General features: G+C 48.8%; 6 protein-coding genes across 10 annotated transcripts; 1 reads left to right on the top strand and 5 right to left on the bottom strand.

Annotated features, from left to right (window-relative positions):
• Nucleotides 1–9,982: 9,982 nt before the first annotated feature.
• Nucleotides 9,983–19,963, bottom strand: Eif3i (eukaryotic translation initiation factor 3 subunit I). The gene is made up of 11 exons (XM_048434288.3): nucleotides 19,823–19,963; nucleotides 19,623–19,715; nucleotides 17,910–17,997; nucleotides 16,655–16,720; nucleotides 13,876–14,025; nucleotides 13,669–13,796; nucleotides 11,511–11,621; nucleotides 11,314–11,403; nucleotides 11,009–11,082; nucleotides 10,247–10,339; nucleotides 9,983–10,145 (listed from the first exon to the last, which is right to left on the bottom strand). Exons 1-11 carry the CDS (start codon nucleotides 19,823–19,825, stop codon nucleotides 10,064–10,066), a joined length of 978 nt encoding a protein of 325 aa, XP_048290245.1. The 5' UTR covers nucleotides 19,826–19,963; the 3' UTR covers nucleotides 9,983–10,063.
• On the top strand, nucleotides 19,895–25,671 carry Tmem234 (transmembrane protein 234). 2 transcript variants are annotated; one of them, XM_048434294.3, is made up of 5 exons: nucleotides 19,895–19,957; nucleotides 20,206–20,357; nucleotides 21,930–21,996; nucleotides 24,523–24,615; nucleotides 24,845–25,671. In XM_048434294.3, exons 1-5 carry the CDS (start codon nucleotides 19,942–19,944, stop codon nucleotides 24,904–24,906), a joined length of 390 nt encoding a protein of 129 aa, XP_048290251.1. In that variant the 5' UTR covers nucleotides 19,895–19,941; the 3' UTR covers nucleotides 24,907–25,671. The 2 variants fall into 2 exon arrangements, with proteins under 2 accessions (XP_048290251.1, XP_048290250.1); XM_048434293.3 differs by having other exon boundaries at nucleotides 19,896–19,957; nucleotides 24,812–25,671.
• Nucleotides 25,672–25,673: 2 nt separating this feature from the next.
• Nucleotides 25,674–31,791, bottom strand: Dcdc2b (doublecortin domain containing 2B). The gene is given in 9 exon segments (XM_085686641.2): nucleotides 25,674–25,988; nucleotides 25,991–26,018; nucleotides 26,242–26,342; nucleotides 27,287–27,330; nucleotides 27,442–27,588; nucleotides 27,870–28,001; nucleotides 28,184–28,260; nucleotides 28,611–28,662; nucleotides 31,479–31,791. Coding segments are annotated over 9 exon segments (1,035 nt in total). The 5' UTR covers nucleotides 31,730–31,791; the 3' UTR covers nucleotides 25,674–25,785.
• A 435-nt stretch (nucleotides 31,792–32,226) lies between these two features.
• Nucleotides 32,227–35,344, bottom strand: Iqcc (IQ motif containing C). Its single transcript, XM_048434286.2, has 5 exons — nucleotides 35,203–35,344; nucleotides 34,385–34,528; nucleotides 33,882–34,131; nucleotides 33,401–33,510; nucleotides 32,227–33,305 (listed from the first exon to the last, which is right to left on the bottom strand). Exons 1-5 carry the CDS (start codon nucleotides 35,245–35,247, stop codon nucleotides 32,553–32,555), a joined length of 1,302 nt encoding a protein of 433 aa, XP_048290243.1. The 5' UTR covers nucleotides 35,248–35,344; the 3' UTR covers nucleotides 32,227–32,552.
• A 133-nt stretch (nucleotides 35,345–35,477) lies between these two features.
• Nucleotides 35,478–39,832, bottom strand: Ccdc28b (coiled-coil domain containing 28B). 4 transcript variants are annotated; one of them, XM_048434289.3, is made up of 6 exons: nucleotides 39,689–39,832; nucleotides 38,598–38,785; nucleotides 36,635–36,801; nucleotides 36,334–36,527; nucleotides 36,104–36,126; nucleotides 35,478–35,663 (listed from the first exon to the last, which is right to left on the bottom strand). In XM_048434289.3, exons 2-6 carry the CDS (start codon nucleotides 38,759–38,761, stop codon nucleotides 35,609–35,611), a joined length of 603 nt encoding a protein of 200 aa, XP_048290246.3. In that variant the 5' UTR covers nucleotides 38,762–38,785; nucleotides 39,689–39,832; the 3' UTR covers nucleotides 35,478–35,608. The 4 variants fall into 4 exon arrangements, with proteins under 4 accessions (XP_048290246.3, XP_048290247.3, XP_048290248.3 ...); XM_048434290.3 differs by lacking the exon at nucleotides 39,689–39,832 and adding an exon at nucleotides 39,363–39,455; XM_048434291.3 differs by lacking the exon at nucleotides 39,689–39,832 and adding an exon at nucleotides 39,202–39,346.
• Nucleotides 39,833–42,178: 2,346 nt separating this feature from the next.
• Nucleotides 42,179–59,370, bottom strand: Txlna (taxilin alpha). Its single transcript, XM_048434285.3, has 11 exons — nucleotides 59,227–59,370; nucleotides 58,494–58,743; nucleotides 57,305–57,643; nucleotides 55,223–55,314; nucleotides 52,632–52,802; nucleotides 49,210–49,404; nucleotides 48,730–48,849; nucleotides 48,415–48,489; nucleotides 46,911–47,003; nucleotides 45,969–46,064; nucleotides 42,179–45,395 (listed from the first exon to the last, which is right to left on the bottom strand). The coding sequence occupies exons 2-11, from the start codon at nucleotides 58,657–58,659 to the stop codon at nucleotides 45,069–45,071; spliced, it is 1,674 nt and encodes a 557-aa protein (XP_048290242.3). The 5' UTR covers nucleotides 58,660–58,743; nucleotides 59,227–59,370; the 3' UTR covers nucleotides 42,179–45,068.
• Between the last annotated feature and the right edge of the window lie 4,423 nt (nucleotides 59,371–63,793).

The raw sequence follows: 63,793 nt of genomic DNA, 5'->3' as shown, positions 1-63,793 counted from the left end.
GCAGGTGGATCTCTGTGAGTTCAAGACCAACTTGGTCTACAGAGCTAGTTCTGAAAGACTCCCGTGGGCGTCTTCCCTCGGGAGAGATCCCGTGCCCAAAGATCAATCGAAAACACGCAGCCGGATGCAAACTGCAAGAGGTTTATTGGATAGGATACGCAGGTACCTGGGGCGACAGAGTCTCTCGGAAGACTTGCGCGCCTGCAGGTTGGGGGTGAGGGGTTTTTATAGGAGAGCAAAAAGCGAGGTTTACAGAAGCAAGATGCAGGGGGGTAAATTTTTAACCTAAATAACAATGAGGGGACTACTCAGCGGTTTACTGTTCCTCCTATCCTGCCCCCCTTTCCTGGCTGGCGACTAGATGTCTGATTGCACAGCCCCTGACTCGTGAGAGCCCCGCTTTATACGTGACTCAGGCCTCGCAATCCTCTCTTCATCCCTTGAAGTCTTTGTTCCTACTCATGCCAGTCCATAAATCTCCTGTCCTGCAGCCAGATAAGGCTGTCCTTGCTTTAATCTCAGGTATTTTTGCTTAGCATTCCGGAGGCCCTGAATTAAGCTAAACGGTATAATTGTGGTTAAAATGAGTTGGGGTCCTTCAGTTCCAGGACAGGCTTCAAAGGTACACATGGAAACCATGTCTTGAAAAAAAAAAGGTGCTGGTTAACACCTTTAATCCCAGCACTCTGGAGGCAGAGGCAGACAAACCTCTATGAGTTTGAGGCCAGCCTGGTCTACAGAGTTACAAGAAGCCAGGGCTACACAGAGAAACCCTGTCTTGAAAAAAAATTTAAAATAAATAAATATGTCACTTGGTAAATTCTCCCAAATAAGCAATGAAGCAGCACCTAGGTCAAATTATGCTTATCACACTGGGAACTTCCTGGCTCGGCATCGCTCACACTTCTCTCCAAGGGATAACATTTTTTTTGTTTGTTTCCAAATGAATACACACATACTTTTTTGTTTTCTGGTTTTTTGATTGTTTTTTGAAACAGGGTTTCTATTTGTAGTCCTGGCTGTCCTGGAACTCACTATATAGACCAGGCTGGCCCCAAACTCTCAGATATCCGCCTGTCTGTGCCTCCTTTAGGATTAAAGTCACCATACCCAGCTAGTATATATAACTTTTGCATTTCTAATTGTTTTCTTTTTCTAAGCAGGATCTCAGCCTAAGCTGACCTGGAACTGACTCTGTAGCACAAACTGACTTCAAACTCACAGGGATCCTCCTGCCTGCCTTCTTCTGTGTCTTCCCCCACCCACCCAGGTGCTGGCGCAAACCCAGATGTTGTGCCTGCTAGCAAAGGTTGTTCTGAATGGCACCCGACCCCACTCCCATTTCTGACAACATGAATGGATTTTGCCATTTTGTATACTTTCCAGTGCTCCTCCAACTCTGGTGCATCAGCATCACCTGGGGGAAAATCGTGTGCTAAAACAGGTGGCTTCCCCTACACTGGTTTCAGATTCAGTCTGAGTGTACGGGGTGGAGCGAATCTGCATGTCTATCAAAGCCCCAGCCTTGAAGCTTTCACTGGTCTGGAATTTCATAGCCTGTTCTGTTTTGGGTTTTGGTTTCCACAGGGTCTCTGTGTGCAGCCTAGGCTGGCCTCAAGCTCTGCAAGTTTCTGAAGTGTTGGCCATGCAGGGGTGAGGCAACACACCCAGCTGCTCTTTGTACTGTTTCACGTTTGGCTGCTTTCAGAGAGACTCCAGCTTTGTGTTTATATTCCAGAGTGAGCACCTGAGCCCTGAGTGCACACCCCGGCCCTCCCCACTCCGGTTACTCTCTCTGACTTTGTTCCCTGCCCCATTTACTCTTTTCTTCCTTCTCACAGGCCCCTTTCCGTTGTCACAGCCTATGTATGTGTATGAATTTAAAGCTAGACCCCACAGACAGAGAAAACAAGCAACATTTGTGTCAGTGTGGTCCACTCCACTTAACAGAACGATCTCCAGTTCAGTCCATTTTGCTGAAAACATTGTATCTTCATTCTCCTTACAACTAAATGAAATCCTGCTAAGTGTATTTGCTGTGCTTTCTTCTGCTTGTCTGTAGATGAACCTCTAGGGTGTTTCCAAAACTTGACCACACTGACAAACACAACACTAAACATTGTATAAACCGAGGACATGGCCGCTCCAAGGTATGGCTGAGGGAAAGGTGGTTAGTGTGGATACCAGAGAGAGAACAGCCAGAGGCATCTGGAAGACTTCAGAGCAGGAAGAGGAAATAGTGAACTGAGCATGGCCGGCAGAATAAACTGGGCCATGATGGGGGAGGGGAGAAGAGAGAGGAGGACCAAGCGAGTGAGTCACTGAATGGCAGGGTTATGTAGGAATGAGAAGCTGGAGGAAGGGAACCCATGAACTGGAGAAGTTTAAGGTAGGCGTTGAAGTGAGAAAAGTCAAGGATGTCAGATTGGACTCTGTAACAGGTATTGTCATTGTCTATGCCTACAGAGCCTGGGGGCCAGCCAGCAATTTGGCATTTTGGTATGCTAATAGGTACCACAGTTAGTCTGTTTTTTTTTTTGTTGTTGTTGTTGTTGTTGTTATTTTGTTTTGTGTTTTTTTTTTCTTTTTTTTTTTTGTGTGTGTGTGTGTTTTCAAGACAGGGTTTCTCTGTAGCTTTGGAGCCTGTCCTGGAACTAGTTCTTGTAGACCAGGCTGGTCTCGAACTCACAGAGATTCACCTGCCTCTGCCTCCCCAGTGCTGGGATTAAAGGCATGTGCCACCACCGCCCGGCTAGTTAGTAATTTCTTTTGACCCTGACAATTATGTGCGTTGTGTGATGAGGGTTAGGCATGTTAGGGCAGAGGTCTCCCTCATCTGCTGATTTAGAACCCCAGGAAGTCACTGGGTGGTGGCACGTGCCTTTAATCCCAGCACTTGGGAGGCAGAGGCGGGCAGATTCATTGGATGGTTTTGTAAGTTCCATTATTATTTTTTAAAGATTTATTTTGTTGGTTTTTTGCTTATTTATTTATTTATGTATCTATTATGTATACAGTGTTCTGGCATGTATACATGCCACAAGAGGGCACTAAATCTCATTACAGATGTTTGTGAGCCACCATGTGGTTGCTTGGAATTGAACTCAGGAACTCTGGGAGAGTCAGTCCCTTGTGTATTTTATTATTATCCTTGTTATCTAGACTTAGCATCACAAAGACATCAGTAAGAATTTAAAAAGTACTGAGAGGGAGATGGAAAAAGGGATGGTTCAGTGGCTCAGAGCACCTGTCACTTTTGCACAGGACTCAGGTTCGATTCCCAGCACCCACCTGGTGGCTCACGACCTCATAACTCCAGTTCCAGGGGATCCATTACCCCTCTGTGTCACCAGGCACACACGTGGTGCCCAGACACACATTCCGGCGAAACACTTATGAACATAAAATAAATCAAAAAAATATTAAAAGTAGGTGCATGGATGAATGGTTGAGTGAGTCCTCTAGCAAATCAGTTGAGTTTCCTATTGTAGTTACCAACTGAAGCATGTCGTCTTGCTAGACCGAGCCCAGGGTCCTTCCTCTTGTGTCCCTCTATCAGAAACATAACTCAGCTCATGGTGTGGGCAATGAAAAAGGTGGAGTCAAGGGCTGGAGTTCTTCAGGACCCACACAGCCAGAATTGGTTCAAGGAGGCGGTCAAAGGGTGTGACTTCCAGCTGTGGAGGGGGAGGGGCGCCAGCTACTACCACTGTTTGCTTTTAAGGTGGACCTAGGGATTTTCCTCCACTCAAGCTTCAAATGTGTGGGAGAAGAAGGCAGGTCCCAGTTAACACACCCACACTTTCCAGTTCACCTACTAGGGAAACAAATGTATTTTTTTCTTTCTTTTTAAGTCATCAAGGGTGCCAACACCGTAGGACTTAAAAAAAGAAAAATCGAGAACCTCTGGAAACAAGCACAGAGCTTAGACAAACTTTCATCACCATTTCATCGATGAGGATGCTTAGATTTCCTTAACGAACACTGGAAGGCAGTTCTAAAAGAACCTGGGCCTAGGAGAAAATGCCAGTGGAACTGTGTGGTCCCTTCCGGAAGGGCCTTTGTCATTGTCTCCAGCTGCCCAGCCTGTCCTTACCAGAATCTGTGGGGCTGGGACCCAGGGTCGAGCTTGCAAAATGGGAGGTGATCTGAACATTGCTGAGCTCAATCAAACTCTGAGCTCCGTGACACCATCTGTGGCTGCCTGTGCTGCTGGTGTCGATTCATCCCACCCACCAAGAAACAGTGAGTAAAGGCAGAGGCATGCCCCAGATTGAGTCGGAGATGGTGCCGGTGCCTTCCTACACAACCTGATCTGTGCTGCTGATCAATCCACCCCACCCCACCCCCGCCCCGGCGTTCCAGTGTCTGTGGTGACCCCCGCAGTACCACTCCACGTTGTCAGTACTTGATGCTGCTGCAGCTAAACACCTGGGAGAAGACACGCTCATCTCCGGTTCTATCCCGGTGTCCAGGGGGCGTCCTTGAGGCGCGGACGCTATCCATGTGTTTTAAAGGAAGTTTTAAAAAGGGGGTACTGTGCAAAGGGCTCTGTTTGCAGTGTTATTCCGGGGTACAACCAAATTGGGAAGCTGGGGTGCTTGCGATTCCTAGAGTAGCAGGAACTGAAAGAGCAATGACAGACTATCGCGACTTGACTTGCGACTTTCCCTACAGCCCCTTCCTCACATGCGGTCCTTGGAATCAGCCACCACTTCCTTTTTGTTCTTCTAAAGGTCCCAAAGGCCTGAGATTGGGCGACACAGGCACTTCCACGCGCCCGAATGTGTGGAATTGTCTGTCTGACTGCCTACTCCTCTCATGTCCCCACTCCAACAGGGCCTTTAGCTCTCTCCTCTCCTGCAATAAACCTCTTTCTCTATTGCACGTGGTGTGTTTGCTTAGTGGCATAGGTTGGCAGGGCGCGCTGAAAGGCACCCACTTTGCCTTCCTTTTTTTTATCCTGACACCTAGGCCAATCATGTATCCATGGAGCCCTGAACCCAGCTGCAAACTGGGAGTGGTCTTGGGGAAGACCACTTGAGGAAGTCTTCTTGAGGAAGAAAAGGACAGAGACACAGGACAGAACAATCAGTAAGGTGCCCTAGACCTGAAACCTGGCTTTCATCCTCCCAGAATGCATTTCAATTAAGTCAGATGAGGCAGAACTTAGGCTTGTGCCTCCATTACCCTGAGCGTTGCCCAGGCAACTCTCAGTCCCAACGATGCTCCCAGCACACCACTCCCCAGTTTCCAGTCCCTAGATCTTTATTATTCGCCCTTTTTAATCCTTGCTTGACTAATTCCTGCTTGACCCCATCCATGTCGGCCCCCTGCCCCCCGAAATTTTGTCCCTTTGTCAACCCAGGGCAGAAGCTTGGTCTACTCACTGCAGCTTCTCCATTCCCACCGCAATCCTCCCATACACACACTATTTCCAATCCTCGTCTGCCAATCTCTGCCAGTTCCTCTGTGTAGACCTAAGGCCTCTCCCTCTCCGAGCCCAATCCTTTAAACCAGGCCTGGGGCCCTGTCCTCAAGTTCTACAACTCTAGACAGCCTGCTTAGAGCTGTTGCTGGCCGAGTTCATCTTGGAATCCAGGGCTTCATGGATACACAATTGGCCTAGGTGTAAGAATAAAAAAGAAAGGTGAAAGTCGGGAGGTGGTGGCGCACGCCTTTAATCCCAGCACTCGGGAAGCAGAGGCAGGAGGATCTCTGTGAATTCGAGGAACAAGAGCTAGTTCCAGGATAGGCACCAAAAGCTACAGAGAAACCCTGTCTTTAAAAAAAAAGAAAGGAAGAAAGAAAGAAAGGCGAAGTGGGTACCTTTTGGTGGCCCCACTAAGGTATCTAAGGTATGCCACTAAACAAACACACCACATATAATAGAGCAAGAGGTTTATCAGGGGATGGGGAGTGTGAAAGGCCATGTTACAGTGGGGACATGAGAGAAGCAGACAGGCAGACAGATAAATGGAGGGAACAGGGAAGAGATGAGAAGAAGAGAGGCAAGAGGGGAGCAAGGGGCAAGAGGGTGGGCACTTTTAAGAGGTGCACATTCACATAGCTGATGACGGAAAGGCACCTGGCAACAGGTGATGAAGTAACTGCTTTGGCGGCAGAGGTAGGCTTGCCGCTGGGTGGAAGCTAGCACTAGGCACTAATCATGCCTGAATCAACGTTGCCTATCCTGTCTGAAAGTGGCTGGACCAGCTCTTTGCTGCAAGACCCTTCATGGATGAATGAGGGAGGAAAGGCCTGCCAAGATATCCGCTTCCAAACTGTACACTCCACCTCTGCATGGAGAGGAAAAGCATCTTCACGCTCAACTGAAATTGATCTTCTGTCAGGTCACAAAACCCCTCTGAATGTCTAACTCGACCAAATGTGTGCTTGCTCCCTGCCTTCATTCAAGTCAAGTCGGTGCCAAGAAAAGGTCTAGAGGGAGGTTCTGTGCTTGGGGGAGAGTAAGATGATTCTCTATCCAACATCCAAACCTCTTATTTACTTATTTACCTGTGAACAACGAAGCTGCCCTGGTGGACGGCCCAGTATGACGGGCCGAGAGGCAGGTGAGGCTAGCACAGAGCCACCTTCCTCTCACCATCCAAAGGAAGTTTCCCGGGGAAATGGGGTAATATCTAAGACCCAAAGAAGGAAATAGAAGTAACTAGGAGGATGATGGATGACACCAGGGTGTTGGGGACTACAGACCCTCAGACCCTGAATTTTCTATGACCCTTTCCCTGCCGGAGGAGTAAGCAACTGGTTTTCCTGTGTTTGCAGTGGCTCTGAGCATGAGACTCTCATGAGTTCCTGAGCAGGGGAGTGGTTTCTGGTGGGCTTGCAGCTGAAAAGATCTGAGAGCTAGGGCGTGGCCATTAGTCAAGGAAAACCCTATATAAGCTGCCCTGAACACAATAAAAGGGGCATTCTTGTTTCAAGGATGACCCGTGTCTGTCTCTGTGTGTTTCAATCTCCAGCCCCTTGCCCGAGTCACAAACCGTCCCGTGGTAGACAGGGAGGTGGTACTGTACTCCAGGGGAACAGCAGGCGCAGAGGGAGCCTGGCTTTAGTCCTGTCTGGAGAACTGCAGTGATTCAGGGAGGTAGGAAAGCAGGTGAGAATAAAACAAAGAAAACAGCAGAAGTGTTGGGTGGTCTTCTCTGTAAGCCTTAACTTTTCCTAAGACTGACTGAAGTCACCGAGGGTGACCAAAAGTCCTGGCAAACACTGGTGACCTGGAGCAGGGCAGTTCCTAGAAGGGAGGAGCAGATGCTGACCCCAAAGACATTATTCCTCTTAGCAGATTGGGGCTTTTCAGGGCATTCTATGTCCCATGGAACCAAGGTACCCCTTCCCCAAAATGAAGATCACCCCAGGGTGTTTCTTATCAGAATGAGGAGTCCCCAAGGAAACAGTTATTCTCGTCACCTGGGGGTTCCATTCCCAAAGGGTCCTTTTTTGGAGGGCTCTGTTTCCTCTCCTCTTTGGGATGGATCTTTGCTCTTCTCCCAGGCTGAGCTCACCAGGGAAAGAATGACAGGTTTTCATTTGACTAGGATGTGTAGGATAGGACCCCACCTGGAGGCCGCTGTGTGCCTAGGGGAGGTTAGAGACAGAGTGGCACACAGTAAGCTGTCTTAGTTGACTAAACCGTGGACGAGGCACCAAGTGCCCTCTGCCTAGCAGCCCAAAGCTATGCTATGAGATAAGGTTCCTATCTTCTGAGACTGAGGGTTGGGTGTGGCTTTTAGCCCTGGCACAAAACCATGACTTGGTACAAAAGCAAACACACACACACGTATTTATATCTAAATATATATATATAATTATATACATAAATAATATATATCTAAATATATATATATATATATATATATATATATATATATATAGTCTAGAACTCAGCCTATTTTATTTTTGACCTGGCCACCTTGGCCAGGTAAGACTCCACTGTTGAATGAGCCTGGGCGCACAGAGGAGGAGCCTGTATCCTGGCACACAAGGCTAACAGTAGACAATGGCTTGCTTGTGACTTTGCTGACTCAGCTCATCTCGGGCCCCTTGAGCCAAACCATGACAGGGTTCCAGTTAAGAGGGCAGAATGAATCCAGGTCAACTACCCAGAAACCCTTTCCTGGTCCCAACTGCTTCTCTCTGGCCCTAGACTGGCCAACCCTTCCAGCTGTTATGCCTACTTGGCCATCTTCCATGCCCACTGCAAATACAGGGCAACCTTCTTTCTCTTAACTACAGGGGGCAGTTCGGTTCCCAGTTCCTGTGGCTGGTAGTTTAGGGAGGGGCTGCTGTTGGCACTGCCTGAACACACCTATTGTTCCTCCTTTGACACCCTCCTCTTCAACAGTGGAGATGCCAGCTTGGAGAAGGGGATCAGGGACAAGTAGGAAACGACAGAAGCCCACTACCAGCGCCTTACTTCCTTTCCCAAGAGCTTCCCTGTGTCATGTCTCTTCAACTTCTGCAAACCCAGAAAGATGGTCCAAAACGTACTCTACTCAGCCAAGAACAAGTGTACCTTAGAAATACTGAGTACGGGGCTGGGAGGCAGCTAACGGGTGTGCTAGTTTGAAGGAGGACCCCCATGGCTCATAGATTTGGACGCTTTGTCACCAGGGAATGGCGCTATTTAAAGATTAGCAGGTGTGACTGTGCTGGAGTTAGTGTCACTGCGAGTGGGCTTTGGAAAAGCTTACTTCTTGTGTCTGTCTGCAGGCCACCATGCTCCCAAACCACGATGACAATGGGCTAAACCTCTGAAACTGTAAGCAATTAATGCTTTCTTTTCTAAGAATTACTGTGTTCATGTTTAGCACTATAACACTGGTACAGGCTAGAGGGCTTACCTAGCACAAAGCTTGGGCTCCATCCTCAGGACCACAATAAAACCATTTTTAGCCATATGTGGTAATGTACACTCCCACCACCTGGGAGGCAGAGGCAGGCAGAGCTTGAAGTCAGATTGGTCTACAGAGTGAGTTCCAGGATAGCCTGGGCTACACAGAGACCCTGTCTCAAAACAAACAAACATCCAAGGAAATAACATTTAGGGATTGTGAAGAGTCCAGTGTTTGAGCAGTTTCTGCTCTTGCAGAAGACCTGGGTTTGGTTTTCAGAACCCACAACTGTCTGCGACTCAAGTTCCAAGACATCTGATACCCTCTCTGGCCTTCATAGGCAGACACCAGCCATATATCATAGTATGTGGTGTATGTACAGGCGCATGTGTCATGGGACGTGAGGGTTAGTACACAGCTGCTTCCCCACCGCCCCCCAAGACAGGTTCTCTAGAAACAGTCCTGGAATGGGCTCTGTGGACCAGGCTGGCCTCGAACTCCCGAGTGCTAGAATGAAAGGTATGTGCCACCACATAAAGTAGACAGCTTTAAGGTATGATACCTGTGTACTGTACAGGCACACGTACCATGGCATGCGAGGGTCGGCAGATAGTTCTCAGGTGCTGGTTCTCTTCCACACCACGAGTCCAGGGATTAAATTCAGGTTACTGGGCTCTTGTGGTTACAGGCTGTTCTGAGCTGCCCAACATGGGAGCTGGAACTGAGAGTCACCTACTCTATATCCTCAATTCCTTAGCCATGTAGCTTTCTGTGGATCCCCAGAACCTGAGCCCATCGTGAGGTAATCCCCAACTATTTTCCCAGAATTCTCTCCCTGTAGGGGGCTTTCTCATCATTCTGTCTGGGTTTTCCATGCTAGCCCCGCCCACCTACCCAAGGCATCAAATAGAAAAGAGGAAAGGTTCTGGACCACAGCAACAGCCTGAGCCCCTCAAGCCCTGGTTCCTTGAATGTGGTGGAGAGGTTCTAAAGCCCAGAGCAAAGCAGAGTCTGAGTGCAGAGAGAAGGCCTGAAGAATAAAGCACTCATCACTACCAGCCTGCCAGGGGGAGCGAAGGGGGAAGAACCAAACAGGCTGTATAAAATCTCTCACCAGGAACTATTTTTAACAAACTAATTTATTTCTCAGAGTCTAAAACCCTCTTGAGCAGCTTCCCCGGTGCACACTGAGATCCAACTTCTTATGCTTCGAACTCAAACTCAAAGTATTGTGGGTCGAAATAATGGATGCGGACGTAACCGTCTTCACCACCGCTGCTGTAGCTGGAAAGAGACGACAGGGACGGTCAGATGCTGCTGGGAGGGGAAGCCTGGGCAGCCAGACCCTCCGGCCGCTGAAAGCATGCTCTCCAGTGGGGCCATACCTCTTGCCATCAGGATGAAAGGCAACACTGTTGATAGGTCCAAAGTGGCCCTTGACTCGCCCAAACTCCTCTTCAAAAGCCAGATGGAAGAACCTGGAGGGGAGGGTGGGTAGGAGACCAGCTATTCAGTCTCCATCTCCTTCCAAAACACACTTGAGCAGCAGTCTACAAAATGAAGGCTGCTGGGGCAGTATTCTGTGTAACGAAGTTAATGAAGTAACAGGACACAGGGAAGAAAGAAAGTGAAATCACAGGGAGACCACCTAAGTGTTTGCTTCCGCATACAGCAAATACCAGGCACTAACATGAGCTGGGCAGCGCTCTAAAGTGAAATAGTAATGCATTTACCTAATCTGCACACATTTCTGAGGTGAGTATACTACTCTTGTCCCATTAAACCGTTGAAAGTCCCAGGCACAGAGGGAAATAACGGCACCATCCAGGCCCTCGGAGCTCATCATCTCCATGGTTGTAGAGACAAGGCCCCTAGCCCAGGGGAACTAGGAGGTGGCTGAGGCCAAGGATGACCTCATGGTCTTCCACCTCTGGAGTAACTGGAACTGTATTACAGACTTGGGGCTACCACCCATTGGTAGTGCTGGCAGATACTTTAGTCAGCTCTCTACCCAGCTGACCTCTGACCTCATCTGCTGTACCAGACACCTGTCACACTCCCTGTGATCCTTCGTGTTCAGGTTTGGGTTTATTCTGAAAGGCATCCTCTGTGTGGTTTCAATGTGGAAGAGCTTGTTTCCACTTTACCTGGCTTCAAACTTGCCAATCCTGGTGGAGGTTGTGGTTACATCCATGGCTTCCTGGCCACCTCCCAACACCACCTAAAGAAAAGAAAGTGGAGGTGCAGCCAAGACTTACTTACCAGCCTCTGTGCTCTGCTAAGGCCTCCCACCCACAGTAGGAGGATCCTCACTTCCCTGGGCTACCCTATCCATCACTCAGAAGTGTTACAATGCTAGGAGTCCCCTCCCTGTATGAAACATTTATAGTGTAATTGTTGGGAAAACATGCAGACTCCAAAAGCAGGAAGCCTGAGTGGGTGAATGACTCACGTGGTCATAGTTGGGAGAGAGGGCAGCTGAGTTGACGGGACGTTCTGTTCGGAAAGTCTTCTGATGTTCAAGACTCGTGGAGTCAAAGAGCTGGGGAGAGAAAGGGCAGACAGAATTTGTGATTGGGCAGGTCAGACTGGTTGACCATGCATCAGGAACGCAAGCAAAGCTCCACCAGACTCCTCCCCCAAGCTCACCTTAGCTGTGTTGTCCTTGGATGCAGTGACAAACATGGTCATGTCTCTAGACAACTGGATGTCATTGATCTGCCGGGAGTGCTCCTTAACATTCACCAACACCTCCCCAGACTGAAAAAGGAGGAAGAGTTAGACTGACTTGCTGGAGCCCCAAGCCACTGCTGCTCAGAAACCTGAGACAAGCTGGACAATTTTAATAATTAGTTAATCAATTAATTTTTTTTGAGAAAGGGTTTCTCTGTGTAGCGTTGGAGCCTGCCCTAGAACTCACTCTGTAGACTAGGCTGGCCTTGACCTCACACAAGTGCTGGGATTAAAGGTATGTACCACCACTGCCTAGTATCAAGTTGGACTTTTTACTTTACCCCTTCCTTACCTCCTCAATCTAATCTCTTACCCTAATCTCCTCCCCCGAGTCTTATTTTTGGTATTGGATGGATTGATTGACCCTAAGTGCTCTATCATTGAACAGTGATAGCACATGACTTTAAACCCAGTACTCAGGAGGCAGATGCGGGTGGATCTCTGTAAGTTCAAGGCCAACCTGGTCTACAGAGCAAGTTCCACAACAGCCAAGGCTACACAGAGAAACCCTGTCTCAAAAAAGAAAGCCAAAATAGAAACAAAACAAAAATTCATGTGTACGGCTAGGTGCCTTCTTATGCATGTCAGTGCCCATAAGTCAGAGGATATCAAATCTCCCTGGAACCGGATGTGGGTGCTGGGATGTGGGTTCTGGGAGCTCAGGTCCTCTGCAAGAGCAGCAAGTATTCTTAACCACTGAGTTGTCTAAGGTTGGCCCTGAACTCACTCTGTAACCCAGGCATACCTGGAATCTTTGATTTCTTTTTTGAGACAACATTTTTCTCTTTTTCTTCATGTATGCGGCCTGGAACTGGTCCTGTAGACCCCAAACTTAGATCCACCTGTCTTTGCCTCCCAAGTAAAGGTGTGGGCCACCGCAGCTGCTTCAAGCCTGGAACTTTTGATTCTCTTGTTTCACTGGTCCCATCTGTCACTAGGTGGGTACAGGTCTAGACCACCACACTTACCTGGAAATATATTATTTTTTCCTTTTCACTATCACATCTCCCATTCTCTTTGTTTGTTTGTTTTATTTTTCGAGACAGGGTTTCTCTGTGTAATAGCTCTGTAGACCAGGCTAGCCTCAAACTCACAGAGATCCACCAGTCTCTGCCTCCTGAGAGCTGGTTTTAAGGACAAGTACCACCACCGCCCAGCTCTCCAGTTCTTTTTATTCAGGAATCACACTCTACCTTAGCTTCCCAAGAAACTGACCTACAGGTGCATACCCCTCTGCCTAACTCCTAAGCATCGTGGGACGTCTAGAACGCCACATCCTCACACACAGCAACTCGTTCAGCTCCGTTCTCCAAGCTGTAGCTGCACAAGCCTTCTAAATGGCAAATGTAATCACCCACTGCCCAGAGAAGAACCGGCTCCTCACCTGATGTGCCCCTCCACTTTCCAGAGGGCCACAGTCAGGCTTCTGCTGTACCTCCAGTCCCCACTAGTGGGGATTGAACTCAGGGCCTTATGCATGCTGGGCAAGTGTCCTTCCATTGGGCTACACTATAGACCTTTGCTTCTGCTATTCCTCTTGACTATGGAAAACTATTTTTCTTGCTAGAAACTTTTTTAAAAAAAATTTATTCATTTTTATTTTATGTGTCATGAGTATTTTGAGTATGTGTGCATGTGTTTACCATGTTCATGCCCAGTAGTCAAGGAGCCAGAAGATAACAGATACCATGGACCTGGAATTAAGGGCAGCTGGGAGCCGCGATGTGGGTGCTGGGACTCGGGGCTTCTGCGAGCGCAGCCAGTGCTGCTCATGACTGAGCCCTCTTCTCTAACCCTGGAAACTGTGCTGATTTTCATGAGTCCATACACATGCCACCTCCTCTATGACAAGAGCACACTCTGGATTTAGCTGAAATCTAGTGTGGCATAAATTCAGGTACTGGCTATTTTTAAGTTGGTGTCTGAGTCTCATTGTTTTTCTAGGAATCCCATCCAGGGCCCAACACTCTCTAGTGACAGGAAAAATCTTATCTGTGACCACAGTGACTTGCCCCGAGTAGCTGGTGACACTCTTCCAACACCTAATGTCACCTGGTAACACTTGGCCCCTTACCTTGGCGCTGTACTGGTTGAGCTCTCCACTCTCATGGCCTGCGATGATGCACTCCCCCAAGGGTCCCCAAACAGCACTGGTGATCTTGGAGTCGTTGCAGGGGATCTTCATGTAGGGCTCATTGCTGTCTGTGCACAGCAGCAGAGGTCAGGCCCTGGGGTCTGAAGCCACATCCTCCACCTCTGCCCCCCTGGTCCTAGCCCTCACCGATCTGGCTTGGATCCCGTAGATCAAAGAAGCTCACAAAACACTGGTACCCCATCTGCTTGTCTGTGGAGAACATGATGATGTTGCCCCCAAAGTCAAAGCCACAGGTGCGCACAGCTGAGTTGGTCTTCAGAAGAGCCAGCTGCTTCCCTGGGGAGAGGTGGAGTCTAGGTTACTCTGGTCTAACATTATAGCAGGGACAGGAGTCTCACAGAGTTCCTGCCTGAGGACCGTAGGCCAGAACTCCCCCTCCCCACTGCTGCTCTCCAGCTGTCTCCCCAGTCCCATCCTGCAGCACTTCCTCATGAACCCTAAGGCGAATGTGGCTCTCGTCACAGCAGGGTCCAAGCTATGTCTCCCTCTCAGAACCCATTTCTCCTCCATATCCCAGCATAGAAGCAGACATACACCAATCACCCAGTAGCCAGAATAATAGAATGGCCTCCTCTTTGCTACCAATTCTTCAACTGTTTTGACCTTGAAACCCACCAGTCCATTATTCTTCCCTGTTCATCAAACTCCTCAGTGTGCCAAGTTTTTTTTTTTTTTTGGTTTGGCTGCCCTGAAATCCACTTCACAGACCAGGCTGGCCTTGAACTCAGATTCTCCTGCCTCTGCCTCCTGAATGAAGGCTTGCACTACTGTATGGCTCAGTGTGTCAAGTTTTACAGAACAAAACCAAGTTTTTTCTTTTAAGAACTTAAACCTAGGGGCTAGAGAGATGGCTCAGCAGTTAAGAACATTGACTGCTTTTCCAGAAGACAAGGGTTCAAGTCCCAGCAACCACACTCGGCAGCTCACAACGGTCTATAATTCAAGATCAGGCACCGACACACATGAAGGCAAACCACCAACATGTATAAAATAAAAATGAATAAATTAGCTGGGCAGGGGTGGTGCACGCCTTTAATCCCAGCACTTGAGAGGCAGAGGTAGGTGGATCGCTTGTGAGTTTGAGGCCATCCTGGTCTACAAAGCAAGTTCCAGGACAGTCAGGACTGTTTCATAGAGAAACCCTGTCCTGAAGAAAACAAAACAAACAAAGAAAAATTAAAAGAGAGAGAGAGAACTTAATCCCAGACTGTAGAGATGGCTCAGTGACTAAGAGCACTGGCTGTTCCTCCAGAGAACCCAGGGTCACAGCTGGCTCACAGCTTTCTCTAACTCCAGTGCCAGCAGATCTGATGCTTCTTCCAGGCTCCATTGTACACACATGGTACACAAGATATACATGAAGGCAAAACACCCATATGTGTAAAACTTATAAAACAAACAAACAGAAACCAAAAACTTGGGGACTTAGTCAGGTGGTGGTGTCACATGCCTTTAATCCTAGCACTCGGGAGGCAGGGGCAGGCAGATCTCTGTGAGTTTGAGGCCAGCCTGGTCTACAGAGCGAGTTCCAGGACAGGTTCTAAAGCTACAGAGACCCTGTCTCGAAAAAACAAAAAACAAACAACCAAACCAAACAAACAAACAAAAAAACAAAACAAAACTTGGGGACTGGAGAGAAGATACAGCTTGAGAGCACTGGCTGCTCTTCTAGAGGTCCGGAGTTGAATTCCCAGCACTCACATGGCAGCTCACAACTGTCTATAAGTCCTACGTAACCTGATGCCTTCTTTCCTTGTACAGGTATACATGCAGGCAAAACATACACACATAAAATCTATAAATTGTAAAACAAACAAATAAAACAACCTAATCCTAATTGGTAAATTTTTTGTTTTTATTTTTTAAAGACAGGTTCTCATGCTAGGCAGTGGTGGCACACGCCTTTAATTCCAGCACTTGAGAGGCAGAGGCTGGCGGATCTGTGAGTTCAACTCCAGCCTGGTTTACAAGAGTTAGTTCCAGGACAGGCATCAAAGCTACACAGAGAAACCCTGTCCCGAAAAACAAAACAAAAAAAAGATAGGTTCTCATGATATAACCTTGGTTGGCTGGAGTTTTACACATTTTGTGTGTTTTTCCAGACACAATTTCTCTGTATAGTCCTGGAATTCACTTTGTGGGAGTGCTGGGATTAAAGGTGTGCACCACCAACACCACCTGGCTGAGTTCTGTATTTTAATTATTTATTTTGTTGCCTCACAATTTCACATATGTACATAATATATTCCTAACAATTTCATGTATGTATATAATACACTCCGATTACTCTTCCGTCCCTACCACCACCACTTACATTCCCATCAATCCCTCTCCCAGGTTTGTGACTTCTACTTTTGTTTTGGGACCCAGTTTGAGCAGGGCCACCCATGTGACCACTGGAGTGGGAGTGTCCACGGAACCTGTTGGGATCACAAGTGAAGGCAATGACTTCCGCGCTCCCTGAATCTGGAACTAAGTTCTCTACTTCCACATTAAAGGCTTCTCTGGCCTCAGCCTTCAGCTTCATCTACATTACCCCAAGCTAGGCAGAAACTTTCCCTTCTCCTGCCTCAGCCTGTGTGCTGTCACATGCAGCTTGTCCCAGCCCTTTACCTGGACACTCCTTGCTTTCACTCCTGCTTGTGTCCAGGAGAGTCCCAGCTCACACCTTCCAAGGCCACCCATTCCCCACTCAAAAGGTCCATTGTCCTTCTCTGGCCTTCCTGAACATGTCTTACTATCTAACGTGAAGTTTCTTTCCCCAGCTAACTCCTTGCTGTCTTGTGTGTGTCTCTTCATCAGTAGACTGGAAACCATCCAGCTCTAGTTCCTCAGAACACATTTGCCTGGACAGGTACAGTAAAGTTGGTAAATTCTTGCTGAAAAGTGAATGGCCCAGGCTTACCTGTTTCACAATCCCAGAGACGACAGCTGTTGTCAGCTGAGCCAGTGAGGACATGCTTGGTGTCCCCTGAAGAAGGCGTTAAGAAACATGATTCGTGCTCAAGAAATGGCCCAATAGTTAGGAGCACTAGCTGATCCAGAGGTCCCAAGCTAGATTCCCAGTACCTATATGGTGGCTTACGATTCCAATTCCAGGGAATTCAATGCCCTCTTCTGGCCTCTGGGGACACCACACACACACACACACAAACATATATGTAGGAAAATCATTCTTAGGGTTGGAGAGACAGTTCACTGGATAAAGTCCTTACTATGCAACAACGAGGAGCTCAGTTAGAATACCCAGCATGTACATAAAGACTCAGGTGTGCCAGCAGTCCAGTGCTGAGTGGTAAAGTCAGGAAGTTCAGTTATTAGATGGCCATGCCCACCTACTCCGTGAGTTCCAGATTTAGTGACAGGTTATGTCCGATTTTTTTGCCTCAAAAATTTTTGCCAGTGGTGGTACATGCCTTTAATCACAGCATTCATGAGGCAGAGGCAGGTGTATCTCTGAGTTCAAGGCCAGCCTGGTCTACAGAGCAAGTTTCAGGACAGCCAGGACTACATAGGGGTAGTTGGTGGAATTGGGAGGCTGAAGAGATGGCTCTGTGGTCGCTCTTCTAGACCCAGGATAGTCTCCCAGCACCCACAGGGTGGCTAAAGCCATCTGTAACTCCTGTTCTAAGGAATTATCCTCTGTCAACACTGCACACATGGTACACAGGAAGACACACATGCAGGATACTGCACACAAGAAGACACACATACAGGATACTGCACACAGAAAGACACACATGCAGGAAAAAACATCCTTATAAATAAAACTACATTCTTTAGAAAGGAAGAAAGGAAGGAAGGTTGAAGAGTGACTGAAGAGGACAGCTGATGCTGACTTCTTGTCCACATACACAGATTCACCACAGACACAGATATACATACACCTAGTCCGTATACACAGATTCACCACAGACACAGATATATAGACACACAGCTTGAGCCCATGTTCTCTTGGAAGCCATCCAAAGCGTCTTCCAGTTCAATCCCAAAGAGCCTACCTCACTCTCTTACCTCAGTGTTCCAACCTTCTTCCATCTCCCCCACTGATGAAGCGACTGGGACTAAGGGGCCCGATTCTCCAGAGCGCCATAGCTTGTCAAACTCCCAACCTCACAGCCAGCATCTCAGTGCTGGCTGACTCACAGCCAAAAGGATACAGTCAGCATCGACACACCACACAGCTCCAGTGTGGCCCATGTAGGTGCCCAGCCTCTCGCCATTCACCGAGTACCACACATTGACGATCTGGAAGAGTAAAATGATAGGCTGGGTCACATCCCAGAAAAAGCAACAACTTATTTGGCCCAACAAACCCTCTGTAGACTCTAGCCAAGCCCAGTCTGCCTTCTGCTCCTTTATTAGAGGAGCGCTATACAAGCAGACCAGCTCCTGGGTTTTCTTCTTCCTAAAGGTAAGCAGTCTTGAAACCTGGCCTGCAATAGCATCCATAGTATCTACAATCAAAGGTCAAGGTGAGTTCTAGCCTGGAAAAACACAAAAAACTTTTGGTGTCCTGTCCAATTGGGACAGATGGCAGTAAGGATGTATGGGCTCCAGTGCTACTTTGTCACTTCCCTCTGAACTTTGTCTTTTTTCTTTCTTTCTTTTTTTGAAACTGGGTTTCCCTGTGTAGCCCTAGCTGTCCTGGAACTCACTCTGTAGACTGGGCTGCCCTCAAATTCTAAAATTCGCCTGCTTCTGCCTTCCAAGCAGAAAAAAGTGTGTGCCACCATTGCCTGGCTAACTTTGTCATCTTTAAAAGGGCTAGAGAGTGGCTCAGAGATTAAAGAGCACTGGCAGCTCTTCCAGATGACCTGGGTTTGATTCCCAGCATCCACATGATAGCTCACAAACATCTGTAAATTCAGTTCCAGAGGATCTGATACCCTCTTCTGGCCACCTCAGGCACCAGGCATGCACACGGACATACAATGCAGGCAAAACATGCATATTAAACAGTAAGCTGTGTGTGGTAGCACACATCTATATTCCCATGACTGGGAGGCTGAGGCAGGAGGATGGAGAGGCACAGGCCAGCTTGGAAAGACAGCCCATCCTTGCCAACAGCTTTCCTCAAAGGGCAGCTGTGACGTTCCAATGAAATCTCTGAGAAAGATAAAATGGAAGTGACTACCATACACCAGGTACGGTGAGAAAGCATTTAACGACCTCATTTTGTTGAGGGAGGAACTTGAAGTTCCATGTTTTATTAAAAGGGAAAATTGTAATTTAGAACGGCATAATGTCAGGTTCCAAGTCACACTGCTAGCAGGAGCAGGGGTTAGGACTCACGTCAAGCTGACTTCAGACTACGCACTGACAGTATCAGTTAACTGTCTCCTCGTACAAATGCCTCAAAAGGCCGTACCCAAAGCGACGGAGCACTGAGTATCAACACGGGGCTGAACAGACTAAGCTATGGACAGACTGACTAAGTCTCACTAAGTTCCACGTCTTTTTCCTCTTTCCCTTTCTGGTGCTAGGGATCCAACCCAGAACTAGGTGCACGTTAACCTCTGGAGTCTGAACTACATCCCCAAAGCCCCCCAAAATGGCACGGCTCACCGCCCATGGATCAACTTTATCCTCCAGACTGTAGAGGCTGTGCGTTCTGGTTCTTCCCATCCTCGAGTCACTAGGGTTGATCCCCTTCCAGTCCCCCCGCCACACAGTCTTATTTCTCTTCTTCCTGGGTACTCGTCCCTACCGACCATCGCTAGACTACCCCGGTACGGACGGTTCTCTGTGCGTTTCAGAAGAATCCCCCTCAGGCGGCAAGGCTTGTTCACCCACCATCCCGAGGGTGCGAACTCGCCCCTCCGGATGCCCCGCCCTCCCACCCAGTCTCCCTCCCTCGCGCCGCCGCTCACAGGGTCTTTGGCTACGGTGAAGAGGAGGTCTCCTTCGCGGTTGTACTTGATCTGCGTGATGGACCGCTCATGGCCCTGCAGCAGGATGGGCTTCTGCGGGGACAGAGCGGGAGTGTCAGCGCTAGGAATCCCGTCCCACCCCGACTGCGGCCCCAAAACCACAGCACCCCACGCGGCAGCACCATATGCCCGGCACTCACCATCCCGGCGCTGACGCGAGGAGAGGCAATGTGAGTAGGACCGGACGTGGACAAGAGGCAACTTCCGACTTGGGGACTCCGCCCCTTGACTCCCGGAAGTGGAAGGGCCTGGCGTTACCATGGCGGCGTCTCTGGGTGGGTAGCTGGCCCCGCCCCTCCGGGGGGCACCGACTCTGGTTTGGGTTTCATACCTCACTCCCCGGGCACCCGTGAACCCCAGCCCAGCTTAGCCCCGGACGGACTTCACTTCCCCCACCGTCTGTGCCGGACCTCCCGGCCTAGCGCAGCCCAGCGCGGAGAGCTCGGGAGGAAGATGGAGACGGTCAGCCGAGCCGGAGGGGGCCGGGGAGGGCCTGGGTGACTCTGTGCTCCTTTGCTTTCAGGGCAGGTCCTTGCTCTGGTGCTGGTGGCCGCCCTGTGGGGTGGCACACAGCCGCTGCTGAAGCGGGCCTCCGCCGGCCTGCAGCAAGTGCATGAACAGACGTGGGCCCGGCAGCTGCTGCAGGAGATGAAGACTCTCTTCTTGAATACCGAGGTGCGTCCGTGGACTGGCGCTCCCTCGTAGGAGCCGCTGAGCCAGCATCCCAGCCCACCTCCTACTCACTGGAAGCTCAGGGAGGAGTCACTTATTCCTTGTGAACCTCGGCGTTATCTTTGGTAAAATGGAAACTATATGATAACCTATGTGTAGGGCAGATGTAGTAAGTGAGAGAACGGGGCGGTGCTGGTGCATGCCTTCGGGAAGCAAAGGCGATCTCTGTAAGTTCGCGGCTAGCCTGATCTATATAGCAAGTTCCAGGACAGCCAGGACTACACAGGGAAACCTTGTCTCGAAAAACAAAGCAACAACAAAAAAAGAATTGAGGTAAGACATAAAACACTTAGCATTGGGCCTATTAGAGCATATACGTTCTGTCCGTGGCTGGTATTATTGTTACTGCCACTTCACCAATTATATAACTACTGTGAGCCTTTCCAAAAGCTTTCTTTGTGCTCAGTTTGCCCTGGCATAGAACATAACATAAGGAAGGATATAGAGAATTGCCTCCAACTCAGGGCTACCCAGGTACACCAGCAAGCTAGATCTGCAGGACTCTCTGGTCCAAGGGGAAGAAGGGAAGTTCAGATGGACTCCTGTGAGTTCTGAGGAGAGGGATGGAGCTGGAGGACCGGGAGTGGACTTCTTGGAAGGAGTGAACTGGCACTCAAGGCCATACAGGCTATAGGGAAGATGGGAACTGGCTAAGTTGAGGGAGAGGGCATTTATGGCAAGAGTGTACATTGAATTTTTTTCTCTGTGCCCTAAAGGGTTCTCAGGTAGGTGAGTCTTCTTGGGAATTTATTTATAAATGTAATTATTTGTATTAGATATGTTGTTGAAATAAAAATTATTATACACACACACACACACACACACACACACGGGCATTTATCCCTCCCCTTTGGGGGAAAAGCATGTGTCAGAACAGCAGTTCTCAGCCTGAGTCATGACACCTTGGGGTTGGATATCAGGTATTTACATTACAATTAATAATGGAGGCGCTGGGGAGATGGTTCTGACATTAAGAGCATTAGCTGCTCTCACAGAAGACTCAGGTTCAATTCCCATCACCCACATGGCAGCTCACAACTGTCTGTAAATCCAGGTCCAGGGACTCTGACACCATCTTCTGGCCTTGAAGGTAGTGTCTGCACTTGGTGCATAGATGGTTATGCAGAGAATAAAATAAATAAAATGAGGGGCTGGAGAGATGGCTCCACTGGCTGCTCTTCCAGAGATACTGAGTTCAATTCCCAGCAACCAAATGGTGGCTCACAACCATCTGTAATGAGATCTGGTCCCCTCTTCTGGCATTCGGGCATACACGGAGGCAGAATGTTGTATACATAATAAGTAAATAAATCTTTAAAAAGATAAAATGATTCAATGTGGCAAAAGTACAGTTATGAAGTAGCAATGAAGCAATTGTATGGCTGGGGGTCTCCAGGACATGAGGAACTATGTTAAAGGGTTGCAGCGCTGGGAAGGCTGAGAACCACTGTGCTAGCGGGTCAGATGAGGATGTTGCGTGAACAGGCAATGCTGACAGACTTCTTCTCTTTCCAGTACCTGATGCTCTTTCTCCTCAACCAGAGTGGCTCCCTTCTCTACTACCTGACTTTGGCATCAACAGGTGGGTCTCTGGCTTGGAAGTCCTCCACGGTGGACGCCATATTTTGTGAAGGGAATCGGAAATACCTTGTGCCTATCAGTGAGGTAGAACATCTGTTTCTGATCCCCCTCCGGGTCCCAGGGGCAGTGAGATGGGTGTGAGTGTGGCCAGGCACTAAGGCTGGCCTGGCCATCTCGTGCACAGCAGGAGAGGGAAGGTTCATTTTGCTGTCATTAAGTGCTGACTTGTTTTCTTTATTTTGGGAGGAGGGGACTTTTTGTGTGTGGGATAGTTTTTCTTTTTGCTCGGTAGTTTTATTTTTTTTATTGCATTTATTTTTTCTCTGTGTGTGTATACACGCATGCATGCATGTGTTTGCGCATTTGTGTGTGTGTCGAGGATAAGATTTGGGAAGAGGCTCTCTCCTTTTACCTTGTAGGTTCTCTGATGAGCTCAGATCCCCAGTCTCGATGGTAGATGCCTTCATCACTGAGCATCCTCCTGGCCCTTGTTTGCTGTTTTTGAGACAGAGTCGCACTGTGTAACTCAGTCTAGCTCCAAAATCATGATCTTCATGCCTCTGTATCCCGAGTGCTAGGATTAGAGGTGTCCACCAGTCACCCGTGTAAGTGAGGCTCTGATGCTTCTGATTCCACTGTGCACTGCTTGCTTAGCCTAAAATAAGCCCCTTATTTGAATCATGGTTCTAGATAGTGGGCCTCATAGCATTGTGAAGAAGATTGATTCAGTGTCTGAGAAAAATCTAGCAGAGTGCCTGACATACAGTAGAGGCTCAATAAATATAAATTTTCTTTCTCCAAATGTTTTTTAACTGTTCCTAATACATCAGATTACATATTTGTATCATGATCTTTGCAAACAAACATACTTAACTTCATAAACAATAATATTGGGGAATGTACCATGCTTGCCTTAATCCCAACAGAATGCTAGTGCAAAGGGATTTGAAATTGTATATTAATGGCTATAAGCTGGGCACCCAGAGGCTGAGGCAGAAAGATTATCACAAATTCATGGACATCCTGGGATACTGGGTTCTAGACTAACGTGTCTCAAAAAAACAACAAGAAACTATATCTCACCCCCAAGATTTATTATTTTGAAATTCTGCAAAAGTCTCCTTGTTGTGGTTTTACCTACCCTAGAGTTAAGAGTCCCAAGAGGAGGAAAGGACCTGGAAAGGTAGTCTCCAGATCTGATTCTTGCATTAACTAGAAAGATTCAGTACTCTTAAGACGTTAGTTAGTTAGCCAGGGATGAAGCTCATCTGGTAGAGTGCTTACCCGGCCTGCACAAAGCTCTGGGTCCATCCTCAGCACCACATAAACCCTTCGTGGTGGTTAACCACCCTAATTCTAGTACTTAGGAGGTGGAGGCAGGAGGAGCAGAAATTTAGGGTCATCCTCAGCAAATCTTCCTTGTAACCCTTGCTGGCCTGGGTAGGATTCAGTATATAGATCAGGTTGTCCTTGAACCTGAAGCAGTTCGCTTGCCTCCTGTGTGCCAGGAGCACAGCTGTACACGTGCTGCTTGGCCTTGTTTCTGGTTTAAGTCGTGTGTGTGTGTGTGTGTGTGTGTGTGTGTGTGTGTGGTACAAAGGAGTGCATGCTTATGTGTGGAAGCCAAGGTCGATGCTGGGTGTCTTTCTGAATTGCCCTCCACTGTGGTGTTTGAGACAGGGTCTCTGGTGCCAGAGCTCACTGGTTGCCCATCCAGGCTGATGAGCTAGCTCAGGGCCCCACCCATCTCTGCCACCCCTGTCTCCCCCACTTAGGTTACAGACATAGTCCGCCTGGCCCAGCTTTTCACAGCCTGGAGTGATCTAAACTCAGACCTCCATGCTTTCATGGCAGGCACTGACTGACTGAGCATCTCCCTGACCACCCCCCACCTTTAACAGAGTTGTGCTGTGTGGCCCAAGCTGACCTCGAACTGGAGATCCTCCTGCCTCAGCCTCCTGGTCACTGGGATCATGGTTTGTTCCCAATATCTGCCTCATGATGCTCAATTTTCTTTATTTTTGAGACAGAATCTTATTGTGTAGCCCAAACTGTCCTGAAACTCCCATGGTAGACCAGAACTGGCCTTGAACTCACAGAGATCTGCCTGCTTCTGCCTCGAGCTCTCAGGTGTGCTGTTTAGTCACTAGTGTCAGCTTTCTGCATTTTCTCTATGTGGGCACTTAGTGCTATGGAATGTCCTCTTAGCACTGCTTTCAGAGTGATGTTTTTGTTTTTCTTTCTTTGTTTTTGTCTGGTTTTTTTTTTTTTTTTTTTTGAGGCAGCCTGTATCCCTGGTTGTCCTGGAACTCAGAGATCCTCCTGCCTCTGTCTCCTAAATACTGGGATTAAAGGTGTGCACCACCACCTGGCCCCCAGAGTGATTAAGTGTACTGCCATGTCTGTGTTGTGCTACTTTTGTAAAGGTGGTGATGGTAAGGAAGGTGATGGTGGTGATGAGGAGGAGGACTTTGTCTCTAGAAAGGCATCTTTGCCTCTAGGAATTTTTCTTGTTCTGACTTCTCAGATCTGACTTTAGCTGTGCCCATCTGCAACTCTCTGGCCATTGTCTTCACACTGATGGTTGGGAAGATCCTTGGAGAAGATGTTGGTGGAAAACGTAAGTCCAACTGCTGCATGTAAGGATAGCTGCTTGGACCTTGACATATGTGAGCATTTCCCCTGAGTCTGTCTCCCATGGGTGGGAGAGGAGAGGCCTTCCCTTATCTTGTCCTGGGGTAGGAATCGGGACCAGACCCCATCAGTCCCCCTTGGCCCAGCTCATCCCCAGCCCCTTGGTGTTTCCTTTATCTCAGAGGCAGTGGCTGGCATGGTACTCGCCATTACAGGGGTCACACTTTGCATCACAAGCTCGGTGACCAAGACCCAGGGCCAACCGTCGTCATCTTGAGTGGCCAACCCTGACCTTCAGTTCTGCTGTGTTCTGCTGTGCTCAGCAGACTCCAGGCACTGAGGTGCACCAGGGGGATACACCAGTTTGGCTCTCTAAGCTCAGCCTCCTCATCTCTCGGATCACATCTACCTCAGGGTCCAGTGTTCCACGACAGCCAAGGAAGGCTACATGGAGAAACCCTGTCTCAAAAAAACAAAAAAAGAAAAAAGAAAGAAAGAAAAGAAAAAAAGAGAAGAAAAAAGAAAAAGGACCAAGGAGCAGCCCTGGGATGGTTTTGTAATCTTTGGTGGGTTCAGCTGTTGTTGAGATTTAGCACTGGAGCCAGGAGTCATGACACATACCTTTAATCCCATCACTCAAAAGGCAGCTACACAGAGAAGCCTTGCATGAGAGAGAAGGTGAGGAAGAGATTTCACACTGGAGACTTTTACACACACACACACCCCAGCAGCCCCTGTCCAGCAGCCGTCTGTTACTGGCCTGCTGGCCTGCTCTAGTCCACATAGCCTCAGCTGTGTGGAAAGGGCTGGCTGCAGTCTCTGAACCAGGTTGTGTCTGCAGAGCTCCACAGCCTCATTACTCGGCATTACTCAGGGAGAGTGGTTGCCTCAGTCAGAATGGCAGATGGAAGAAAAGTGAGCTGGCCCTGAGCAAAAATGCTCAACTTCCAGTTCCTCAAGTAAGGAGACAGCTGTGCCCGAGCAGCACCTAGCTGCAAACACCTGGCCAGCAGCAGCTTTCAATAAATCTGCAGCAAACAAAGCTTAGCAAGTATTACTTTATTGTGACAAGCCTGCTCCTAAACCCAGTCTGTGGTGCCTTTCTCTGCCAGGGAATCACACAAGGAAGTGGCCTCCTCCACAGAACTTGCTGGGCTTATGAATGGGGAGGGGCTGAGGAGGCCATACCTACTGCGAGCCCAGTGAGGCCTGGCTTCTCGGGAGCAGGCTGCCGAAAGCTGGGGTAGCTTGGAGTGGTTGTCCTCAGCTTCTGACTGGCGTTCCTAGCACTTAAGATGGTGGCGCACGCATTGGCTGAACATGAGGCTGCCTCTCCCGGGCCAGGCAGATGTTGGAGGACAAGGCCTCTTCCCCTGCCTCTGCTGCCCTCTGGTGGACATTTGGAGACATACAGAGCCATACAGATGCCCAGTTTGCCTCCACTACCAGAAGTCCCCAACCCAGGAAAGGAGACTGGGAATTAGAAAGCCTCAGTAATTAGGAAACAGGAGGGCAGGCTTTCGGTCACCGGGAAGATGTGTCCTGGGGGCCCAGACTTTAGGTCAGACCTTTGCCCATCTCAGGGTAAGGCTTCCCAATCTGATGGGCTCACCTGACCCACAGGCTCCTCTATGCAGGTGTTATCTTCATCCACTTCCTGAGCCCCGGCTGTCTCCTTCCTTGGGTAGGAAGCCCCATAAACTCCCTTAACTCCTAATAAGGAGGCAACACTGGTTGATGCCCAGGCTGAGAGGGTCCTCCGCCTTCACTGCCTTCACCTGCTACACCAGTTCCTTCCCCTGAGCCTTCCCACATTCTCCAATGCCTCTGAGGAGGGCAAGGAAGTTCAGCTGCGATTCCACCTCTGAACCTCTTGACTTTAAGCAATGCCTTTTCCATGTGGTTTTTACATACATCTCTAGGAAAGAAGCAGTGACTTGGAGGCAGGAGACTGGCACTCAACTCTGCTGAAGTCCCCTGCAGACACCTCCAGCATGTGGCAGTGACTGACCTGAGCTAGCCTGCTTCCCAGAATGTAAGCAGGAGGGAATGATGTGAAGGGCCCGCCCCCCTCATCTGATGGAAGTGAGAGGGAGAGAGCCTGCTTCCTGGCCGAGTGGACTGGTGGGATGTGGCATGGAAAGCAGATGGCTCAGTTAGTCTCGGTTCCTCTGGAGAAGGCCGAGCCACGTGAGCCTGGTGGCCCTGGAGGGACACAGAGTTAGAATCCATATGTTGACTGTTCTTACCTCCCTGCTGCCCAGTGTGCCCTGCTGCGTACAGGCTTGTGAGGGCCATGTCCCATAGAGTCTGCATCCTTCCCACCCGTATTTGCTCCTCTCTGGCTGTCCACTCAGGAATAGTGCAGTTGATACCGGTATCCAAAGATGCCCAGGGAAACCAGGCTGCTTTCTACTCTGGTGCCACATGTTCCCTGGCTCATCTGGGAGAATGGAGGCCTGGAATGGGTGGTGAGTGGAGGTTCCCTTGGGCCCTGCTATGCCAAGTAGCCAGTTCCAACAGCCTGCCTAGGGGGAGGCATTTGGCATGGCATGTGCTACTCTATAATTCCTAGCCCAAGGAGGGGGAATCACTACTTCATAGGACAGGGTAAGGCTGGACCCTCAGCCAGTCATTCCCCTGCATCCCACTCTTACCTATCCCCTGCCTGTGGGACTTCTGCTTCCGGCCTGGAGGATACCTGCAGTAACAGAAAGGTTTGTAGTGGACAGAGGAGCACACAGTGATAGCTCCCAGGCAGAGGGCACTTCCTCTGCTGTGACCTGTGACCCTCCATCTCAAACAAGCATACCAGCAGCCCTTGAACAGAGAGGGGCTGGGCACCAACAACTCCATGTAGGGGAGGGCTTTGAACTCTTCTTCTCCAACAGCCACGTAGTGACGGCCACTCACCAGAGCTGTGCCTGCTGACAGGGGGAGCCCCCTGAGGGTGCAGAGTCTGGGGGGAGAGGTGATGGGGGTTGCTGGGTAACAGGCTGCTCTCTGCCAGCAGGTGCTGAGGTAGGGACAGCTCCTGGGGGGATCCTCTGACTTTGGTCCTCTGGGCAATGTTAACCTAGGTTCTGGCCTGATTTGAAGGGCTGGGTTAGGGAGCCCGTCCCGAGGCACAAAAGAAAGTCCTTTTGAAGAGAACATGCCTTTCCGTGCCCTTCCCGACTTAAGAGCTGACCACAGCAGTGGGGCTCTGGGGAGCCTGGCCTCCCCCGTCCCCATACTCACTGGTGCACAGCCCCACTCTGTAACTTGGCCTTCTCCGTCAGCAGCTTCAGTACCGTTTCCCAGTCCTGGATGGCAGTCTGGGACAGCTTCAGACTAAAGGGGGGACTTAGTAGGTCCCCATTCCTGAACACACTGAGACAAAGAACAGCCAGGTAAGGGAATGTGTCCCTGAGTCTCCACATGTGAAAGGGGCACAGGAGCCAAGTGATCCAAGGAGCAAGGGAACATGGGAAAATTAAAATTGGAACATGTAAGTGGTTCTTGGTCTCACTGACACAAAAATCTATACCCCGACCCCCAGTGCCAGCACTCACAGGATATAGCAGGGGGTATCTGCTGGCAGCCACTGTCCAGAGGCCCCGTCACATGGGTGGTGAGACATAAGAGGCTCCTGAAACCCAAGCCAGGGAAAGTCCAAGACTTCGCTTGCGACTGGCTGGTTCTAAGAACATGGGGAGAGCAGGCAGGAAGCAAACTTGTGCAGAAGAGTGAGTGAGTCTGCTCACACCTTTCTGAGAGGTGCACTTGTAGTCCCTGAGTCACATGACTCCTGCCCTTGCCCTGTGTTGGGCTGGAGATAGGTAAAAGGCCGGGACTGAGCAGGGGCTGGAGTGAGCATGTCCCCTGGACTGGACACCTCCTGCTGTTTCCAGGACCCTTTTCCACCCACCAAACTGAAGCAGTCCTAGGAGGAAGGATGGGACGAGAAAGGCTGCAGAGTCTCCCCGGACTTGGACTTACATGTTGTCGGCCGCTTTTCCCGCCTGGGTGTTTCCTTCCAGGAGGCAAATAGCTAAAAGGACAAGTAGGTCTCCGTCACCTTAAGGAAGCCTGAGCCCCAGCTAGGCAGGTTTATTGCAAGGCTACTCTGAGGTCACTCTGTAGGTTGAGTTTGTGGGGAGGGCGGCAGGGAGCAGTTTCAAGACAGGGTTTCTCTGTGTAACAGCCCTGGCTGTCCTGGAACTCGCTTGGTAGACCAGGCTGGCCTCGACCTCACTGAGATCTGCCTGTCTCTACCTCTCAAGTGCTGGGATTAAAGGCTGTGCCACCACTGCCCGGCTGCCCTGATTAATTTTGAGATAGGATGGGTGTCATGGACCAGGCCTAATGTGAGTGGTGCACGCCCTTAATCTCAGCACTTGGGAAGCAGAGGCAGGTGGATCTCAGTGAGTTCAGTACCAATCTGGTCTATAGAGTGATTCCAGGACAGCCAGAGCTACAGAGACAATAAAAATCTAGCACTCCAAAGTGAGACTGAGATGGGAGGCTGGAATCCCTCAAGTGGTCCAGTCTACTCTGTGTGACTCAAGATGACTTTTAACTTATGAGCCTCCGACTGCCACTCCCATGTAGTTACTAGTCTGACTCCAAAATCGCTCATTTGATCTCCTGCTCCCCCCATCATCTCTCCATGCTTTCTCCTGCTGTAGCTAAGCATCTCAGACTCTCCCTTAGGCGAGGACTTCCTCCTCTGTAGGATGAGCCCATCTTTCAGTAGCTGCCCAGCACCCCAAGTGTCCTTCCTCACTGGATACTCTGCCTTTTTTGGGCCAGGAACATGTGGATATTTGAACTTGCTGCAGGATCCCAGAGAACTGAGTCAGGCTATAAATCCATGTGGCTTTTAGGTGTTGAAGGCTGGGGAAAGCCATAAGTATCTTACTGTAGTCCAGAAATTCCTCATTCATGAGGTGACTTTATTTTCATTTTGTATGACAAAGTTGTGGCTTGTTCAAAATTCCACAGGAAGTGTCCAGACACCATGTTCCTTCCCTGTAATAAACTTAAACTACCCCAACTCAGTGTTCAGAGCAGGGTTAAGAGCCAGGCCTGAGTGGGAAGCTCAGGTCATTTGTGTGTGTTTAAATGTATATTGGTGTTCTGTCTGCATGTACATCTACATGCCAGAAGAGGGCATCAGATCTCATTACAGATGGCTGTGAGCCACCATGTGGTTGCTGGAAATTGAACTCAGGACCTCTGTTAGAGCAGCCAGTGCTCTTAATTGCTGAGTCATCTCTCCAGCCCGTGTGTGTGTGTGTGTGTGGGGGGGGGGGGGGGGGGGGGGTGTTTAAGACAAGCTTTCTCTGTGTAGCACTGGCTGTCTTGGAGCTAGCTCTGTATACTAGACTGGCCTTGAATTCACAGGGAATCACCTGCCTCTGCCTCCCGAGTGCTGGGATTATTATCTACCACTTGACCCTCATCTTGCTGAAAGATGACCCTGCTCTAGCAGGAGTTTCAGACGCTTAAGCGCAGCAAGGGGGAAGTGGACAGTTTTAGGGTTTGGTGATGATGGCGGCACGGATTTAATCAACAGCTCTCAGGAGTAGAGAGATGGCTCAGCAAGCAAAAGCATTTTGCTGCCAAAGTCCTACCACCTTAGAGCCCACATGGAGGAAGGAAAGAACTGGCAAGTTGTCCCCTGACCTGTGCGGACGTGCATGACAAATACACAAGATTAAAAAGGCTGGAGAGAGGGGGCTGGAGAGATGGCTCAGAGGTTAAGAGCACTGACTGCTTTTCCGGAGGTCCTGAGTTCAATTCCCAGCAACCACATGGTTGGTGGCTCACAACCATCTGTAATGAGATCTGGTGCCCTCTTCTGGCCTGCAGGCATACATGGAAGTTGAACACTGTGTACATAATAAATAAATCTTTAAAAAAAAAAAGGCTGGAGAGAGCTGGGCAGTTACAGTACACACCTTTAATCCCAGCACTCAGGAGGCAGAGGCAGGCGGATCTCTGAGTTCGAGGCCTGGTCTACAGAGTGAGTTCCAGGACAGCCAAGTCTACACAGAAAATCCTGTCTCAAAAAACAAAAAGCTGGAGAGATGGCTCAGCAGTCCAGAGCCCTCTACTTTTGCTGAGGACCTGGGCTGAGCTCCTGGCATTCACACAGTGGCTCACAACCATCCTTAACTCTAGGTCCAGGGGATTTGGCATCCCAGCATGACAAAGAATTTACGTTCAGGCAAAATCCCCAGACAGAAAATAAATCCTTGGCCAGGTGTGGTAACCAGGTCTTTAATCCCTGCACTTGGGATGCAGAGGCAGGCAGATCTCTTAGTTTGAGGCCAGCTTGATCTAGAAAGTGATTTCCAGCCGGTGGTGGTGGCGCATCCCTTTAATCCCAGCACTCGGAAGGCAGAGGCAGGTGGATCTCTGTGAGTTTGAGGCCAACCTGGTCTACAAAATGAGTTCCAGGACAGGCTCCAAAGCTATAGAGAAACCCTGCCTTGAAAAACAACAACAACAAAAAAGAGTTCTAGGGCAGCCAGGGCTACACAGAGAAACCATCTTAGAAGGCAGGCCGCAGTTGGGGGAAAAGTAATTCCTAAACAAAGTTCAACTTGAGAATTGTCCCCACGGGCTGGTCCTGGTTGTGGTGGGCAGTAGCTTTAGTAACAGAATGCAATCTGAGTTACAGCTCACTTATTTGTTGATCATGTAGACTCAGGCAGGGTTCTCAACCATGCTGCTAGCTCTTCCAGTGCAGCCTGTCCCCAGGCTCCGGGAGAACCAGCCTGTTGACTTGGAGGTAAGTACGGGATACACTGCTGCTCCCATGGCCCTCCCTAGGCACTTGGCCAGCCCCAACCCACTCACTGGAGCTTGTGGAATCCTTCAAAGCCAGCAGCCACGTACTGTCCTCCATTCTGCAAGTCAGCCAGCTCAGTGACAGGGTGGCCATCACAAAGTCTGTAGAGGGCACGTATAGCCAGTGGAGCCTGCACCACTGATGTCACCTCAGAAAGGAAAGTCTCCATGGTGGGGTAGCGGCGTTGGGTCACCACCAGCTGGCGGCCTGGGAAAAAGGGGTCCCCATTGCGATATACCAGTACTCTCTTGGCTGCCATAGTATATCCTCACTCACGGACACAGAGTGGTTGCCAAGCAACTAAGCCAGGGCTGGGAGCTGTGCCAAAGGTGGAGTCCTGCCTTCTTATCCAGGAAGGCTTCAGGCACCTTGGACAGGCGCATTCTCCTGAATGCAGGGTCTCAGATCTGCCCCCGATGGGCCTCACAAGTGCAGGGTAGATACAATCATTTCTTTCATTTGCTTACAGAGCTGGGATCAAACCCTGGCCCTTCTTTGCTAGGTGAACACTAGTTCTGTCTATGCAGCCCAGTCTGCTTACATTACAAAAGGAAGACCTGGGGCTCAGCAGGAGGAAGAAAGAGATTCCCACACACGTCCAGTCTTCTCCAGGGCTTGGGCTCCTTCAAACTGAGACCAAGAGTAATCAGTCTGAAGGCTGCTCCCCAAGGAGGATGCTGTGCAGTGTGAGTGGGAGGTAAACCAGGTGGCCCAGAATCGGTCCTGGTCAGATGCACGAGATAAAAGCAAACAGGCTCATAACCAAGAAAAACTTTTATTCTCCACGATCCTCCCACCTTCCTTACCCCAAGGGAGGGTGAAATTTGGGTGAAGTCCCAGTCAGAGGATAAGAGGGCGTGCCCTTCTTTCCCCTACTGTGCCAGCACAATCCTGCAGTTTGGCCTGACAGCTACCAATGGCCAGGAGCAAGGGCAGGAGACAGAGGTGGAACCAGGTCCCTTATCACATTTTCATAGCATCCCCTTTGGGAACCTACTCTCCTGGATCCTCGGGTCTTGCCTGATGGTCCTGTTTTCGTGGTCTCCTCGTCCACTGATCCTCTCTTGGGGAAGACAAGATCTTCATCTCCACAGCAAAGTCCTCTGGTTTTCCCACCCTTCCTGACTAAGCTCACTGGTAGTTCCATGGCTGGAACTCCTAGCACTGGGGTACTGGCTCTTGGGTGGCTTAGTCCTTCTGAGATCCAGGCTACCATGTTCCAGCCCTGCCGATGTCCCATCCCAAATCACGTGGCCTTCTGAGATGCTCAAATCATGTGGCCTAGCTCTTTGGCAGTCAGCCTCGCTGTAGCTCGGCTTTCCAGGATATGTGTCCACAGTATTGAGATGTCCACAGAGGGGGGGCAGCTGTGTCATGGCCTTTGCAGAACAAGGACTCCAAGACTTGGGGTCCCCAAGGGTCTGATCCTCTAGGAGATTCAACTGCTGTAGGCAGGTTTCATTAAAGGCCTGTCCTCCATGATCTGGCCCTTTGGTGACCCTGTCCCCTCCAGCCTGGCTGTCTAATGCTGCAGGCAGCTGTGGTCCAGTCTTCCTATAGCATAATTCCCTGCCCTTAGCTCCAACTGTGTCTTTGCCTGTACTGGCTAGACTGTATGGGGGTTTCTGGGGCTGCGATTTGCCCTTGTGGCAGGAGTCATCCGCAGAGTGTGGCTCTCCTACGGCCCTGTCCCTACACAACTGGTCCTTAAGGAAGCAGCTAGATTGCAACCAGGCCTTCCCACAGGCCTCTCCCCTGTGGTCCAGGCACGTGTCAGGCTTGTCTCTGGTCTGGCTTGCTTCTGGGGATCTCAGTGTTTGCTTGAGAATGAGGTACTGTTCGGAAAGAACAGGAACAAGCTTGCTCAGGAATGGCAGAAGGCCTCTCCCTACCCTTGACCTGTTGAGAAAGGTTCTCAGTTGGTGCCTACCTCCTTCCGGCTGTTGATGGCCTGTTGTAGCCACAGCAGCTCCATGGCCAAATGGTTGCGCTGGTCCTGGAGCTCATGTTGTCTCTGGGACAGTCTTAGAGCTGTGAATTCTTTGAAGAAAGGAGGAAAAGGAGAATGCCTTGAGGGGTAGACATTGGGAACTAGTCCAGTCCTAGATCCTGGCAGCCTCCATGTTCATCAATCAGGCAGGGGAAGGGGTGAGGAAGGGCGGTAACAGCCCTCCATGTTCATCAGGCAGGCAGGGGGAAGGGGTGAGGAAGGACGGTAACAGCCCTCCATATTCATCAGGCAGGCAGGGGAAGGGGTGAGGAAGGGTGGCAACAGCCCTCCATATTCATCAGGCAGGCAGGGGGAAGGGGTGAGGAAGGGCGGCAACTTATCTTGCACTCTTCTGTGTTTCAGCTGGGAGGCCGAGACCCAGGGAGGTCAGGGGCTTGCCCTAAACTAGGCAAAGAGGTACCTGCATTGTCCACCTCGGACACGGAGACATCTCTGGTCTTCTCCTGTCTGGCTCTCCTGCCCTGCTCAGTCTGAAGCCAGGAGCTGTCATCTTGGCAAAGACTTCCTGTTTTTGCTGGGCTCCCTCCTGTCTTCAACACCATCTCCTCCAAGATGACATCTTTCTCAGAGTCTTTACATGGGAAATGGCCCCAAAGTTTCTGCTCTGGGTTTGGTATTTTCTCTGCTTTCCAGGAGCAATGAGATTTTGCCTTGTGAAAAATCAGAGAGGTATGAGAATCAAAGGGTTAAAACCCACTCAGATGTCTGGAAACCAGAGTCTAGGAGGCAAATGGGCAGGGCTAAGAATTGAAGTGTGAGTGACTCTGGCCTTGGGGGACAAGGCACAAACATAGTATAGACTGCAGGCAAAACACCATACACATAAATCTTAAGAGGAAGCTCCACCATTTCCCAGAACCCTGTACCAGGTTCTCCTTCTCTTACCCCTGGGGTATATACTACCTCTGGGAGAAATATGGGCTTGGGAATCCAGCCCCCAGTCCACCGAAGTGTGCTGAGGTCACCCTCGATCTCCTGTACAATTGCTTCATACTCAGCTCGAAGGCTCTGGAATTGACGTCGGACTAAGAAGCCCCGGATACAAGCCTAACGTGGAGAAGCGGGGAAAATGCCTCTTAACACTTTTACAAAAGGGGTATCTTGAGCCGGCTGGTGGTGGCACACGCCTTTAATCCCAGCACTCAGGAGGCAGAGGCTGGTGGATCTTTGAGTTCGAGACCAACCTTGGAACAGAGCAAGTTCCAGGGCAGCCAGGACTACACAGAGAAACCCTGTCTCGGAACACACACACACACTCACACATACAAAGAAAGAAAGAAAGAAATGAAAAGGAGAAAGAGAAAGAAAAGAAGGAAGAAAAAGAAAGAAAAAGGGTATCTTGGCAAACACACTCAATTTTGTGGTTATTGGCGGCTGAAGGATCGAACCCAGAGCCTTGAACATATTAGTCAAGCGCTATACTTCTGAACTACACCCCTAGCTCAAAAGAGAGATGTTTCTTGGAGAGGTCATGGGGGGAGGGGGGGCGCCAGAGAAAACACAGTAATGGGGGAAGGGACAGGCAACCATGTTTTGGAGCTCTGGGAGGTGCATAGTGCTGGGATGGACCCTCCCCCCTCGCTTTAAAGTTCTTCTAGCTCTTCCAACCCCGCCCCTGCAGGGCATTCTTCAGTGCAGTGCGGGTAAGGGACGCCATGTGACAGCTGCATCTTGCCGAAGGTCCCGATCCCTGACCCGAGATGCACTTGCTCTATCACGACCTGCAATGTCGACACCTTCTGAAGAAACAGGCCGGAGTCCATCATGTCGCCAACCGCCCTGTGTTGTGCATCATCCGCATGCGTGCGCTTGCGCAGTGCATCTTTAGGCGACGCCGCTCTTGAGCAGGCGCAAATACAGGGCTCCGCCCGTCGTTTCCAGGGTCAGGCACACGGCTTCTTCTTCCGACTCAATTACACACCCGGTCCCGCCCCGAGCCTTTCCTCTCGACCCAGTGTGCGGCACAGTAAGAGCAAGAAGGACACCGAAAAAGAGCAGCTTTTCCGTTTGTTTAATTCATCCAGTGCCCCCCACCTCATAGCACCTGGGGGGCTGCGGAACCCTCTCGAGTCCGTAAAAAGTCACATTGAGGGGAAGGAGAGAAGCAGCTAGGCCTGGGTCCGACACCTACGACGCTGGCTGCTCCTCAGGCTCAGCGTTCTCTGCCAAGTGCAGCTTCTGTCTGTGCCAGTCAAGGACTGTGACGCTTTGGACCCCAGTGTTTCCACCTACCTACCTTCCTTCCCATCCTGCACAGGCTGTGTGTGTGTGTGTGTGTCCAGTGCCACCACACCAAGCCACAGTCTAAGTAAGGATAATTATGAAAAGCTTAAAGGGTAGGAGAACGTCAGCTTCCGAGACTGTAATCGTGCCAGGGCTTGCCTCTGCTTTCTGAAGGAGGGCTGGGTTAGTTTTGTGTCACCACTCGTGATGCAGTTTTCTCTCAGTAGTCAGGAAATTCTACATTCTCCTCTCAAATGCGGAGAGTTTGTGGCTAACTCTGAGTCAGGACTGCAGGAGATGGGAATGTTTGCTATGTGAGCATATGCCGAGAGGAGGGAGGCAGGATTTCTCCCTCTGCTAAGAGACACATGACCCTATCAGTCCCCTTGGAAAGGATACATGGAATTGCTAAGATCTTCTAGCTGTTGATAGAGAGAAAAGGAGGTTTATGTCAGGAGGGGACCCAGAACAAACGCGGATGCTCAGAGGAAGCCCTATTAGTGGATCTGGAGGAGCTCACAGATCTTGGGTTCATGTACCCCCGAACGTTTCACCGGGAGAGTTGGGAGCCTGTGCCCTCTCCGCCCTTGGTGCCCCCAGGAACCCAAACAGTCAGTTTTATGACCCACATTGCTAAGCAGCTGATCCAGGTTTCGGTCAGCCATTGTCTTCTTCTGCTCCTCAGGCAGGGCCTCTGTGACTCCATCATCTTCCTCTTCCTCGTCCTCCTCCTCCCCACACACATCCAGGCTGAAGTGCAATCTGGCCAACTTCTCCTGCATCTCCCGCACATGCTCCAGCTGCTCGAAGGAGCATTCCTTCCCTGGACAACTCCTGAGTTTAGGAGCCAGCCTGGGACCCTAGCCCCAGCAGGCTCCCAGACCAGGACCTCCAGCCCCAACCACAGAACTCCCCTGCCCCTGGACTTACCAAAGGCCTGCAGACGGCCCGAATGAAAGTCATTGAGCAGGTTCAGCAGCCCCCCCTCCATCTCATAGACATCGGTCACTTCAGTCAGGAAGGAGTGCTGCAGGGGTGTGCCTGCAGAGCCGCCCCCACCTCCAGCCAGCACCGGGCGGCATTTCTCCTTGCCTACTCTGGGTGAAGTGGACATGACCATGGTCATGGGTGTTGGGAATGGCCAGGCACGCCCAGATCTCTGGTGCCATGTCTCTCTGTACTACTTCATCTGCCCAGCCCACTCACCAACACAAATGAATGTTTGTTCTCAGGTCTTGCCCTGATCAGTGGGATGGGTAGAGGAAAAGGAGCTAAGGAAGAGGGAAGGAAGAGGACAGGAAGTTCGTTTCCATGGTGCTGCAGCTGGAGTGTGCCGGCAAGGAGATGGACCCAAGCTCCTGTCTGAAAGCCCACGTAGCTCCTAGGACTCTGGGTGGGTCACTCGGCCTTGGCCTTCAGCGACCTTTCCTTTTTTTACTCCAGCAAAGCACCTCCCACCAAAAATCTTCCTGCTCTGGTTCCAAAACTGTTGTGAATTTTCCATATCCTTGCAGGCGTGGCTCTGGATGAAGCAGGGTAATACATTCTGCTCCCCAGAGTGACAGTGAACACTCCAGTCAGGCCTGCCTTCCTCTCCTGCTGCATCCCCTACTATTCAAGTAACCCTGAGCTTCAGATACAGCTTCTATAGCCACCCTGGCACATGCTGGACGGGCAGATGGTAGAGACTTCCACAGGAGCACTGCTTTTATAGAATGCTAGGGAAAGGAACACACCATATTCACGGGAACAAATGGGGACAACTATACTGTAGGATTCAAATTCTTTTTTGTTTTGTTTTTTTCAGTCAGGGTCTCTTTTTTTCAAATTTTTTTATGGTTTATTTAACTTTATTTTATGTGCATCGGTATGAAGGTGTTAGATCACAACTGGATCTTCAGACAGTTGTGAGCTGCTATGTGCGTGCTGGGAATTGAACCTGGGTCCTCTGGAAGAGCATTCAGTACTCTTAACCACTGAGCCATCTTTCCAGCCCCCAGTCAGGATCTCACTATGCAGCCTTGGCTGGTCTGGAATTCACTGTGTAGACCAGGCTGGCCTCATAGAGATCTACCAGCCTCTGCCACCCAAAGCGAGGATTCAAGGTATGTGCCACCATGACGGGTGTAGTTGGCACATGCTTTTAATTCTAGCATTTGGGAGGCAGAAGTCAGCAGATCTCTCTAAGTTTGAGGCCAGACTGGTCTACAAAGCAAGTTCCAGGATAGCCAGGGCTACAAAGAGAAACCTTGTCTCAAAAAGAATAATAATAACATAAAAAGAATTGAGCAGAAAACTTAAATAGGCTAAGGAGGTCACTCAGTGGTAGAGCACTTGCTTTGCATGCCCAATATCTTGAGCTCAATTCCCCAGCATCGCTAAGATGAAATAAAAGGGGACAAATGGCCAGGCAATGGTGGCGCATACCTTTAATCCCAGCACTTAGGAGGCAGAGGCAGGCGGATCTCTATGAGTTTGAGGCCGATCTGGTCTGAAGAGTTAGTTCTTGGACAGCCAGGGCTAAACAGAGAAACCCTGTCTCAAGAGGGGACAAATACTTGTGGAGGTGTTTATTCAGCACTCCAGAGCCTTCCAGGCAATGTCTATATTTTCATGCCCTGCAAGCTTTTCCGTTCTGAATGTTCTTCCCTGTCAAGGGGTCCAGCAAGTTCCTCTGTAGAGATACAGCCCAGCCCCACTCTGTGTGGTCCCAGTGTCTCTCTGCGCATCCGAGGGCAAGCATTGGGTCTGCATCCCCGGTGAATGTGGAGCCAGCACGCAGGGAAGACATCAATTACCGTATGGCAGCTGATGTCTGGGGCCCTCCTTCCCACGGAGCTCAGCCCGTAGCTGAGGGTCCTGCATTCTTGCCACACACCCTTCTTGTACTCACCTCTTGAACTTGGTTCTCTGCTTGGGTGATGGCAGATGAGGGAGTCCCAGGGCTAAGGAGCCGCTGTGGCTGGTGGGCACAGGAACTCTCCGCAGTGTGCCTGAGGCCTGTGCTGGTTGGGCCAGGCAGGGCTTAGGACTCCTCTTCTTCTTTTTGTCATCCATTGAGTGCTTGATTGGACCTCAGGCCTGGGAAGAAAGATAAGGAAAGAGCCACACCTCAGCAGCTCTTCAGAACTGACAAGAACTTGTTCCCGTCCAACAGTCAGGAGCTCTGTCCTGTTGTGTGTACAGGGCTCGATGCCAGCCTGTTGCTGGACTGTGGCTATGCATCCGAAGGACCTTCCAAGGCCACCCAACGCCCCTTCCTTCCCGAGAACCCCGTGGGCCTGCCTGAGAGGGCTGGAGCGGACCCATCTTGCTGTTTTTCTGTCGCTGCAGCCTACAGCCTGGGGCCTGAGAGGTGGATGTGACTAGAAGATCGGGTGTCTTAATGAGGTCCCGCTCTGTATGAGACATGACCAATGTAAGGTGGGGCACCTGGGAAGGCTCTAGTGTCAACCTGTTCACCACAGTGACTAGGAATGACTGACTCACGGCCTCACCTCCCTTACATACTGGCATTTCTCTTCCACTTCAACTGCAAATACTAGGGGTGCCTAGAAGGTCCCTGGAACAGCTTCTAGCCTGTTCCAGTGAGAAAGTTTCCGGGTCTATGGCTGGCACAGTTTAGCCTCGCTCTCATGCAGCCCTACCGCCTAGGCACCTGGTCTGCTGGGGCCTCTCCATGGGGTCTCAGTCCAAACTGCTGTCACGCCTGAGATGGCGATAATGGAGGAGGAGCATACGCATTTACGTCAGCAGCATACAATAGCTGGGTAGCATCAGTGGGGCTGGGGCGGGGTAAAAGGGTGACAACTTCTGACTCCCCATGTAGCAGTGTGACCCAGTAAGTGGCTGTGCTCAGCCTGGGAGGCTGTGTTCAAGGAATCACGCAATTCTGAACCTTGGTTTCAAAAAAGAGCATCAGTTGCGTTACCCCCACCCACTCCTGCATCACTCCCTTCCCACATCCTTTGGGGAGCCACTGACCTGGAGGCTTGGGGTCTGGAGTGGGGAATGGTGCTTCTTTGTAACCTCCCTCTATGCTGCGGGGAACTAGAGCTGGTGGGAGCTAAGCTGGCTGGAGGTGATTTGCATTTAAAGAGAAAGTAGCCCTCTTCGGTTCACTGGGAGCTGAACCGGGAGGAGTCCTCATGTTGACTCTTACCCTATGAACTAAGCGTACTCTCTTAAATATGTATTTAAAATACTGTTTCTTGTCACATTTGGAGGGAACCCCTTACGAAATGGTGGTGGCTTTGTGTGCAGGATGGGGGTGATGAGAATAAATGAATGTATGGGTATAAGCAACATATAAAAGATAAGCAGCAGCCACCAGAAGAAATAAAGACAGCCAAGTATCCAAGTGCCCTGTTGAACCTTTTATGTACATTTAATCTTTATAGTCCTAAAATATAATTGTTATTCCAACTTTATTGAAAATAACCAATCGTCACTCATTCCTGGGCAACATAACATCCAGACACTCCTAGCTGTTGAAGAATCAACAGGATCTCTTCCCACCTATGTAGGAAGAACCAGAGCAGACAGGAGACCTGGCAACCTGAGCTCCTGAAAGAGCCTGACCCAATAGTGTTGATTGTAGTGCCGGCCAGGAGGGAGACTCCATCACTGCGGCGCTATTTATAGACCTGACAGAGGCCCTGGCTTAGTCCTCCAGAGCAGCATCCAACGCCACAGGAGAGTAGCACCCTAGCCAGGCTGTCCAGACCTAGGCAACACATTCATCTTCCACTTCCTGAGCTGTCCTGACCTGGGCCATTTGCTGCTGGGGATCCAGGGGCGTTGTTTCTGCCAACACTGATATAGGAATGTTTCCCTGGTAATTTAGACACCCAAACCACTCTACGAAGGGACAGTATTTCCAGACTTCTGAACACTGAAGGCCAGAGAGGGGACAATGGAGATCTGCTGGAGTGGTGCCAGGCCCCTCACAGTGGCAGAGGATCAGAAGCTCTTTTGTGGTCCCAACCCCCTGCCCACTCTCCCTCCACACACACCGAGGGGCCAGAAGCTTCGGCAGAGCTGCTTTGCTTGGAAGAACAGGAAAGGAATCCCCTCCACTCTTCTAGGGAATCTTTGGGACCAATGTGGTGAACATGGAGTATTAGCCTACCATCTCTGGCTAGAGAGGCCAAAGAAAGACCCTCCTGGGCCTGGCCCATGTACTGGCTAACGAAGCTCCTATAATGCCAAGCTGCTGGGCATTTCCATCTTTTCTGCCTCATTAACCTGGAGAGGACAGATGCTGGGCGATGCCACCTGTAGGTTCTCTCCTACAGGAAAGAAGCTGAATTAAGGAACCCCCAAAGCCCTTGTGCATTCCCCTGAAAAAGGCCAAAGTAGGCTGTCAATGGTATAGACCTTACTCACTCCTTACTCAGCCACTTTAACACCTTCCTTCAGTAGGCTTGGTTCAAACTTCTATAGTGATACCTAAACTCCAGGAATAAACCTCACCTCTTCCCCCATCCTCTCGGACACCTTGGAAAACATTCCTAGGGAACCCGTTTTACTTTTCTGAGACAAGGTCTCATTAGCCATGGCTGGGCTGAAACTTAGAATCTGTAGACAAAGATGGCCTCAAACTAAACAAGATATCTGCTGCCTCACCTTTGGGATTAAAGGCTTGTCCTATCATAGCAGGCACAGGGTTTCTCTGTGTAACAGCCCTGGCTGTTCTAGAACTCACTTTGTAGACACAGATCTGCCTCTGTCTCCCAAGTGTTGGGATTAAAGTTATACACCGCCATTGCCCAGTTTCTTTTCTTTTGGGTTTCAACTGTTAAATATGGTCATTAAACTTGTCCTTTTCAGTGCCTCCCCTACTTTAAAAAACCCCACCCCCTTATTAACTACCAATTACTTAAAAAAATGCATGTATGTATTGTATGCACTTGTGTACATGCATGTGCGAACATGTGCTTTGGGAGCAAAAGATAACTTGAAGTACTTTCTCTCTGTGTGGGTTCTAGTGAGTCATCTGGCACTTACCCCTCACCCCTTTTTTGGTGAGACAAGGTATCACAATGGCACCCTGGAATATTGCATATAGACCCTCCTGCCTTTCCCTTCAAAGTGTTGTGCCTAAGGGCACACCCGTCTCTTGAGACAGAGTTTCAGTATACAACCCCAGGTGATGCAGTCCAAGGAAGCGTGGGATTCACAGCAATCACACCTTTCTGTGCTGCGCTTATAGGTGTGTACCACACCTTATTGAAATTAATTTTTTTTTTAACTTAAAAGTTCTTTGATGTTCTTTCTTTGCCAAGAGCAAACACAGTTCAAGCAATCTGTCAGGATCCTGAACTTGTGGCCAGTAGAAGACAGGACATTCTGGAATATGCAGGATGCCAAGACACTGTTATGGTCACTTGGCTGATCCAGACAAGTCCACAACAACAGAGAGGACTAGGTGGATCCAGAAACAGCAAATGATCCAATCAGCAGAGATACAAATAAGGCAACAGACTATTTAATGTGGTGTAAAATACATCGATATCAAGTCCCTGGCTGTTGTGAATATGAAAAGACTGAGAAGGAAAAAAAATCTAAGAAAAAAAGAAAAACCTGTCAGCACAACCTCAAACAAGTGTGGGTAGCAGAGGAAAGCAATTATGGGAACAGAGGTGGCCCTCTTATCCCAAGTTGGTCAAGAGGGGCAGCCAGGTGCCTGGTGACCCACCCATGCTATTAAGGTAAGAGGGCTGGAGCAGCACTCAGCAGGCCTCAGCCTCCCTACAGAAACCCCGGGCAGCTCCACTGGCCTCTGGCCAGCCCTACTCAGTAGGGCTAACAAGGTGGGGACCAGGGAGAGTTAAATAACCATCTTTACAGAAACAACATTCTCACACAAAGTGCCTGAGCTCTGCCCATGGTCCAAAAACCAAATGGAAAACGAAGTTGTTGTTGTTGTTTTTCTTTAAAAAAAAAAAGGGCTTCTGACATGGTATACATGAAGCTTTCAACTGGACAAGGACCTAAATATTACTGTTGGCATAGCCAAGGGCCCTGGGCTCTAAGTCTTACCCACTGTGGTCCTCTAGAAAAAGCTAACAATCTTATAAACCAACACAGATCTTGGTCCTAAAATGAGGTCACATGCACGGGACTCACCCAAGTGAGGAGGTACTGGCCTCACTCACAGACAGGTCACCTCCCTGCAGCTTGCCCAGGCTCCTGGGCTGACTTTGGAAAGCAGAGCAGCTGTAGTGACTGTTAGTTTGGTCATCGGAGTGGAGAGGAAGAAGTGATTGGGTGGCTAGAAATGGAGCTAACAGCCAAGGTTCTACAGATACATTATGGCCTCTTAGCCTACCACGCTGAGACCCGACAGCTGGAACCCCTGCATGGGCTTTAAGAGGTAGCTGAAGTGAGGCAGGCCAATTCTATGGGCCACAGGAAGCCTTTCCGTTTTCAAGGAGGCAGAAGATACCTTATTCTCATACCTCTGCAGCCAGGCAAGCCCCACGGACTGACAGTTCAGATCTCAGTCGGGCACAGAGCTTTGAGGCCTTACAGCAGGGAGAATACTATGATTTCCAAGGGGAAAAAACCTTGGGAAAATCTCACCAGGACATCAGATCCTAGCTGGAGATGGCAAAGCCTCAACACTCACACAGCTGCTGGGCACCCTGAGTGAATAATGTGACAGGGTGGTGAGTGCTTTAAGTGGTAGTGCCTGGCATGGGGAAAGGGGCATTAGTTTGCAATTTCTGTTCTTGAACACATGATTATAAGCAATAATGTTCTAGGTACTTTTGGTTTCTGACAAGGAGTCCTGCTTCCTAGCCCAGACTGGTCTGAAGTTCAGCCTCTTGTCGAGCTCTGGGACTACAGACACACCCAACTCAATTCTGAATGTGTATGTGTGGGCTTAGCGGCTAGTCATGAAAGATGAAGGAACTTACAGGATAATGCAATAGTTGAAATACAACAAGAAGCAAAAATCATCCAATCTTGGCCTATGGCTCACTTAACTCACAGAAGCTGTTAGCGTCCAAGTACTGCTGATCCAGGGAACTGCTGTGTAACCTGTCTAACACACTGGCAGGTGTGCAACAAGAACCTCAGCACAGAGCCACCACTTGAACATGGGTGTGAGCGGCATTAGGACACAACTCCCTGCAACTAGTTTGGTTCCTGGGATCAGTCTGTTGTTAGAAGTTTACTCATGACCTGCCAGACACCTGGAAGATCTGGCAGCAAGAGGTGAAATCCCAAGGACTCACTTTTTGGCCAAGAGGTGCTAGGAAATGGCACCAGAGCTGTCCTCAAAAATCGCTCACCTGAGCTGGGGTGAGGGGGCAGGAGAAAAAAAAAAAGTCCATAAGCCAAGGGCCATCTGGATCTGGGGTTCAGCAACGGCGGCATGGAGATGGTGATGAATTAGTGGTAGCCTCCCAGGCTAAAACCCATAGGCAAGTTTGTGGCAAAGCCATCATCTTTTCTCTTAATGATCTTAACTTCCCAAATAGGACACCTCAACACTAACATGGCAAAGGACCCTGACAGTTGTTCTGAATGGGGCACTGGAGGCCAGGCACCTGGGACCATTGCTAGTGTATCCCTTACCCTTTGAAGATCTTTAATACGAACTCTTATGCAAAACAAAACTACAACAAAACCTCCAAAAAGAATCCTTTGGGTGACCTTCTGTCAATCTTTTGTGCAGGCTAGAGGCACCTGTGAATGATAAGGCTACTGAGAACTGAGAAGCAACATTCGCCTGGACCTGGCACTACCAGAGGGCAGGGAACTGGTAGCCTGAAGGGGCTCCTTCCCGCCCCACCAGTTTTCTTGTCTTAGGCAGGAGGAAGCTCAAGGACCAGTTGTTCCCTGCAAGGCTCTGCCCAGAAAACACCATTCCCAGGTCAAGAGAAGCAACAGAACCTCCAGGGGAGTGACAAGAGCCCAAACTGCCCAAGTTCTGCTTACAAAAGGGAGGAGTCCAGGCCTGGGTATTTTCACTCGTCATGAGCTCTGCAAAGGGCTGAAGGGTCTGAGCCTCAAAATCAGGCAGAAAAATGTTCAAGTGGTTGGACCTGCTGGCTTACAGGGATGGCAGCTTCAGATGAAATCTCTAAGACTCTTCAGTGTAGAGCCACCAGCTTCATCTGCACGCCCACCCTACACCTACAGGTGTTATCCATGGAACCGCGTGAGGTCTCGCACACTGCCTCATCCATAAGTAAGACTAACCCACAATTTAAAGATTGCAAAGTGTCCAATGCCCTCCAGGTCAGAACACCTTGGCTTCAGCACTGAGCCGCTCAGTGTGGGAGCCTTGTATGGACCAGGCCTAACCGGGCTGCTGTTCCCTTCCCAGCATGCCCAAGCACCATGAGCTCTAGGCGGTGGCAGAGGTGGGCTGCCGGGGCCCTGTCTGGCCTGCTATTTCTGTGCTTGGTGCTCCAGGGCAGCCAGGAACTTCTGTGGCCCTTGGGGAGCTGGATGGTTGAGCCCCGGCACTCTCAACACCCTGTTCCTTAGAGGTAGTGGCAGCCTCTGGCCTCCGCTCAGTGCCAATGTCAGCGAGGGAGCTCTGGGCACCAGCAGTCAGGTCCTGTACCCTCTTGTTCAGGTCATTGCGTTCTGTCTGCAGTGCTCGGCACAGCTTCTCCAGTCGTTGGATTTTCACCTGCAGACCTTCCAGCTCTTTGTCCCGGAGAGTTTTCTAGGTAGAGAAATGGATCATCCAGTAAGATACTCATTTCAAGTTTGGGCAAATGAAAATGAAGAGCTGGCCCCTGTAGCAAACTGCCCCAACTTAGAGTATCACTTTAGTGTCAGACAATGTATCCCTCCCTCTACTTACCTACCAGATGACCTAGGCAAAGCACTTGGACATTGAAACTATCATCTGTTAAACAATGCTGACCAACATCAGGTCTCAAAAGAAGGCTCAAAGGCTAGGTATCAAACAAATAGTTGGTGAAGTACCTTTTGCAAAAAAAACAGACCACCTGGTAAACCTGGTTTACAGCTGCTGCACCAGGTCAGTGTCTGTCTTGTAGATTGCAAGCCACAGTCACAACTCTGGGATGCTCTACATGTGAACCACATCAACCACTAAACAGTACCTACTATTTGCTGATTCTTCAGCTGTCTGTACTGGGAGCTAGCCTGGGTGCCTGCTGCTAAGGGCAGAAGCTGGCATTATCACTGCACTTGGGTGAATACAACTGGAAATGCAATTCCAGTTCATGTGTACAGTGTCACTGCCCCCAGCACATCGCCCTCCACCCACCTCTTCAGCCATCTCAAGCAGGGCTTTATTGCTGCTCTCCCACCGGGATCGATACATGGTGGTTTCTTTCTCCAGCTTCTTGATCTTCTTTGTCATCTGTTACATGACAGATGGAAGGAAAAGGTCAGAGTTGAGCTGTCTGGACATCTGTGCCTCCAAGGAAGCAAACATTACATCTGTGCCAACTGGGAGCCTCAAGTTAAGCCACTGAGGGGCTGGTAAGAATGCTTAGGAAGTAAAGGAGGAACCCACTGCCAAACCTGATGATGTGAGTTCCATGTCTGAAACCCACAGAATCAATTTCTGCAAATTGTCCTTGGACCTCCATATGTATTCTATGATGTATGCATATAACATACATATACATACCCACCCATAATTTAGCTCATACACATGCAGGGTGGATCTAAGTTCAGGACCAGCCTGGTGTAAATAGAGTGAAATACAGGGCAACCAGTGGTACAGAGAGACCATGTCTCTAAAGAACAAATAAATAAAACATAAAAAGTACAAGAATACATACTCTCTACTACTTTTAAATTCCAGCATTAATGTTGGGCGGTGGTGGTGCACACCTTTAATCCCAGCACTCGGGAGGCAGAGGCAGGTGGAACTCTGGGAGTTGGAGGCCAGCCTGGTCTACAAGAGCTAGTTCCAGGACAGGCTCCAAAGCTACAGAGAAACCCTGTCTAAAAACAAAAAAACCAAACCAAACCAAAACCAAACTAAACCAAACCAAACCAAACCAAAATCTAGCATTAATGAAGAAACCAAACCAAATAATAGAGAAACAAACACAAACTGTGTCTTCTGGGGAAACAGGAGGCTGTTACACTTCTAAACACCTCTTTCTGCTGAACAGCTTCTATGAGGCGCCCAAAGGTAGTTCTGAACAAAGTGGCTTGGGTCTCCAGTTGGGGAGACCTGAACCCCCATGATTACCTTTTCCATTTCCTGTTTGAAGGTGGTGAACACTTCGCTGCTTTTGGAAAGTGTATTCTGGAACTCTTCAAACTTCTCTGTGTACAGGGCGAGCTGGGTGAGGGAAGCAGAGCTCATGTGAGGTTGGGCTTCTCTGAGGTCACCTCTGGGCAACACTCAATTTAGTTATTTGTTTGGTCCACTGACAAAGCCGTTCTACTGAGATACCATTTCCTAGTAAAACACCAAAACCACGCACAGCAAGGATGTGTTCCAACATGTGAAACCGAAAAATGCCGGGTGGTGGCAGCACACACCTTTAATTCCAGCATTTGGGAGGCAGAGGCCGGTGGATCTCTTAGGAGTTCAAGTCCAGCCTTGCCTACAGAGTGAGTTTGAGGACAGACAGAGAAACATAGACCCTGTCTCGGAAAAAACAAAAACCCCAAACGAACAAAAAGTCAACACAACAACAACAAAAAAGGGGCTAGTGAGATGGCTCAGTGGTTAAGAGCACTGACTGCTCCTCCAGAGGACCCGGGTTCAATTCCCAGCACCACATGGCAGCTCACAGTTGTCTGTAACTCCAGTTCAAGAGAATCTGACATCATTATACCAATGCACATGAAATAAAGTTTAAAAACAAACAAACAAACAAACAAAACAAAAAACTGATGGGGCTGGAGGGATGGTTCATTAGTTAAGAGCACTGGCTGTTCTTTCATAGAACCCCAGTTCAATTCCCAGCACCCACATGGAGATCACAATTCTAACTCCAGTTCCAGAAGATTTGGCATCCTCTTCCAGCCTCTGAGGGCACCAGGCACACAACTAGGGCACAGACACACAGGTATGCAAAACACCCATACACAAAATAATAAAGTAAAATAAAAACAAACAGAAACAGAGCTAGGCATAGTAGTTAATACCTCATGCATATGGGAGGCAGAGGACTGCCACAAGATCAAGACCAGCCTGGTCTACAAGGTGAGTTGTGTGTTAGCCAGAGCTAAACTCAGAGATGTTTTTTCTTTTTCTTTCTTTCTTTTAAAGACAGGGTTTTGCTGTGTAGCCTTGGCTGTCCTGTAACTCACTCTATAGAACAGGATGGCCTGAATTTAGAGATTTGCCTGCCTCTGCCTTCCAAGTTGAAGGATGAAAGGCATGTAAAACCGCCATTCAGCAACCTTTTACTAAAATAAATAAAATGTGGGGCTAAAAAGATGGCTCAGAGGTTAAGAGCACTAGATGTTCTTCCAGAGGTCCTGAGTTCAAGTCTCAGTAGCCAGAAGGTGGCTAACAACCAACCGTCCATATTGAGATCTGTTGCCCACTTTTGGTGTGCATGTATACATGCAGGCAGAACATGACAAACACAATAAATAAATAATTTTTTTTAAAAAAATAAATAAAAGGCTTGGTTGAGACTAACATAGCAGTTGGCTCATAACCAGCCTAAGATGAGGTCTTGTTTTCACTACCCTGAAGACGGAACCTGTGACTACAAATCAGATTCTAGTCTCACCTGCTGCTTCAAGTGGGTCTCCTGCTGCTTCATCAGCTCGCACATCCTCTGGGACTCCACCGCTTCTTTCAGGAGCTATTTCCAAGACAGGACCCCAGAACCTGTCAGAAGCCCCTGGGAGGTATGTTTGGCCTTCTTTAGCCACAAGCACTGGACCCACTGAGGCTACTTGCTTTCAGACTGCTGTCTGGATAAGCAGTTACTGGACTGGGCAGGCAAAACCTCTCCCATCCATATGAACTAGACTCTGAGCTAAGCCAGAACCCAGCCCACTTCCTTGTAGTCCCCACCGCAGCCCTGGGGTCTGAGCCTCACAAACTCCTTCTCCCGCTGGTGCCGGTCCTCTGCCTCCTTCAGCATCTCCTGGGCCTGCTGGAGCTTGGCATCTACCAGCTGCTGCTGCAGGTCCTTATGTTTGAAGACTTTGTCGATGTGCTGTAGGAAAGGTATTAATGGGGACTGCTTGTAAGGAATTCCCTTATAAGGAAGCCCCAACTCTAGAAAACAAGGTACTCCTCTAGTCTTATCTTGGTACAAAGACATTGGCATTTGGACATTTCCTTTCCTAACCTCAATCTTATCTGCAGATAGGACAGTACACACCTCTACTCTAGAACCAAGTACTTCTATGGATCCCTGGTCCAGGACCAGAGATAAGGCACTGTGGGTCAACTCTCTTCTCTCCATTTCAGTTCCTCGTCTATGAATAACATCATCTTCTGAAGGAAGAGCGAAACAAAAGCAGGCAGGTCTGCAGAGTGCTGCCCCAGTCCCTGGCACTCACTACAGCCTCACCTCTTCACGAAGTTCATATTGCTCAATCAGCTTCTTGAGCCTCTCAGCCAGTTCCATGTTCTCCTGGCGCAGCTTGGAGTTTCGCTCGTTGTGCTGCTCCATCTGCAGCTGGATGTCATTCAGCGTCACCTGGAAGTGTGAAGTCACCTCTTTGCGTTTCTCCTCCTCCTCACGGGCTCGCTGCACACCTTCTTCCTAAAAAGAGAAACCAACTCTGGAACTATCATCCATAGCTCTAAGTCCTGCACAAAGCTCCCCAAACTAGTCAACAGTCTCTGCCAACAGAGCTACTGGCCCCAAATGAGAAGCACCCAGGATCCAGGATGTCATACAATGGGGTATCCTAATGTGAACCTCTGTAAGTCAAGTGACATCAATTGAGTCTCTCCCTAGAAATACTCAGTATACATGTTAAGTGGCACTCTGAAGCAACTTGGATCTTCTGAATTCTTGTTCCCAGATTCTAGGTTAAATTTCCCTCCTGTTCCCCACAGAAAACAAGAAGCAAAAGCTGCAGGGCATAGCGATGCAATTCCACCACTCAGGAGGCAGAGGCAGGCAGATATCTGTGAGTTAGAGACCATCCAGGTCTACAGAGCAAGTTCCAAGACAGGCGGGGCTACACATAAGATATTTGGTAAGAAAAATGAAATGGGTATAAATTAGTCCAAGTATCTATCTTCATGCTAGGTATTAGCATTGAAGAGAGTAGGTGACTATCACATTTAATCTTTTGAGGTTTTTTTTAAGTCTATCGCCCCCCCCCGCCCCCCGACTGGGTTTTTCTGTTACAGTTCTGTCTGTTCTGGAACTCACTTTGTAGACAAGACTAGCCTCTAACTCACCAAGATCCACCTCCCTTAATTCCAAGTGCTGGGACTAAAGGCATTTGCCACCACCACCTGGCTATCATTTTTTTTTAAAGATTTATTTTTTTATTATGTATACAACATTCAGCCTCCATGTATGTCCACACGCCAGAAGAGGGCACCAGATCTCATTATAGATGGTTGTGAGCCACCATGTTGTTGTTGGGAATTGAACTCAGGATCTCTGGAAGAGTAGTGAGTGCTCTTAACCACTGAGCCATCTCTGCAGCCCCTGGCTACCATTTTTAACATTCTGTCTAGGCTTGGTGAGATGGCTGCTCTCCCAGAACTCAGGTTCAGCTCCCAGCACCCACATGGCAACTCATAACTGCCTCTAACTCCAGTTCCAGAGGATCCAATGCCCTCAACACAAACATATGCAAGCAAAACGCCACAAGAAATAAAGTCGAACACAGTGTTGCATACCTAAACAAAAACCTCTCTTTTAAAAAACAAAACACAGACCATTCTGTCAACTTAAAGCAATTTTTTGTTGATTACATTCACTACTTTATGTATGTAATGCCATGGTCCATGCGTGGAGGTCAGAGGATACTTGCATGACTGGGTTTTCTTCTCTGACTATATGAATCCCAGGAATTGAACACAGGTTATGAGGTTTAGCAGTAATTACCTTCACTGGGTAAGCAATCTTGCTGGTCTCAAATTCATTTTACTATTATTTTTTTCTTGTGTTAATAAGGATTAAAGCCAAAATGCTGGTAACGGTAGGCAAGTACTTTATCTCAGATGTATCCCAATGCCCCCTTTACCCAGTATTCTGGGGTAAGATCTCGCTAAATTGTCCACCCAGGCCTTAAACTTACGATCTTTCTACCTCTGCCTCACATATTAAAAAGAGAAACACCATGCCAGGTGATGGTGGTGCATGCCTTTAATCCCAGCACTCAGGAGGCAGAAGCAGGTGAATCTGAGTTTGGGGTTAGCATGGTCTACAAAGCGAGTTCCAGGACTGGCTCCTTAGCTACTGTCTCGAAAAAAGAGAGAGAAAAAAAAAAAAGAAACACTAAACATGAACAAAGTTAAGACATATTACATCACATCTTGAGGTCATACATGTCAGGAATAATCTTAAACAAGCCTCTCTGCCAATGCAAATTAATTCCAATCAGACCAAATTAGACCAAATCAATGCCCACGTTTACTGCAGTGCTCCGGGTGGCCAGGAGAGCATGGGTGTGTGTGTGGGAGGACCACGCAAAACCGAAGACCACATGTTCTTTTTCTCAGGGGCAGCCTAAGCGGGTGGTCCTGACTCTCCCTGGGAAGGGGTCAGCACGCTTGGCTGGCTTTTACAGAGGTGGAGTCCAGACCAAGGCAACTCCCAGGGAGAGGGGGCTTGAAATGGAGCTTTCTGCTCCATTGGAGCTCCACTGGCACCCCAAGGATGAATGCAAGGGGCTGAAGTCTCACAGTTGAGAGCTACCATACGCGTGGTGGTGAGTGAACATGTGTCCTCTGGAAGAGCAGCCTGTGCTTTTGCCACTGGTCTATCTGTTCAGCCCATCCTTGTTATTTTTCTAAGATTTATTTTTATTTATGTGCCTCTGTGAATGTATGCCACATATATGCAGGTGCCCATAGTTCAGAAGAGGGTATTAGATCCCCTTGAGATAGTCTGAGGTTGGTCCAATGTGGATAGAAACAGAAATTCGGTCCTCTGGAAGACTAGGTGAGGGCTGTCAACCACTCAGCCGTCTCTCTAGCCTTCTCTACCTTAAGACAACATCTCTCATCAAACCCAGAACTTACTGATTCAGCCAGACTGGCTACACATCATGGGCCAGGGAGCCTCCTGCCTCTGCCTCCCAAGCACTGCAGGTACAGAGATACACTACCCAGCCCAGCTTTGTACATGGGTGAGGGGATCCAAATTCTGGCTCTTATGCTTGTAATAAGCACTTTCCTGACTGATCTTAAAGTCCTCAACAGTTTATTTTGTAGAGGACTCTGGAACCTATGGTGATACTACTGGGTGATGGAACTTTCAAGGTTGGCTGAAATGGCTTTAGGTTTTCTGGAGGCATCCAATGGGGCAATTTTGTTCTACTCGATATTGCTGCCATATTCTGTTCCTGTCTAACTCACAACAGATCTCAAAGTAGGGAATAGGGTGGGGGGAGGAATGTCCCACCAGTCACAGACTACAACTTCCAAAAGTGTGAGTCAAGAAAACCTTTCATCTCTGTGCGTTTGAGTCCAGGACACCCAGGACTGTTACACAGAGAAACTGTTTCGAAAAACAAAACAAAAGTTAATTAGCTCAGTATTTGCAGAGGGAAGTTGACTAATGCAGCAGGGATCTGCTATCGGAGAAAGATTCTGGCTCTTGTATCTGGTGCTCGTGATTCAGGTAGTCACAGTTGTACTTTGGTGAACTGGGACAGAGCTATACTGTACTGAAGCTTTTTTGGTTTTTTGTTTGTTTTAAATAAATTCTTCCAAACTGGCCTAGAACTCACTGCATACCATAGCCTCAATGCTTTTTAAAGGAGAAAGCCCATAAAGCCCAGTAACTACTAACAGGCCTACCTTGAGGGAGCGGTTGTGTCGCTGCAGCTCCCGGCACAGGCTCTCAAGCTTGCTTCGGGCCAGGACAGCCTTGCTATGCTCACCACGGAGATGGTCCTTCTCCTGTACGAGCTGGCTCTGCTTCTTCTGCAGGAGCTTCATCTGCTTCTGTGAGTTTCGGTGCTCTTCCAGCTGAGCAGAGGAGAGTAGGAGTGTCTAGAGAGGGCACCACTACGTGGCTCTAGAGATTCCCACTCCTTCCACTCTAGTCACAACAGCTCAGACAAAAGCACACTCCTCCCAGGAACATCTCAGACTAACCCAAAGGCCTATCTTAGGGAAAGAATAATCAAGGAGAGCAGTGAGGCAGAGCCAGCAGACACTGCAGACCATCATGCCCACACACTACCAGACTACAACCAATCCACCTCCAGACAACTTAGCAGAGCTCATCGGCATCTCATTCCTCAGACTTGAACTCTCATTCAAAACACAGCTTTCCCCCACGACTATTCTTATTTGTGGCTATCTCATTGCTGACAGAAAGGCGTTCTAATTCTCCTGACTACAGTCCTGAACCCCTTCCACAGACCTACTTTTCCAAGCTCAGCTCTTCTCCCATGATTACATCCAGCTTTGGATAGCACAAATGCAACCTGTATAAATGATTACAATCTTCTAGTACACATCAAAAAAGTAAAAAGGTAAAATTTAAGCTGTTTTTGTGAGACAAGGTTATGCCAAGTGACTCACACTGTCTTTGAATTCACTAAATAGACCAGTGCTGACCTCAAATCCATGATGATTCTCCAGCCTCAGCCTCACAAGCACATTTTTTTATCTTAGGTCTTTAAAATCTGACCCAGTTCTCACACCTCGGCAGATCTAAGTCAGATTACTAAGAGGGTGTTGTCTTAGGCAGCAAAGGCCTAGACTTGGTCACTCCAGGCCAGGACCAAGACAACTTCCTTAGGTGATCCCTATCAGTGTCTACTAGATTTCAACCTACTAACCCGACCAACTCTTCATTCTATTCCCCCACTTGATTCACCTTCTTCCCTGGTTTAGGTTTAACAGTCTACTGTCTTGGTCCCCTTTAACCTAGGCCAAGCCCCTTCTTGCTTATGTGGCAATAGTACTGAAGCGACCGCCCTTGAAGAGTCTTAGATTAAACTAAGATACAACCTTGGAAGATTCTCCACAACTGTCACCACTTTCTCCTGTGATCTATATCCTTCTCCAAGACAACCATTTGTCTCCTCTTCATAACTTTTCCTTAGATACGGTCATGGTTCTCATTTCCCTGGAAACCCAGAAGAAACCAGGGGACCACCAGACAAGCTTCCCACCCATCACCCGACTGTACCTGTCTTCTTTAGAGGACTGTAAATGAAGACACGGGTACAATAAGCTCCCTCAGTGGTGGAGCCCACTCCTTGTGGGTTGGGCCTCAGCTCCCTGCTATACTCAGAATATCACCCCAGCAGCTCAATTACTCCTCCCTTACAGTATATTTCCCTAGCTAAATCCTTCCAAAATGATTTTATCCTTTCTGTATTTCTTTCTTTTTTTCTTTCTTTTTGGTTTTTAGAGACAGGTTTTTCTATATAACCCAGGCTGTCCTGGAACTCACTAGACCAGGCTAGCCTTGAACTCAAGAGATCTGCCTACCCCTTCCTTCTGAGTGCTACTATTAAAAGCATACCACTATACCAGCCTCTGTGTTTCTTATAGTTTTATTTAATGTGAATATAGGTGTTTCATATGCATCTCTGTCTATGCTATACTTGTGTGCCTGGTACCATAAGAATCCAAAAGAGGGCGTCAGATCATCTGGATCCAGAGTTAAGGATGGTTGTGAACTGCCAATAGGTGCTGGGAATCAAATCCAGGTCTTCTAGAAAAGCAGTCATTGTTCTTAACCACTGAACCACCTCTCCAGCCCCTTCTCTATACTTCTCTCTCTCTCCATACACACACACACACACACACACACACACACACACACACACACACACACAGACAGACAGACTCTCCCAGTGAGACAGATGGCAAGACCTGACATTTCTTTCTTTAAGACAAGGTCCCGAAGCCCAGGCAGGCCTTGAATTCTTGCTCCTCCAGCCTCAAGGGATTAAGGTATGCACCTCCATGCCTCACTCACACTTGGTATTTCCCATGACTCAACACAGAATCTAAGAATTCCTGTCCCAAGAATTGAACAGGAATTGGATCAGCTCTTAGAGATGACTTTCACTTTACTGAGAACAAAGAACTAATGTGGGAAAGGACAAAGATGACAAAGTAGAGGTGAGACACCGCCGAGATGCATGTAGAAACACACAGACGTGAGCGCACAGCACCCAGGACCAGAGCCAGGGTTCTACACTTGGGAATCACACTGTGGAGAATTTACTTATAAAGTTCCTTCTCTTTATATATACTCTCAATCCTTAAGTAGCTGACTGAAAATAACTTCTCACTTAAGAGATAGGGGTATGAAAATTCAAAAAAGGTTAATGGGATTAAGATACCTGTTCCTGCACCCCCCCCCTTTACCCCAGGGAGCCTGTTGACTTTCCAAAGGTAGAAGGAGAGGTGGAGGCACTGACCAGTTCAGCATACTTCTTGCACAGCGCAGCCAGCTTCTCCTCTGGGGTACTGAGTGTGTTTAGTGTCTGCATCAGCAACGTGATCTCCTTCCCTGAAAAGCACAGGGAGTAAAGGCATGCACCCCTCCTTGGGGGCTCTCTCTACCCCAGGCCGACACCCGAGCACTAAGGCAGTTTTCTCTGTTACACTGGTCCTGCACGAATTGGGACCACTTCATTCCTGCAGCTCCACCACACATCACCACTGCAGCGTAAGCAGCGTCACTAACATACGCTCAGCAAATGGTAGGCACCACCACTGAGAGGAAAATCTATTTTAAAATATATCAATGGGCAAATAATAATCCACTATTAAATTCTAAAAAAAAAAAAAAAAAATCTGGTCTGCGGGCCCTTGAGTCAAACTCCTGTCAACACTCATTCATAGCTACAGTTATGTTTAAAATGAATGTCCATGTGGCAATGGTGGTGCACGCCTTTGATCCCAGCACTCAAGAGGCGGGGGCAGACGTAGGTGCATCTTTGAGTTTGAGGCCAGTCTGATCTACAGAGCAAGTTCAAGGACAGTGAGGGCTACAGAGAAACCTGTCTTGAAAAACCCAAAATAAATAAAACAAAACAAAGCCAGGCGGTGGTGGTGCACTCCCTTAATCCCAGCAGAGGCAGGTGAACCTCTGTGAGTTCGAGGCCAACCTGGTCTACAAGAGCTAGTTCCAGGACAGGCTCCAAAGCTACAGAGAAACCCTGTCTTGAAAAAGAAAAAAAAATAACAACAAAACAAAACAAATATCTCTTTCTGACCTATGACTTAAAAAAAAATAAAAAAAAGGCTGGGGAGTGGTGGCACACAAACCTTTAATCCCAAGACTCAAAAGGTAGAGGCAGGCGGATCTCTTTGAGTTTGAGGTCAGCTTGGTCTACAGAGCGAATTCCAGGACAGGCTCCAAGGCTACAGAAAAGCCGTGGGGGACAGGGGGAAGCAAGAAGTCTCTCATATCTCTAAGTTAGGACAGGTAACAAATATGGAGGGAACATAACTATGATATGGTTATCGTGTCAGCTAACATAGATTTTCTTTTTCTTTGACAGAGGGTCTTCTATGTAGCCCAGGCTGGTCTAAACTCACCATCTTCCTGCCTCTGTTTCTCCTGGCCCCATTAGAGGTATATACTACATCATCCAGTTCAGTTCAGATTCTAAATTCATATTCATTCACCTACCCCCATCAAAGAACTGATTGCCAATGCCCTCCCTATTTTTATTTTTCAGATAAGGTCTCATCATGTAGTTGGTTGGCCCTACGAGATCTACTTGCCCCTGCTTCACAAGTGCTAGAATTAAAGGTGTATGCTACCAAGCCTGGCTGCCACTGACTGCCTGTATCTCAGGAAGCCTCACAACTGCCTCCCTTGGTTTCCCCTGTTCCCAGCACAGACCAGGTTCCTCGACTGTCATGGGGGGGGGGGGGGGCGCAAGAAGATTGGTACAGAGACTGTAAATCAGCAACATACAAAACAAATCCAACCCAGGGATGGCTTTTGCTTAGTCTAGTTTCTATTATCAGGCTGTCAATTATTCAGCGAGTTAGCTGAGAGAGAGTGGGGGACTTACCAGGTAGAAGTCAATTTTTTGTATTAAGTAAGCCCTTTCTCAAGTCTCAAGAGGTCTGTGGCTTACAGGGTCAACATCAACATTTGAGATCTCTACCTTGATGTAGCTCAATTTTGTTGCTGTAGAAATAGGTAAACTAAGACCCAGAAGTGGAGAATGAACATGCCCAAGGTCAAACAGCAGGTGGTGCTGGCTGGCTCAAGAGTCTACCTACTCAGGCCTCCAGTGACCCATATCCTCAATGAGGAAGATGGTTGGAGTCCTGCCTCCACTTGCTCCCAAGGTCAAGAGCCTTGCCCAAGGAAGTATTCTGAACAGCTCAATGTTATAACCCTATAATCCTGGCTTTGATTAAACTGGGGAACCTTCTGTCTTGACAAGGAGATTCCAAGCTCTGCTTGGCAGAGCAGGCTAGCCCATGAGACGACAGGTCTTAACTCCCTCCCCTCAGCAGCTGCTGCCCTCTCTCACCCAGACCCTTGGCTTTCTTCTTTTCTTGCGGTCTTCGGTGGTCTCGGTCCCCAACCTCATCACTTGCTCGGCTCTCTTCTGTGCCTGGCTCCCCCTTGGAGGTCTCCTTCTCGCCGTTAACTACTGGAATCCCTGGTTCCGGCTCCCCATTCCTTGCTGCGTAGGTTCGGGACTTCTCTGTATCTTCTGGCTCAGTGGGCTCACCCTGTGCACTCTCCTCACCTGGACCTCCCTGACTGTTGTCCACACAGTATGTACTCAGAATGTCTTCCAACTGCCGGCTTAGTTCCTCAGAGACATCACAGAGAGGCCCAGACTTAGCTGCTTTAGCTTGAGCCCCTACGGCAAGAAAGATTAAGACACAGAATGACACTGGCTTGGAAACTCATTTCTTTAAATCCAGACAAGTACACAGTTTAGGTTAAATGTTGTTTTACTTATTTGGTGGACACAGGATCTCTCTACAGAGCCTTAGCTGTCCTGGAACTCGCTATGTACACCAGGCTGACCTCAAAATCACAGAGATCTACCTGCCTCTGCCTCTCAAGGGCTGGGACTAAAGGCAAGGTCACGATGCCTGGTCTCAGTTTAATTGTTTTTAAAACCTAAGTTTACTTACTTATAAAATTACACAATTATTTTTTACTCCCTCTCAAACATACTTAAAAGACAATTAAGCCTGGGCAGTAATGGCATGTGCCTTTAATCCCAGCACTTGGGAGGCAGAGGCAGGTGGGTCTTTGTAAATTCAAGGCCAGGCTGGTCTACATAGTGAGTTCCAGGACAGTCAGGAATACAGGAATACACAAAAAAAACCTCTATCTTAGGAAAAAAAAAAGCTCCAACTCTAAGCCATCTTTTCCCCCATTCAAAACTCGTTTTTGGTTATTTTTATAGTTCCAGAAATGCCTCAAGTGCGAAGGACAATTACTTCCCGCTGGCAAGTGTTTTCTGGGAACATGACTTGGCTTGTGGAGTGCCTCACTTTGACTGTCATTTAGTTTAAACCAGTCAGAGCGTGCTCCCAAGGTTCCATTCCCGGGCTAAGAGAGGGAACCTGAGAATCACACAGAATGGGTATTGTTCCATGCTATAGTTCCTCCTTCCTGGGTAAACACTGGCCTCAGCAGCGAGGCCAATCCCAGAAACTCCTCCCTCTGCCCACTGTTAGAGCGGTGCAGACACACACCCTCGGTCTTCCCAGGAGTCTGGCTTGTGGAACCTTCAGCTTCCGCCGCAGGAGCTGTCTGTCTGGGCCGTCCCTGGGCTCCCTCTGCTCCTGCTTCCCGTTGCCCCGGGCTGTTCTTCGGGGTGGAGTGTTTGGCAGGCCCATTCTTTTTGTCTTGGTTCTTCATTGTGATCTCCAAAGGCAGAAAACGGGCAGGTCCTTTTAAGGAGGACACGGTTGCTATTTTCCAGACTTGAAATTTTTTCACACCCTAGATCAGAAATCCCAACATTAGGCGCTCCAGGCTTCAAACAAACGGGCCGACCTTGGCCTTGGTCGGAGACTCCAGGGTCCCCGGCAGAGTTTCCGAGGAGCTGCCCCTCAGCAGGTGAGGGAAGAGGCCTCCTTTCTCCGGAAAGCCACTTCCCAGCAGCACCGCACGGCTCCCTGTCGGCGTCCTGAGCGCGGGATTGGCTCCGCGCCGCGGACTGACGTGGCGGGATGCTCCAGTTCTAACTGGTCCCCCCTCCGCCCCTCCAGGTCCCACGTGGGCCCACCCCTGTCCGGGCGGGCTGGCGCGCGCGGAAGCCACCTTCTCCCCGCGCACCCTCTAGCCCCACGGCACGCATGCGCAACGCGGCCCAGACCACCCCCAGCTTCCCCATACAGAAAATCAGTTATTCCTCTGCAGGTCACTCATCTTGGATCACAAACCCTCTAAAGAGCTCGTTCCACCTACGGTCAATGGACATACCTCACCATGGACGTCCGACGGCTTCCCCCCCGGCACTGGCCGAGCACCGGAAACCCGGGTAACCGCTGCCAGTAGGACCGCCTGCTTCTGCTGCAGCCAATCAACAGCTAACGCTAGCGCGGAGCTTGCTGGGAAAGATGAGGCCAAGGTGGCTTTGGAGTCGGGCGTGAGAAAGAACTACGAGTCCCTTCGTGCATCGCGGCGGGGCACAGTTCCCGAGATGCAATGGAAAAGGCTTTTGTTTTGGGGGCCATATAGCCTCCAGGTCCGAAATTATATAGAACAGTCGAGATTCGTGTCTGCCACCTTTCTAGTGAAGAAGCTATGATTGGCCCTTAAGCCTTGGCGCGCGGCTATTTTTTTTTTATACATTCCTCCATTAGTCCCTTTTGTGCATGATGATTGTTTCTAAGATCTCTGAGGACTCAAAGTTGGATAGAAGTCTGAACTGGAAATTAGGAAATCTTTATTCCACTTCTAAATCAGTAATTTGTTATGTGCCTGGCATTCTTTGCCCCCCTCTCTCAACATAGGATTTATAATAATTCAAACACTTATTATGTTCTTTCTTTCCTTGTATCTAATAGCTTGGTCCTCATAATTATTCGGAGAAAGTACAAAATACTTTGTGATCTGGTTAACATAGGACAGACAGCATGGAAAAGACTAGATGTTTGGGTTTTTTTTAAAATTGTTTATGTGTAGCCTTGGCTGGCCTGGAACTCCTTATGTAGATCAAACTGGTCTTGAACTAAAGGCAAAAGCCACCACGCCACTAAAGGTTAAATAATTGAAAACCGAATCAATATTGAGTGGTTGTAGCAGATTCAAAACCAGAAGCCTGACACCAGCACCCATCGAGACTGGGTTTCTCTGTCTAGCCCTGACTGTCCTGAATCTCATTCTGTAGACCAGGCTGGCCTCGAACTTAGAGATCCGCCTGTGAGCACTCATCTACACTGCTCTCTACCCAGAAGAAATAACCACCTTCCCAGGCTTTCTCTGGGACAGTTTATCAGCAGTAACTCCTTCAGGAAGGGACCATAGGCAGAGGGAGTTTGGCTACAGGCAATCAGTGAACTCCCACCCCGCCACACTTTCTGCAGTCTCCTGCGCTTGCACAGGGGCTAAAGTTTTAAAAAGTTAGATTTTTTTTCTTGTCTTTGTTTTTCATTACTATTGGGAATGCCAGCTTAGGCACTGATCGTTCAGAAACAAACACAATAGTGATTTCAATTCTTTGTTGTGTGGCTTTTGTTTGATAAGGTCTTCCTTTATAGTGCTGGCTAGCCGGTAACTCTTTATGTAGATCAGGCTGTTCTCAGACTCACAAAGATCTGCCTTCTAAGACCAGTGGTGCACTGTTATTAAAGGCATCACCACACCTGCGGGCAAAGCATTTCAACACTCAGCTCACAGGGTACTTTGGGAACCTGCAGCTTGCTCTAGTATCCTAGGCCTGCCTAGACTTCTGTAGAGCCTTTTGCCATGAAATTGAAGCTACTGTTGTCTAAATGCTGCAGTCTCCATGGCTAGAGTCAGGCTGTGGGTAGAACATGCTGCAAAGTGTGCTAATTGTACATTATTTTAGGGTCCTTAGATTTGGCCATTTTCTATAACTCTGTCAAACAGATTATGAGTAGTGTTTTGTCTATTCAGATGTAACTGTGAGAGGCAAATTATATATATTATATAATAGGCTCAGTGGTATTTACTTAGAATGATCAAAGCTCAAACCAGAAAACATTGCAACCTTGCTAGTTTACTGGGGGAACTGAGGCTCAGAAAGTTGAGGATTAAAGGTGTCTGGGGCTATGCAGTGGTAGCACACATGCTTTTAATCCCAGCACTCAGGAGACAGAGGCAGGAGAATCTCTGTGAGTTCAAGGCCAACCTGGAATTCAGAGCGAGTTCCAGAAACCCTGTGGTGCGGTGTGTGTGTGTGTGTGTGTGTGTGTGTGTGTGTAAATAAACAATAACAAAAAGCAAACCAAGAAAGAAAAATTAAAGAAGGTGTCTAGAAGCCCTAATTCTGTTCCAATAACACATAGGCAATTTCTAAAGAGGCAGCATATAGATTAAATTTCTACAAAATTCCATACAAAGAGGATTCTCTAGATCAGAGGTTCTCAGCCTTCCTAATGCTGTGACCCTTTATTATAATTCCGCATGTTGTGATGACCCCAGCCATGAATTTATTTTTGTTGCTATTTCATAATTATAATTTTGCTACTGTTACAAATCACAATGTAAATACCTGTGTTTTCTGATGATTTTAGATGACCTCCGTGAAAGGGTCATTCAACCCTCAAAGGGATTGAGACCCACAGGTTGAGAACTGTTGCTCTAGCAATTAATAATTTTGGGGGACGCTGGATATATGGTGCACTTCTTCAGCCCCAGCACAGACGCAAATGGACCTCTGTGTGTTGAAGGTCAGCCTGGTCTACATAGTGAGGCCCTGTTGCAAAACAACAATAGGAACTACAGAATCCTAAAGGAGTTGGAGCCCACTGTTCAAGGGTGCTTGCTGATTTTGCAGAGGACCAGGATTTGATTGCCAGAACGCTCATGGTGGTCATCAAGGGTCTACAGACTTTAAATTCCAGAGCATCCAGCACCCTCTGCTGGTCGCCAGGTATGCACACAGTGTGCTTGCATATACATGCAGGAAAACACTCATACAATAAAAATGAACAATTTTTCATAAAGGGTCTTTGGGATAAAGAGAGGGCGTAGCTGTTAAAAGCGCTTGGTGTGCGTTAAACAGGGCTGGAGTTTGAATCCCAGCAACTGTGTGACAAGGTAGAGACTATCTCATGCTTACCTGCAACTCTACCTCCCTCAGGCTGTGGGGCAGCACAGAAAGCAGAGAATGGCAGTGCTTTTTGGCTTCTAGCTTAACCAAGAAAACTAAAGCCCGGGGTGCAGGGAGAGGCCCTGTTTCAAAGGAACAGGTAGAGAGCAACAGAGGACATTTAAGCCCTCTTTTTTTTTTTTTAAATATTTATTATGTATACAATATTCTGCCTGCGTGTATACCTACAGGCCAGAAGAGGGCACTAGACCTCATTACAGATGGTTATGACCCACCTTGTGGTTGCTGGGAATTGAACTCAGGACCTTTGGAAGAGCAGGCAATGCTCTTAACCACTGAGCCATCTCTCCAGCCCTTAAGCCCTCTTTTGGCCTCCCTGCAATCATACATGTGTGTATACTCATACGGATAAATATATCCACACATAAGTAAATAAATAAATGGGGAAGGGGAGAATTCACTAAGTGGGCCACCATGGTGTCTCACACCTTTGGAAGGAGGATGACAAATTCAAAGTCAATCTGGACAACTTGGTGAGTTTGAGGCCAGCCAGACAGTGAGACTGTCTACAACTAAAAAAGCATTTTTTAAAATTTATTATGTATACAATATTGTCTGTGTGTATGTCTGCAGGCCAGAAGAGGGCACCAGACCTCATTACAAATGGTTGTGAGCTACCATGTGGTTGCTGGGAATTGAACTCAGGACCTTTGGAAGAGCAGGCAATGCTCTCAACCACTGAGCCATCTCTCCAAGCTCCTAAAAAAGCATTTTTTAAAAAGCTTTTTTGAGATAGGGTTTCTCTGTGTATCCCTGGCTGTCCTGGAACTTTATTTGTAGACCAGGCTGGCCTCAAACTCAGAGATCTGCCTGCCTCTGCTTTCCGAGTGCTGGGGTTAAAGGTGTGTGCCACCTGCAAAATAAAGGCAAACTGGCAACACCCAAAACACCCATACACATAAAATTAAAAGAACAAAAAACCAAGGGATGGAGGAGCTAGATCAGTGGTGATGATCCCTTACTTAGAGAATTCCAAGTTCAACTCCCAGCACCCACATCAGTCAGTGTTCTTAACCTCTGAGCCACCTTTCCAGCTCCCTAAACATACAATTTATTATATGCCAATTATATCTCAATAAAGCCATTTCAAAGAAAAAATCCATAAGCACTGGGGCAATGGTTCAGTTGGCAAAGTGCCTGCCATATGGGTATGAGGTGGTGGCAGGGTGAGAACACACTAGGATTCCTCCTCTAGTCTGGGATTAAAGGTGTATATCACCATGCCTAGCAACTTCTGTTTTGGTTTGGTTTTTGAGGTAGGGGTGCTAGGAAGTCAATCTTGAGCTCTCGACCTTCCTGGCACTGTCCTCCCCTACCAAGTACTGGGGTTATAGGCATGTGCCACCATTCTGGTCAAAGTTTAATCTCATACAGCCAAATCTTATCTAGTATTCAAGAGCAGCACTGATACTGGCTTCAAAATTATGAGTAGTGATTGTGACTGGGAATTTCTCTTGATGGAAGTGCTGGACCTCAAAGTCTCACGGCAGTCAATGTGAGAATGCCTGCGATACAGCGCTTTATGAGTTACTTCAGCTTTGGGGAAATTATCAAGGAGAAACTTAAAAAATGTACTCCATATAATGTAATTACAAGCACATGGTTTCCTCCCTTAGCGGCTGTCAGTAATGCCTTTACCTGCTGAGAGTCTTGATGGTCCCCTTTGGTTTTGAGACAGGATTTCACATG

Source organism: Myodes glareolus, chromosome 3 (assembly GCF_982192425.1).
Source record: "Myodes glareolus chromosome 3, mMyoGla1.1, whole genome shotgun sequence".
NCBI classification, from domain to species: Eukaryota; Metazoa; Chordata; class Mammalia; order Rodentia; family Cricetidae; genus Myodes; species Myodes glareolus.
The sequence above is the reverse complement of the archived record's forward strand: the minus strand, read 5'-3'. Positions and strand labels throughout refer to the sequence as shown.

Bases quoted from the DNA above. Each gene is read 5' to 3' on its own strand.
- Eif3i (XM_048434288.3), bottom strand. The intron at 11,404-11,510 runs GTGAGCTTGGGG...TTCTCTCCCCAG, and splicing joins CCAAGGACAACACAGCTAAG to CTCTTTGACTCCACGAGTCT. The intron at 10,146-10,246 runs GTATGGCCCCAC...GTCTCTTTCCAG, and splicing joins TTTCATCCTGATGGCAAGAG to CTACAGCAGCGGTGGTGAAG.
- Tmem234 (XM_048434293.3), top strand. The intron at 20,358-21,929 runs GTGCGTCCGTGG...TTCTCTTTCCAG, and splicing joins CTCTCTTCTTGAATACCGAG to TACCTGATGCTCTTTCTCCT. The intron at 21,997-24,522 runs GTGGGTCTCTGG...CTGACTTCTCAG, and splicing joins CCTGACTTTGGCATCAACAG to ATCTGACTTTAGCTGTGCCC.
- Iqcc (XM_048434286.2), bottom strand. From the start codon at position 35,247: ATGATGGACTCCGGCCTGTTTCTTCAGAAGGTGTCGACATTGCAG. The intron at 34,132-34,384 runs GTAGTATATACC...ATTTTTCACAAG, and splicing joins AGCCCATATTTCTCCCAGAG to GCAAAATCTCATTGCTCCTG. The intron at 33,306-33,400 runs GTAGGCACCAAC...CTTTCCGAACAG, and splicing joins CCATCAACAGCCGGAAGGAG to TACCTCATTCTCAAGCAAAC.
- Ccdc28b (XM_048434289.3), bottom strand. From the start codon at position 38,761: ATGGATGACAAAAAGAAGAAGAGGAGTCCTAAGCCCTGCCTGGCCCAA. The intron at 36,802-38,597 runs GTGAGTACAAGA...CACTTCACCCAG, and splicing joins CAGAGAACCAAGTTCAAGAG to AGTAGGCAAGGAGAAATGCC. The intron at 36,127-36,333 runs GTGGGTCATAAA...CTCTATCAACAG, and splicing joins TGGATCAGCTGCTTAGCAAT to CTAGAAGATCTTAGCAATTC.
- Txlna (XM_048434285.3), bottom strand. From the start codon at position 58,659: ATGAAGAACCAAGACAAAAAGAATGGGCCTGCCAAACACTCCACCCCG. The intron at 57,644-58,493 runs GTGTGTGTCTGC...TTCTTGCCGTAG, and splicing joins GACTCCTGGGAAGACCGAGG to GGGCTCAAGCTAAAGCAGCT. The intron at 48,490-48,729 runs GTGAGGCTCAGA...TCTTGGAAATAG, and splicing joins ACCAGCGGGAGAAGGAGTTT to CTCCTGAAAGAAGCGGTGGA.